This window comes from Pelobates fuscus, chromosome 10 (genome assembly GCF_036172605.1).
Source record: "Pelobates fuscus isolate aPelFus1 chromosome 10, aPelFus1.pri, whole genome shotgun sequence".
NCBI classification, from domain to species: Eukaryota; Metazoa; Chordata; class Amphibia; order Anura; family Pelobatidae; genus Pelobates; species Pelobates fuscus.
Window position 1 is genome coordinate 77,469,419 of NC_086326.1, and position 72,089 is coordinate 77,541,507.

The window sequence follows — 72,089 nt, forward strand, 5'->3', positions numbered from 1 at the left end:
AGCAGTGGAACGAGTTTGTACCATTCTAACTATCTCCAAGCCTGCCGGATTGAAGGAATGTGCCAGCCACAAATAGCCTGTCACGGCTTACCTTGGTGGGAGTCCAGTATGCAGAGATATGCTCACCCTTGCAATTAAACACAGGCCAAAGTGGTCAGGGAAGAACTCTGGCCTGTGAGTCTGTGCACGGGGTCTGTTCAGGATAACCAGGTCAAAGTACAGACAAGGACTAGAGCAGGAGAATCGTGGTGGGTAAGCCAGTGGTCAGAGGGTGCCAGAAATCAGGATAAACGAGTAGAGAGCCGAGGTCAGAGGATGCCAGAGGTCAGAGGATGCCAGAGGTCAGGGTACAAAGAAATAACAATCCACGGTCAGGAGAACACGGAACAGCAATACTCGAACCAGAGTCAATGAACTGACACTGCCCTTAGGGAGGGGCAGTGTCTTATACCTTGTTAATTAGGTATCAGATTCAGCTGGAGAGTTACTGACAGGTCTGAGCCTTGTGAAGTCTAGCCCCCTAGTGCTGCAGGCAATTCAAGAATAAACAGGAGTTATCCAAAGTCCTGAAATGGCTCAGAGGTAACATAGCAGGTTACAGTCCAGAAGAACCACAGTTCAAATCCTCTGTTGGCTGCTTCTGGGGTGACCACGTCTGGCAGTTGGGATGTCACGGTGGCGATCATGACATAGCCTCTCACCACAGCATTCTCACAATACGCTCGCTTTTATCTTCTAAGTTGTGAGTGTTTTTAATCTACTATTATTCAATAAATCTATAGTAAATAGTGAGCACTATGGTTTCCCATATTACTGTTTTGTAGAACAGCGTGAGGATTTCGTCACTTGAGGCCAATATATATAATCTTTACAATATATTTTGGACCAATTACAGTTAAATAATTCGCTGTCAGTTCTATATTAAATAGCCTGTTTAACGGAGTAACCCCAGCTGTGCACATAGCTGGATTTTCCTGATACAGGCAGACACTTAAAATTTTATCTATTGCAACAAAGTTTCATATGCATGAGGTGATATCGTTCTAAAGACTGAGATTTATATACAACTTTGTTATCACTATTGGGACTATTATATTTTTATACTGGGACTATTATAATACAAATTATTGATTTTTATATCTCTTAAAGGAACATCTCATACACCATAAGTACTCCTGGTACCTATTCGATTTCATCTAATATTTTTTTTTCTTTATACTCTGGATTCTACTGGGAGCCTGTCCTTCCAGTTGAGTATTATCATAAAACTGCGTTTATTGTCTATTCTAATCTGAGGATTTTATTCTCACATATATTACTGGTGAGGTTATATACTTGTCTGGCTGTTTGATAAATAAATGCACGTGCTATGTGTGTCCCCCAAATTCCTTTTTTTATGGTCGTGTGGTTGTACCTAGTGTCTAGATTTAATGATAAGGCTGCAGCCTAGATTCTTCAGGGGAATGATGTACGTGGCTGTAACCAAAGAGAGCCCATACTAAATCACCACTCCTGAATGATGATAAGAAAATGTAAAAACAATTTCTATCCAATTTCAGCTAAATATAAAAAAACAAGGTGCATAATTTTCAGAACATCCTTAGTAATATTCTCTAGTACCTTGAGCTTTGTTTTCCCAGGCAACCTGTTGTTAGGGTAACTAAAATACCATGGCAGCTGGTATTCTCTTATAAAACTAAATGTTCTGTATTTCATCTTTTTATCTTTAATTAATTAAATCAAACTTTCATTTGAAATGTGCGCTCTTTATTTCCTAGACAATAATGCATTATTTATATAATTACCTTATGTAGGTAGATACGCTGAACAAATCTTGAAAAATGTTTGCTCTTGCTGTGTTATCAATATATATATATATATATACAATGATCAGCTACAACATTTAACCCACCTGCCTAACATCATGTAGGCCCACCTCATGCTGCAGAAACAGCTATGATGAATCGAGGCATGGACTCCACAAAATATATTAGCGGTAGATCCTGTAAATTCTGCAAGTTGCGAGGTGGGGCTTCCTTGGATCGTATATGTTGTTCCAGCACGTCCCACTGGAAAACCTTTCCCATGAAAGGGTGTACGTGGCCTGCAATGACCTCTAGGTAGGTGGTGCATGTCAAAGTAACATCTACATGAATGCCAGCACCTAAGGTTTCCCAGCAGAACATTGCCCAGAGCATAACACTGCCTCTGCCTGCTTGCCTTCTTCCCATAGTGGGTATGGGGCTGTTTTTCAGCGGTTGGTTTACGCCCCTTACTTTCAGTGAAGGGAAATCTTAATGCTTCAGCATATCTAGACATTTTGGACAATGCTATGCTTCCCACTTTGTAGGAACAGTTTGGGGAAGGCCCTTTTTTATTCCAGCATGACTGTGCCGCAGTGCATAAAGCAAGGTACCTAAAAAATTTGGATGGATGAGTATGTTTTGTAAGAACTTGATTAACTCGCACAAAACCCTGACCTCAACCTCATCGAACACCTTTTGGAAGAACTGTAGCGGAGATTGCAAACCAGGTCTTCTCATCTAACACCAGTGCCTGACCTCACCCCATGCCTCCCTCCAAAACAAGTATTTCATAAAGATAGGAACTTTATGAAATACTCAGATTGACTGTATTGGAATTTCACTTAAAGTTTAACCCAATTAAACGATATACTGAGACAAAGTACGGACTGCTTTATCTCACTATTTTTCCCACACTTGACAAAGCTTGACACAATGCAGAGCTAATGCCGTCAAGCCTTCTCATTTCTCCAAGACATCAGCAGTGATAGATGTAAGGTAATGAAGCTCTCATCTTCCACAGGATCCTCCGTAGACCTCAATCATGTACTCTCGCACGTGATTAAAAGTAAAGGCCTGACCTCGGTTCCTGACAGCTAAAGTGGATGGTGGCACCCGTGAGAGACAGTTTTAGGTAAGTAAAACTCACCTTTCCCTACAACCCTGCCCCAGACCCTAAACACTGGTGTCACCGACAGGGGTCTTTGCAAATTAGTCAAATTTAAAATTGAAATTCACATTGAATTCCCAATAACTATAATTTTAGTGACTAGCCGTGTAAGGAGTCCTGCTGTCAATGTTTGCAGTCTTTTCTGCAAAGCCAAATTGTATGGCGACAAAAGACTGAAAAGGTAAAAAAAAATTTTTTAAAAAGTGTAATAACTTATAGCACAATGAATAGATTACATTTTGACTTGTGTTGGTTGTGACAAGTGTATTATAAAGTTCCATCTTTTTTGAAAGCAAATCATCTTTAAAATTAGATTAGAATTGTGAAGAAACATATGTTATATAATATTCAGTGCATTTTTAACATGATTGAACCCTGTTTGATTCAGTGTGAAAGCAGATTGTGAATTCAGCTATTTTCATATTTTACATCAAATTATTTCATGAGAATGTAACTACTGCAGATCTGGTATACTGTTTCACATGAAATAAATGGCATTTCACTGACTGAGTCCATTCTATATCAGCTTTTAACACATATTAAAAAAAAAAACCCAAATGTTTCTTATCCTAAAAAATGTTTTTACACTTATGGGGCACTTTAAGGTGATAAACAGTTAGCTGTGTCCGTGGGTGGCATCCCCGTGTTTCTTGTCAGATCCTTTTAGAATGGTTAAACAAAGAGCAAGGTGTCCCCTGCACCCAAATACCACCCCATCTTTAGCCTCACTGATAATGCTGAAATTACACTTATATTATCAAGAGCAAATCAGTGAAGCTTGGTTGTAAATGATAGGATGAGATCACTGGGCACACCATCCCTAGTGCTCTCAGCCTATTATTGCCATCCATGGTTGGAAAATGTACACTTGATAATGAGAAAGCATGTGGTTGCAGAGAAGGCAGGCACCATAGGCATAGGAGAGCCTTAGTTTTTGTCAAATCTCACCAAAGTGCTATGTTGTGGTTATGGAGCTTCACGTGCCCCTTGAAATTGAATGTATTTTTCTATTTTTGCAAGATAAAGTCATTCTCCTAATTTTCTGTATATGACACTTGTCTCTTGTCTGTTCATGTCATTGTATTATTAATAGCAAAATAAAGGTAAAGCGTTGGAAGTTCTAGTGCAAGTAGACCAAAGGCAGCAAACTCTGAAACTGGGGTCCCCTCCAAACCCCTACAAGAAGTAAACAAATAATACAAACAACAGGTGGCACCAATATAAAAAAAGACTAATAAAATAAATAATTAAAATTTAAAAAGTGAAAAAGTAGGTACTATATAATAAATAAAATAAAATACAATAAAAAATGTGCAATAAAATATAGTTCAGAAATTCTTCTAATGGCCTTCTAATTCCATCCTCGTTCGGTGTATATGTGGATAGCAGGCATGCCAGGCACCCACCTTCCTACCTGATAAAGCCTACTCTTTAATTGTTTGTTTTATTAGTATTTTTTTATATTGGCGTAACCTGTTGTTCGTACTGTTGTTTTATTAATTAAGGGAATATTTAAACTTTTCACCGATTTTATGATCCAGTAAGATTAAATATAAATTAATCCTTTTTTTTCACAACACACTAAGTACAACTTGGCTGATGGCTGACACTTCAATCAAGTAATAAAGCAGAGACAAAGATCAGCATAGCCCATACTATTAATATAAACTACATGTACATAAAAATCTGATATTCTAGAAAAAAATAAAAATATTTTTACAGTATAAGGTGATTAATGCTATTGCTCAAAATAAATATTACAGATTAATTAGAGGGATACTGTGAGTACCGTAACCACTGCGGTCCGTTGTCATGATGGTGCTAGCAGGGCACTGGCACTGTCCTCCGGTTCTGTATAAAACTGTTTTCAAGCAGTTTGACACAAAGACCATGATTTAATATTGTTGAATAAGCTTTCAAAATGATTTCATATTTTGGATAAACTTTTCAAATATTTTTTTTTAAATATAAAAATATCAAAACATCTACCATATATGAAAAATATCAACATATCACAAAAAAATAATATTACCAAATTTTTATATTTTTCATGATATTAAATAATTTTAAAAATCTAACCAAAAATAATAAATAATTAAAAAACTTTTCCAACAATATCATTTCAAGGCCAAAAATGTAGGATTCCCCAATTGTCCTAGTCCTAGCCACCCGTTCCCCACTTCGCTACTGTGTAAGTTAAAGTTCTGCATAGCCGTATAAATTTCATCTAAATTTTGACAGCATTGATTGTGTGAGAACATTAGCAGACAACCTAAGTCAATCAGTACAGTTGAATTGTGGAATGAACTTAACATTGCTACTGTGGCAGAGTTACCTGGAGACCCTTGGTTTGTTTGACAAAGAGGAGGAAATGGCCCTAGTAGCCTGCTAGAGCCATAACAGCTACAATGGATTGTGGGCACTTTGAATTTATCAAATTTTTTTTGTAACATATTGCACATTTTTACAAAATATCTATTTGGTTTTTTTTTAGCTATATTCTTTTTCAAAAACACAATAACATATTTAATTCTGTATCTGTTTATTCAGTTTAATTAAGACACTAATTAAAAATATTTAGTGTAGAGCAGTGTTTTTAAGGTTACATGTTTAATAATTGTCCTTTATATTTTTATTTTTTATGCCACAGTGCACAAAACAAATAGCTTTCTTTCCCTTCCTCTGCTTTGCCACATCTTTTATTAGTCACCATTCTGTTTCATCTCTACCTGCGTTCAAATACAAACCATCACAAGAAGCTACATTTTATTTTTTTTCAACATACAAGAGAAAGCCTGGCTTCTTTTTAAATAAGGCACATTATTGTGTGGCATATACACTGTTAGATGTGACCTGTGCCATTGGCTGATTGGGTGTCAAAATACAGTGCAATACAACAACATATCACATATTTTTCAGAAGAAATGACAATGTGTTTTTGATGTACAACACCTATAGGTTACACATTTCAGGAGGCATTAGCTTAGAGTTCTTCCGTTTCCCCATCCAGTGGCACAGGCACATCAATATTGTAGTGTGTGCCTTCACCAGATCCCAACCATCCAACTGGTGTCCTGTTGAAGGACGGTCTGTTGGCAGCAGCTGCATTGAAGACAATTTCTGGTTCTGATTCTACGGGCCCAGCATCAAACTCTGGCATCTGAAAAGTCATCAACTTTGCTGCTTTGTCATATCCACCAAAAGGCATAGCTGACCTAGAAAACAATATATGGTATCTCAACAGCTGTGTACTAATAAGAAATACATGTTTTATTTGTCTATATGTCTAACAGTCTTGGGAGATAATATTTTAAGATTTCATTAGAATCTATAAATCAGTAATTAAGATTCTATTATTTACACAATCTGCATCTGAGATATAATAACCTACTGTTATAAACAATGAATAAAATGTCACCATATTCTCATCCTAATTCATTTTCTTATGAGAGACTAACATTCCTTAATATTAACATTCCAGGTTAATATACACCGATCAGCCACGACATTAAAACCACTCACTGATCAAGTGAATCACATTGATTACATTGTTACAATGGCACCTGTCAAAGAATGGGATATATTAGGCAACAACTGAACATTCAGTTGTTAAATTTCATGTGTTGGAGGCAGTAAAAATGGGCAAGTGAAAAGATCTGCGTGAGTTTGACAAGAACCAACTAGTGATGGCCAGGGCCGCCACCAGAAATTTTGGGGCCCCTAACTCAGCTCAGGGTCTGGGCCCCCTGGGGCCCGCCTCCAAATACCGCCCACTGGGTCCACACAGAGACACAAACGCACACACTGATACAACAGGACACAGATACATACTAACAGACACACATACTGAAACAGACATACACGCATACAGGCATACATACTGACACACACATACTGAGACATACACACAGGCATACATAGTGACAGACAGACACACATACATACAGACACCGACATACATACATACATACACACACACACACACACATTCATACATACAGACACTGACATCCATTCATAATGGCATACTGACAGACATACATGCATACAGACATCCATACACACATACACACAGACCTACGTTCATAATAATATGCAGACATACATTCATACTGACATACAGACATACATATATACATATATAATGACATACAGACTTACATATACACATACATAGACATGCATCAGGCAGACATACAGACATACATGTATGCATATAGACATACACAAACATACATAGACAGACATACATACGTAGACATACATGCATGCAGTCAGACAGACATAGACATACACACAGACATACACACAGACATGCATCCAGACATACATACATACAGACAGACATACATACATAGACATACACACAGACATACATACAGACATACACACATAGACATACGGACAGACATACATGCATGCAGACAGACATACTGTCAGGATCGGGACAGGGATCCAACACGCAGAGTACAAACAGGTACAGGATACGTATACCGGACCTTAGAATGGCCGGACTAACGTACGGAGAATATAGAGAATAGTCAAAGACAAGCCGAGGTCGAGGGAACGAGAAAACAGGTAAGCGAGGAACAAGCCGGGTCAAGGGTAACAGAGATAAACAGAGTAAGTCAAACAAGCCGGGTCAGAACCAAAGGGATAACAGAAATACAAGAGCACTGTGTGACTAGGCAGACTAGAACCACGACAGGGCAATGAGCAAATGGGAGAAGCAAGTTTAAATACCCTGGCTCGGAAGGGTAGACACGCCTCCGACGAGTCCTGATTAGTCTCTGAAGGATTGAGTGACAGGTCGTTCCGGGTTGGCGTCATGACGTCGGTTTCCGGACGTCATGCTAGAAAAGGTAGTGAGTCCCTCGCGGCCGGCGTTTACGTGACCGGATGGACCGCGAGGAACAGAGGAAACAGCCCGTCCGGACGGATGGACGTCTAAGTCTCTACCTCTCTCGGAGGTAGAGACTTCAGGTACCCTGACAGTACCCCCCCTCTCAGATACGCCCACCGGGCGGAAAGAACCGGGACGAGATGGGAAGCGGGAGTGAAACGCCCTGTGGAGACGAGGAGCATGAACATCCTCCTGAGGTACCCAACTCCTCTCCTCAGGACCATATCCCTTCCAATCGACCAGATATTGTACTCTCCCCCAGGAGATTCGAGAATCGATAATAGAGTTAACCTCATACTCCTCCTGACCCTCCACCTGAACAGAGCGAGGAGAGGATGATGTGGAGGAAAATCTGTTACAGACTAGTGGTTTCAACAATGAAACATGAAATGAGTTAGGGATGCGTAAGGCAGTTGGAAGAGCTAGACGATACGCAACTGGGTTAATGCGAGTTAGCACCCTGTAAGGTCCAATATAACGAGGAGCGAACTTCATGGAAGGCACTTTTAAACGGATGTTTCTTGTACTCAACCATACTCTATCACCTGGAACAAACACCGGAGCCGCCCTTCTACGTTTATCAGCGTGTTTCTTAACCAGCATAGAATTGTGCAGAAGAATCTGTCGAGTCTGATCCCACAACTTCCTCAAATTGGCAACATGAACATCAACCGACGGCACCCCCTGGGAAGAAGAAGCCGAAGGGAGAATAGATGGATGAAAGCCATAATTCATGAAGAAGGGGCTTGAACGAGTAGAATCACAAACGAGATTGTTGTGTGCAAACTCAGCCCAAGGAATCAAACCAACCCAATCGTCCTGGTGTTCGGAAACAAAACAACGTAAATATTGTTCAATCTTTTGGTTGGTGCGTTCAGCAGCTCCGTTAGACTGAGGATGATAGGCAGAAGAGAAATTCAATTTGATACCCAGTTGAGAGCAGAAGGACCTCCAAAAACGGGAAACAAATTGGGAACCTCTGTCAGATACAATTTGGGAGGGTATCCCATGTAATTGAAAAATCTCCCTTGCGAATATCTCCGCCAATTCGGGAGAAGACGGGAGTTTAGGCAGAGGAACGAAGTGAGCCATCTTGGTGAATCTGTCAACCACGGTGAGGATAACAGTCTGTTTTTTAGAGATAGGTAAATCGACAATAAAGTCCATAGCCAAACAGGACCATGGCTTCTCTGGAACCTCTAAGGGGTGCAGAAATCCACAGGGAAGGGTATGAGGTTGCTTGGTCTTAGTACAAACCTCACATGCACCGATGAAATCTTTAATATCCTTCCGTAAATCAGGCCACCAGAAGTCCTTAGAGATCAAAGCACATGTCTTGCGAATACCAGGATGTCCAGCCACCTTGCTGTTGTGGAAACATTGCAACAGTTCCAGTTGTAGAACAGGAGGAACGAAACGTCGACCTTCAGGAGTCTGTTTAGGAGCTAGATGTTGCAGTTTAATGATCTCGGCAAGTAACGGAGAGTGAATCCTGAGATTCGTGTTGGCGATAATATTGCATTTCGGAACTATAGAGGAAAGAACCGGTTCAGATATAGTAGAAGGTTCATATTGGCGAGACAAAGCATCGGCTTTGGAGTTCTTAGAACCAGGTCTATAAGTAAGCACATAATTGAAGTGGGTCAGGAATAAGGACCAACAAGCTTGTCTGGCGGACAGTCGCTTAGCTTCCCCAATATAAGACAAGTTCTTGTGATCCGTTAAAATAGTAACAGGATGTAAGGTCCCCTCCAATAAATGTCTCCACTCCTTTAAGGCCATAATGACCGCTAAGAGTTTCCTGTCGCCAATGTCATATCTACTTTCAGGGCCAGACAGTTTCTTAGAAAAAAAACCACAAGGGTGTAGTGGTTTATCCACCCCTAACCTTTGCGACAGAACAGCCCCTACGCCTGTCTCAGAGGCATCGACCTCGAGTAGGAACGGCAGAGTCGTATCAGGATGGACTAGAATTGGAGCAGAAGCAAAAAGATCCTTGAGAGTCTTGAAAGCAGCGAGAGCTTCATTAGACCAAGTCTTAGTGTCAACCCCCTGTCTGGTCATATTGGTAATAGGTGCAATAATAGAAGAGTATCCCTTAATGAAGCGCCTATAATAATTGGAGAAACCAATAAACCTCTGAATAGCCTTGAGTCCCTTAGGCAAAGGCCACTCTAAAATGGACTGGAGTTTGTCAGGGTCCATCTTAAAGCCTTCCCCAGAAATCACGTATCCAAGAAAGTCTATCTGAGACTGGTCAAAGCTACATTTCTCCAATTTACAGTATAAGCCATGTTGCAGGAGTTTGTGTAATACCTTTCTGACCTGTCTGTGGTGGGTCTCAACCTCTCTAGAGTGTATCAGTATGTCATCCAGGTATACAATAACACAATCATGTTGAAATTCCCTAAGAACCTCATTAATCAAATCCTGAAATACTGCAGGTGCGTTACAAAGACCAAAAGGCATGACCGTGTATTCATAATGCCCATAACGGGTATTGAACGCTGTCATCCACTCGTGTCCTTGCTGGATTCTCACCAAGTTATATGCCCCTCTGAGGTCCAACTTGCTGAAAATTTTAGAGCCTTTCAGACGATCAAACAGCTCGGTAATCAAGGGAATCGGATAGGCATTTCTGATGGTTATCTTATTCAAACCTCGGTAATCAATGCAAGGTCTTAGTGAACCATCCTTCTTTTTAACAAAAAAAAAACCAGCCCCGGCAGGAGAAGAAGATCTCCTAATGAATCCCTTGTCTAGATTCTCCCGAATATACTCCTCTAGAACTGAATTCTCCTTAGTGGATAGGGGGTATACATTGCCCCTCGGAGGCATGGTACCAGGTAGTAAGTTAATTTTACAATCAAAGGTCCTGTGTGGAGGTAGAGTATCAGCATTCTTTTTGTCGAATACTGCTTGTAAGTCTAGGTACAGGGGCGGTATCTGTATCTCTGTAGACTGGGTAGAACTACCTGGTGTGTTAATTACACCCAATGGGGAAACCCTCCGTAAACAATTCTCCTGGCAACCCTGGCCCCATGAGAGTATCTCCCCTAACTCCCAATCAATAATAGGGTTATGTCTTTTTAACCATGGGTAACCCAGGACTATGGGAACAGAAGGGGATGAAATAAGCATAAGCGATAAGTTTTCCTCGTGTAAGATACCAACAGTTAAGCTAACTGGGATGGTCTCACGAGAGATAACAGGCTCAAGTAAAGGTCTACCATCTATGGCCTCAACGGCCAAGGGTGTATCCCTTAACTGGGATGGGATAGTGTGTTTAGTAGCAAAGGCTTGATCGATAAAATTCTCAGCAGCACCGGAATCTATCAAAGCCATGGTCCTTAGTACTCCCCTTTCCCAGGTTAAAGAAACTGGTAGCAGAAGCCTGTGATCTTTATAATTATGCGTAGAGGACAAAATAGAAACACCCAAGGCCTGTCCTCTAGAGAAACTTAGGTGCGAGCGTTTCCCGAACGATTAGGACAATTCAGGCGTAGGTGACCTCTGACTCCACAATACATGCATAATCCCTCCCTTCTCCTGTACTGCCTCTCCTCCTCTGAGAGGCGAGTATTGCCTATCTGCATAGGTTCAGGACATAGTGAGGTAGTGGAATCAGGACTTTGAAATTCGGGAGCTAATTTAAATGAAGGTCTAAGGTTCCTCTCTCGAGTGTTCTGTCTCTCTCTTAAACGCTCATCAATACGAGAAATGAATGAAATTAAATCCTCCAAATTTTCAGGAAGCTCTCTAGTAGCAACCTCGTTGAGGATTACATCTGATAGCCCATTCAAAAATACATCTATATATGCCTGCTCGTTCCACTTAACTTCTGCCGCCAAAGACCTGAACTCTAGTGCATAATCCACAAGAGTTCGGTTCTCTTGTCTCAGGCGCAACAGTAATCTAGCTGCATTGACCTTTCTACCAGGAGGGTCAAAAGTTCTTCTAAAGGTAGCTACAAAGGCATTATAATTATATACCAAAGGGTTATCATTCTCCCATAATGGGTTGGCCCATCTCAGAGCTTTCTCAATGAGTAAGGTGATAATAAATCCAACCTTCACCCTATCTGTAGGATAGGAGCGAGGTTGTAATTCAAAGTGGATACTGATCTGGTTAAGGAAACCACGACACTTCTCAGGTGAGCCACCATAACGTACTGGTGGTGTAATACGGGAAGAGGCACCTACAGTGGCTACCTCTAGGCCTGAGCTCACAGGAGAAATAGAAGTAGTACGCGTCTCCTCTGGCGGGTTATTGGCACGAGACAATAACGCCTGTAGTGCTAGCGCCATCTGATCCATTCTGTGCTCCATGGCTTCGAACCTAGGATCAGAAGGACCAAGCTGACTGTTTGTACTTGCAGGATCCATTGGCCCTGTCGTAATGTCAGGATCGGGACAGGGATCCAACACGCAGAGTACAAACAGGTACAGGATACGTATACCGGACCTTAGAATGGCCGGACTAACGTACGGAGAATATAGAGAATAGTCAAAGACAAGCCGAGGTCGAGGGAACGAGAAGACAGGTAAGCGAGGAACAAGCCGGGTCTAGGGTAACAGAGATAAACAGAGTAAGTCAAACAAGCCGGGTCAGAACCAAAGGGATAACAGAAATACAAGAGCACTCTGTGACTAGGCAGACTAGAACCACGACAGGGCAATGAGCAAATGGGAGAAGCAAGTTTAAATACCCTGGCTCGGAAGGGTAGACACGCCTCCGACGAGTCCTGATTAGTCTCTGAAGGATTGAGTGACAGGTCGTTCCGGGTTGGCGTCATGACGTCGGTTTCCGGACGTCATGCTAGAAAAGGTAGTGAGTCCCTCGCGGCCGGCGTTTACGTGACCGGATGGACCGCGAGGAACAGAGGAAACAGCCCGTCCGGACGGATGGACGTCTAAGTCTCTACCTCTCTCGGAGGTAGAGACTTCAGGTACCCTGACACATACATACACAGACAGACATACATACACATACATGCATCCAGACACACAGACATACATGCATACAGACAGACATAGACATACAGACAGACATGCATGCATCCAGACAGACATACATACATAGACATACATGCATACAGACATACACGCATACAGACAGACAGACAGACATACATACACAGACATGCATACAGACATACATACAGACACACAGACATGCATACAGACATACACATACGTGCATACAGACACACAGACATGCATACAGACACACAGACATGCATACAGACAGACAGACATACACAAACATGCATACAGACACACAGACAGACAGACATACACATACATGCATACAGACACACAGACATACATAAAGACAGAGACACACATACATGCATACAGACACATACATACATACAGACAGACAGACATACACATACATGCATACAGACAGACACAGACAGACAGACATACACACAGACAGACACAGACATACATACATACATGCACACACACAGCTCATTTTCCAGCCACCCTCCTGTCTCTTACCTTTTCTTTGCAGGAGGGTGGCTGGGGATGATGGGAGTCGGCGCTGCTCCCTCTTCATTGCCGGGCTCTCCCTCTTTGGGCGCGCTCCTCCCGTGCGGAGTGAGCTGGGAGGAAGTGAGCACTTCCTCCCAGCAGCACTTGCGGCTGCTTTTTTTTTTTTTTTTTTTTTAAAAGGGGCCCGGTCGCGCTATACAACGGTCACAGCGCAACTGTTATGGTTGTCATGCCCTGATGGCGGCCCTGGTGATGGCAGACTGACTTTTCCAGAGCATCTCCAAAATGGCAAGTTGTTACATCCTGCTCTGTTCTGCGGAGTTGTCTGGTCTTGGCTTCTGGTGTCCAGTACTCTTTTTACAATTCTTGTTTAGTTTTTCTTGGATTTCTGGTTTTCTATTCCATGTCTGGTTTTCTTTACCCTGCACCAGGCCCTAATAATCCATTTCCACACAGTGACTCCTACTATCAAGATCAGGCATACTGGGTCCCGGTCACTGGACCGCCACCTCTGACAGTATGGCCGTAGGCCCTTATGGAGTTCATGGAGTGGACTCTGCAGCTTTCCTGATCTGCCCTGTCTGTATTCTGTCCTGTCTGGATTATTTAGTGTACAAGAGTTCCTGTATCTGGACCAGTCTGCTGGAGATGACTTCCTCATTCTTGTTCAGTCTGCCTAAATCCTGTCTTGGAGGAGGTCTTTCTGCTAAGCAGTTTGGTGGTCTCTGCAGGTGTCCTCGTGTGATGCTTGGTTCCGGTTCTGATTCCGATTCCTGTTTTGTGGCAGTGCTCCTGGTTTTCTGGTTTTCTATTCCATGTCTGGTTTTCTTTATATGTTTGTTTTATGTTGTTACACCCGTTTCATTATTTTTTCCATTAATCCTTTTGCTTCAGTTGGTTCCTGCAGGCAGTTGTTCCAAGTCCTCTGCCCCTTTCTTGCAGGTAAGTACTGTGTGTGTTTTATTATTGTTTATTTAGTCATGCATATGTAGGCAGTCTAGGACCCACCGTAATTGGGGTACTTTAGCACAGTGGTGGGCTGCATACATCTTGGCCATTTATGTATGGCTAAATCTCCAATGTTTTACATAAATAGTACTTAGTTATGTCTCCTCTTGTTTTGCCTAGTATCTCTTGTCTTGTTTTATTTTGTCTTGTATTCCTAGTTCATGTACAGTCGTGTCCTGCCCTGTTCATGTTTCCCTCATGTCTTGTGTACACGTTCTGGGTTCTGCTTTCTGTTCTGCTCCGGTTCTGGGTTCTCCTAATTCTGTCTTGTTTTCTTGTTTGGTGTCTATTCTAGTCTTGCCTTGTTTCTATACTGGATACATGTCTGCTGCAGAGCCTCCTAATCCAGTTCCTGGAGGTCTGCATATTGTCATCTGGCACCTGGGATCCGCAGAAGCTGCATCAGGGCCCTGGTATGTGGCCGCACAAATGCTGGTGCTCAACACCAGGGGGCATGTGGTTACCCTGCACCAGGTCCTGATAATCCATTTCCACACAGTGACTCCTACTATCAAGATCAGGCATACTGGGTCCCGGTAAACCGGACCGCCACCCCTGACACAAGTCTTGTGGGGTGTTCTCAGTATGCAGTGGTTAGTACCTACTGAAAGTGGTACTAGGAAGTACAAACGATGAACCATGGTTCAGGGTAATGGGCACCCAAGGCTTATTGATGCACATGGGGAGGGAAGGCTTGCCCATCTGGTCCCATCACACAGAAGAGCTACTGTAGCTCAAATTGCTGAACATCTTTATGTTGGCCAAGATAGAAAAGTGTCAGATCACCCAGTGCATTGCAATTTGATGCATATGGGGCTGCATAGCCACAGACGTGTCCAACGTTGAAAGCTCCAAGTACAATTTTTATACAGCATTCTTGGCAAACCAACCTACTAAGGTTATTTTTTTTTAAAGAATACCTGTTTTAACCCCTTAAGGACCAAACTTCTGGAATAAAAGGGAATCATGACATGTCACACACGTCATGTGTCCTTAAGGGGTTAAAGGAATAGGATGATGATACAAAGACATTCTTTAAGAATGATGAATTTTCTAAATTAAAAAGGTTTTCATTAACTAAGAATTAATTAAGACATTCTAACATCTCACACATATTTGTGAACATAGGGGGTAGAGACCACTTGACTTCTTTTAGCGAGTCCTAAGTATAAGAGGGAATCACCATCCCCTGGTGTCATAATGAGAGATCTTATATGTTTATTTTGCATACATTTATTTTGCATGGGACTATGAGGAAGTCCAATGTTCTTTTCTCACTGATACAACATCCTGAGGATTCTTACCTTATTTAAAAGCCAAGGCATGGGTGCAAGGGTGGATTTCACGGTCCAGTAAATTAAACATAAAAGGATATAAAGTGTGGGAGATAAGGGGGGGGACAGTAACTTTTTTTTTTTAAAACAGATTCATTAAAGCATTACAGACTATACTGAGCCTATTTAGTAAAGGTTTTTTTTTTTTTTCCATGAGAAATGATTTGTTACTTTTGCACCTTTTCCTTTGTATTTTTGCAGTACTGTTACAGATCCACAGAACATTTATTTCTGGAGGCACATTGATTGGTCAACAAATGACAAAAGATGGGATGAAAAGAAATAACAAAGATTTAAAAAAAAGAAACCCCCACTTAAGTCATGTATGGACTAATATTTTGAAGTGATGTAACGTTTGTTACCTGTTGAATGATTTATATTTGACGAGCTCTGCCTTTGTACAATAATCCAGCAAATTTATGTTGAGATTACTTGCTTGTTGTGGGTCAATTCCCATTGCTTTGTCCCATGGGGAGAGGTAAGTCTTGAAAATAGTGATATGCTTCCCACCTGGACCATCTTGACCCGAATGACCATCTAAAGTCACAATGAAAAAGCAAAACAAATAACAAATGCATTAAATAAATCAGTATACATAATTTTTACAAAATTCTTATAAAGACTACATTACAATTTGTATTGTGTATGGACGATAGGCCTGTAAATGGGTGTTTGGACATGGAGTGGCAGGCTAGACTGGAGGGATCTGTCACACATTAAATTTGGCTTTTGTTGTCTATGTGCTGCTAATATGCTTAGCATTATGTTTCTATATGTCAACTGGTACCTGTGTAATTATGTTTTGGTCAAGTAGGTAATACTTAACAATAGTATTAAACCCCCTATGTGCTAAAGGAATACTCCAAGCACCATATCCATTATGGCATTCTACAGTGGTTATGATGCCAAGAGTGCCCTGGCGTCCCCCACTGCAAAGAATCAAACCGTTTAGTAACAGTTTAACTTTTTACCTGTGGCTACACCTCACCTCCTCTCCTCAGAAACTCCTAAGCAGGAGATCCAGAGGAGAAAAGGTGCTGAGTGGCACCCGGCAGATCCCAAGTAAAGAATCAAACTAAACATTTTGACTCCTTGCGTTTGAGCGGTGGGGGAGGGGGGGTTGACGGCACTTCTGGTACTATGACCACTACAGTGCACTGTAATTGTTACTGTGCTTGGAGTGTTCCTTTAAAGGTTAAATTAAAAGCACTAAAACTACTTTAGCTTAATGAAGCAGTTTTTCGTGTATAGATCATGCCCCATGCAGTCGCAATGCTCAATTATCTGCCATTTAGGTGTTAAATCACTTTTGTTTCTATTTATGCAGCCCTAGCAAAACACCCCCTGGCTGTGACTAAGACAGCCTGCATGAAAAAATTTCAATCAGATGTTACGTTTGCATCTCCTGCTTTGTAAATTAAACTTTAACCACACACAGGTGAGTCCTGTATGGCCTAGAGAGCTATTAACAGAGCAGAAGATAAGAAATTATAAATTAAACAAACTGTGCAGTCAAGAAAGCATAAACATTAGATCTCTCTTTAGAGGAAGTGTTTAGGAGGACTGTGCAAGTCACAAGCAGGGAGGTGTGACTAGGCCTGTATAAACAAAGTGATTTAACTCCTAAATGGCAGAGAATTGAGCAGTGAAAGTGCAGGTGCATGATCTATACAACAAAATTGCTTCATTTAGCTTAAGTTGTTTTGGTGCCTATAGTGTACTTTTAATAAATAAGATATAACTTCATTGTTTTCATTTTCTCAAGTAAAGAAACAACCCTAAATAGACGATGATGAATCGTGATAAATTGACTTAGAAGTAATTTTAGTGAGAGGCCAATCTGTGGAGCCACAAAATAAATTGATTACCTCAAATCACATATGTGAAGAAAATAGACTAATTTTTGGTATTTTCTTCTTCATTTCGGGATTTTCTGCTTTATTTCGGTTATTTTGTATTTACTGATTTGGTAGATTAATTTACCAAACACCGACCACCCTCCTGGCTCATTATCTTCAAAGGGAACCTTCTATTAAGCGCTCTCTGGGCGGCTGCCGTTCGAATAGTCGAATGCCACGTGGAAGAGAAAACTGCGGCCATCTTGTTTTCACGAAAAGAGGCAGCGGGACTTGGTCGTTGAGTGTCTAGAACTAAAATCGGACACTCGACTTCCCGAACACCGCTGAAAACATACAAACGCCTGCTTCCTTTTGTTGCCGAACAGCCAGGAGAGCGCCGTTCGGTAGTTTGGTTCCCATACACACGGGGATCAATCACTCCATGAGCTCCGTTCATGGGTTTATTCGTTTATTTGGCTTTTTTGAAATCGACCGACTGCACACACTAAACTAATGGACCTATTTTGGGCAGGAGCCTCGTGTGCGGTCAGTGAACTAAGACTTCCATACTTTTTGAGAACCCCTGAACCGATCTGGGTGAAATTTGAATAAGTTGGTCTCCCAGATCGGGGCTATCAGGGGACTTGTGGGGATACCATGTGTATAAAGGGGTGTTCTAAGTTTTGGGGAAATTGTGTGCCCTTTGCCTGGAGATAATTGTGTTATCCTTTAACTTATCTCATTATCTCCCAGGCAGAGGAAGGGAGTAAATCTGTACTATGATTGGTTGTCACTTTTGTTTACTGTGGGAGGTCCTCTTGCAGGAGGATTTCCATAAAAGCCAGTGTGGCATCAATAAAATATTATTCCTGTTGTACCCTTCATGACGTCTAGGCTCATGCTTGGGTAACCTTTTAATTGCTGGGAAGATTTGTCTTGGAAGCTGCATTCAACTCTACTATTCCTGTACACCCTAACTGCAGCTATAATCACTTATGCTCAGCTATTTGGAAAGTAATAGAATAACTCAGTACCATAACCACTGAGGTTCTTAACAACATATATTTTATCTACATATAATATATTTTTATTTATGAGAAGAACCATATCATGTGATATTACTTACCTTTTCCTCCTGAGCCATCAATGCCTTCCCTTCCTCCTTTTCCTCCGCTGCTGGAATCACCAGCCTGTCCACCGCCAACACCGCCCTTACTTCCAGGCTTTGGTGGGGGTATTGGTGGTTGGTGCCCTCCATGCCCATGCTGTCCACCTGATAGACTTGACACCATTCGTCCTCCGCCATGTCCCAAACCATAACCTCCTCCTCCGACTCCTGTATGTCCTCCAGGTCCTAAATCACCTCCAGTAGCTATAAATTTTTGGAAGTGGTCCTGCAGAGAAGAAAAAAAGTAATAAAACTCATTAGTTTAACAGCACCATAATACATATTATTGTGCTTTGTTTTTGTGAGTTTGACTTTACATGGTTTAGTGGCATGCATGGCATTAATAATACAGTATACTACACAGTATTGTGTGTCCTTTTCCTTATTTCCATGTTTTTTTGAAAACCTGTCGATTACCTGGAATTTGAAAGGTAATATTGGATAATACCTTCATATGTGCACTGTTCAAACATGACACTTCTGCTTTTAGCAATCTGTATGTGCAGCATTTCTGCTAGTAACCAGTGGAGGCTTGTCCATAAAGGCACCTGGGGCATTGCCCCATCCATTTTTTGTGTGGGTAAAATGTATTTGCAATACTTTAGAAATATTAAGATTCTTTTTCTGGAGGGGAGGGTGGTAAGCCAAAAAATATGGGAACAATTAGTGTATCTTTAATTCTGTAATAGGTTTTATGCTAACTGTTTGGAAAAGCTTACTTGGGAGCATTTAGGCATGTAAAAAATGGGGCTGGTTTGAAATCTTCTCTGTCTGTTGCAGCAGGTTTTGCACATGCCTAGTCTCCTTTAAAAAGGAATTTCAGGAATTTCCATTGAGTTGCCATTTGGACAGCAGAACCAGCTGCCCATGCCATTGGCCTCTCTATTCAGGGGCCATTATTGACTCATAGCACCAGGAGGTGGGGTTATAGTGCCAACAGGAGAAAGAAGCAAGACGCCATATTGGAAGTAACACCGAGAGATCACAGCAGTAGCAGCTCCTGGCCCTGCCAAATGTAAGAGTATAATATTACATTATTCTCTCCCCTATTGCTCCAGTGACAGCCTGAGGGCTGATATACTTGTTTCTGTGTCCGGACAGTCTTTAAAAAGATAATTTACTCACCCTATTTCCAGCACTGAGCCAGTCTTGTCCCATCTGACTCTGTCCTGCTCCGCCTCCTGGGCTGAGATCATCAAATTTGACAATCTCATCCAATCCAATGCTTTCCCATAGGAAAACATTAGGCAGCTATTGCTCGTGTGTGGCAAAACACAGTCCTGGCCAATCAGCATCTCCTCATGGAGATGCATTTAATCAATGTATCTCAATAGGGAGTGTTCGGCATCTCCATGCAGAGCGTGGAGTACAGCACTGACCAAGGAAGCCCCTAGTCACCATGTAGGTGACTAGAAGTGTTCCTAGGCAGTAATGTAAAGACTGCCTTTAATCTGTGGAATTCCTTAAAATCAAGCTGCTGAGGAGGAGGTGGTCTCTGGGTGAGATTGCGGAGAGGGAAAAAATGTTTTTGTTAAACTACCTCTTAATAGTTTGATAGAATTTTTTATTATTTTTAAAGAACCCATACTTCTTTGCATTTCTCATGTTAACAAGTTTGTGTTCTTTTTAGTATATTGTGGTTTTTATTTCAAGATATTATAGCAATAAAAATCTGCATATTTTTTATAGGTTTGTGTTTTTTTTTTATATATATTTCTAATGTTAATTTGTTTCTATAAGATTTTTATATTAACACATATCCCTGAGATTTTTTTAACACAGCACTGCGAGGGTTGTACATATGAGAGAGTGTTTCTTAAACATAATGCAACACGAATCCAAAAATTAATGGAACACCACAGCAATATTGCTGAAAAACTTAAATGTTAAGTAGAAATGTGTGAAAACTAAACTAAGTAATCATTAAACACACTAGAAAAAAATATTTAATTATTCTATTTTTTTTTTAAACCTACATGCTTTTTTTTTTTGTTTGTTTATCAGTGCGAACTAGCCGTATTTACATATTGCTATACATAATGATTTTTCAATTAATTTCAATTCAAGCAATCGTGTACAATATCCAATACATAGTTATTTTTTTTGTACACGGCGACCCACATGCTAGCATTTTGCCACTGACAGTGTAAATGCAGGCTCTGCAAAGAGAATCTGTACACCAGCTTCCAGAACAGCTGTTCAATTAGCTAAATATAGACAGAAATACAAGAAGTAAAAAATCAGGAGAGTCGCTGGGATTATATAACCCTGTGTGCTTAGAGGCTTGAACGACAGAACAGAACACACCAATCAGAGGAGAGAAGAAGGTGCAATGACCAAAGGACCTGCACATAGCACTAAACAGGAATGCTGTTACGTGCCTTAACCCTTAACCTTTCCATTGCTGGAGCCTTGTTAAAAGATCTCAAATAATAGCATGCATATTAATAAAAAGGCAAGACTTATTCACACTATTTCACTTTATAAAAGTGAACAGAGCTTTATTCATTAAGCTGTGAGATTTGCTGAAAGGAATTGCAGCAATTCTAGGCCAGAGTAGCCGAGTTTGAAAATTAGTTTTGCCCCAAATTTTGCTACTTTTACCAATTCTCTACAATCCCCAGTTTAGTGAATAAAGTCACATTTTTTCAGCTCTCACAAAAGGAGGTATTTTTATTTCCCTTAATTTTAAAGGAACACAATAACAATAATGCCAAAAAAACATAAAAGTTAAGTAGAAATGTATAGGAATTAATAGGTGATAACTAAGCACACTAGAAAAAAACAACAACAAAAAAACTAGTTTTTTGTTTACTAGTGAGCCTGTATTTACATATTGCTATTCATAATTATTATTATTTATTTTTTTTAATCTGTAAAATTTTCGAATTGGGAGACAATATAACCACTGTCTTGTTGCATATTTTCTTTCTTTAGGGATAATATTATTTGTGTATTGCAAAATGTTTGGTACAGTGGAGGTTTGACATCATTCCCTCCTGAAATAGTTGGCTAGAATATTCCCATTTGGAAATGTTATTTCTATAGTTCGGACATGAAGGAGTTTATAGGAAGTATGGTGAGAATATGATCATCAATAAGATATTGCTTTAAGAATGTGTTGTCACTGTAAGGTATGACATAGACTCGAAGCGATGCACTGTTGGCCCTAATAGGTTCTCTGAGTGGAATGATTGAGACCACCACATGTGTTTCTATTTCCACCATCCTTATGATGAGTTTCCTAAACCATTGCTGAGTTTGTTTTAAATGTTACGGTCTCTCAGATATCAATCCCAATTCTGTTTCTTTATATTTAGTCAGCACCCTTGCCCATCTACCTATCTGGCTTTGTGGAAGTTTAATACTAATTAAATAATGAATTTATTTTTTAAATTTATTTTAACCATGCACACAAATTTCTTATGAATAGCCAAGTATCATTTACTTTCAATTATCAATCTGTTATTGGGCGAGTTAAACAAAATAGGAATTCTGAGTGTTTTACAGTGTGCACAAGAGAAAATATGATAAAGTAATATGGGAGAACAAATATGAGTCATTATTTCTCAAAACCAGAAAGTTGTCTAAATAGGCTCCAACCCAAGTCTTTAAATTATATCTAGGTTTATCCCACATTCACAGTTCCATCCATAGCATAGGAAAGGAGTGGGCAATCTGAGGCCCTCCAGATGTTTTGGACTACATCTCCCATAACGCTCTTAGGGCCGTAGTGCTAGCAAAGCATCAAGGGAGATGTAGTCCATAACATTTGGAGGGCCGAAGACTGCCCACCCATGGCATAAGATGATTGGAACTGCTCAATAAATTGCAATCGTACCGCAGCTGTTATCACTTTATACACAGCTGGGTTCACAGGTTTGCAATGCAGTTTGTGTATGTCAATCGGTAAAGCCACCAACTTCACATGTGTAGCCTTGACTTGGTTGTCTCTGGGAAGAAAAAATAGATTTTTTTTCTTCCAATTTGTGCATGCACAGAAGGCAATGTAAACTCTTTCATCACTGTGTTTGAGTCAGGGGGGCTTACTTATTGTTGCAGCAATTTTTGTTACAAATCCCCACAGTTAAAGCCATTCCAAGCATTGGGTGCGGATGAAGGGTACTCTTTGCACCATATCCTTTACAATTCTGCAAAGTTGTTATGCTGCTTAAGCTGACTCTTTAAATGGACACTACAAACACCAGAAAAACTACAGCTTAATGTAGTTGTTCTAGTGAGTATAGTCAATCCATACAGGCATTTTACTGTAAACACTGCCTTTTCTGAGAAAAGGCAGTGTTTGCCCTGGCTGCCCCTGGTTCAGAGAAAAGGCAGTGTTTACATTGCTGCCTAGGGACACTTTCAGTGGCAGTTACTCCTGGGGCATGCTGCACAGTGCACAGCACTGACGTTCAGCGTCTGAGGATATGCTGATTAACATGCATGACTTTTGGGTCTGCCCCCACCCTGCCTTCTTGGCTGATATCATCAGAAGGAAAGCATTGGATTGGTTGAGATCATCAATTCTGATGATGTCAGCCAATGAGGCAGATTGGGGGAGGAGCCAGTGTCCGCAGACCTATGCAGCACTGGAATAAAGATGAGTTTTTATCCTATATAAGAGGGGTAAGGGTGGCAAGGGAGACCCAGGGTTCTAAATAGTATTTTTAACTATAGGGTTAGGAATATACATTGTTCCTTTATTGTACCTGTTTTGCAGTGGTTTTTAAATACCATTATTAATATCTAAATTGGCACTTAAGAATGTAAAACAGAGCACAATCAGCTCATTATTATGCATGCTTGCAAGATTGTGTCTCTTGCTTCAATTATTATTTGTATACATTGACTTGAGTCATTAGCTTTGGTCTACACACTATAGCAATTAATGACTAGATACATCAATGTTAATTTGCATACCAACTCTAAGTAGCCAATTAAATCATACATGCATTTTGTACATTCTTAAATATTCAAGAGGAATTTAACTATTAATTAGTATTAAAGATTAAAACTTAAAAACATTCTAACCTACTAAGTCCAACCATTCTTTCATGGTCCTACCAGTTGAAGCATTTAAATTACATAGACAAACAGATTTACAAATAGTATTTGCCCTCTCTATTACCATATCATTTTTATCACCTCTATTACACTTGGCCATTGATTAATGCATAAAAAAACGTATATAGTATTGTGACAAAAGCTCCTTGCCCTGGACGTTTGCCACAAATTCATGGAGGAGTGTAGAAGCTGGCCTCCTGCCCATCGACTATGGACCATATACAAAGACCCTGTTTGGAAGTTAAATCTCCCCAACCACCATTATTAGCTTGCCCTGGGTGCCCCTGGTTCGGCACTTTCCCTTCATGTGAATGGAACCGAAAGCTTGCTCTCTGACGACCGTTTGCGTGAACCAAACTCACAAGTAGTCCCAGTGGTTAGCCGTGACCGCTATGGAACTAATTTTGGCATGAGGACTTCGTGGGTTCCTGGTCACCTCAGCGGGACTTAGCTACAAATGTCATGGAACTGTTTTCAACATGAGGTGACCGTGTGGTTCCCGGACAACTTAGTTTGCGGTTTTGAACCACTTTGAAATACGCCAGGAGAGCACTTTTTGGAGGGAAGGTGCCTGAGAATAAGACATTATGAAACGCTCCATAACAGCAAGCCGGAGCATCCCGTTTTGTGGCTGCAGGAGCTCTGGAAAGTTTTGGGCATAGGATCATGTGTGCGGCCGGTCAGAACTTTAACACTATGAACACTATTTGGAGAACTTGGGCGCTCAGATCAGGGCTATTTAACAATATAATATTTGTGGGGGTTCCTATGTCTTATATGTATTTTTAATATTTTATGTTTGTTATGTTTTTATACTTAGTCATCCTGACTCATAATTCATGGGCGTGTTGTGGGAGTGTTATGGGCGTGATGTGGGAGTGTTATGGACATGTTGGACTGTAACCCTGATGTGTATAAAAGCAGGCCATCTGGCAAGAATAAATTATTCCTGTTGTACCCTTCATCAAGTCTAGGCCGATGTTTGGATAGCTCAGAGCTTTAATCACTGCTTCACTTGGAATTTGGGAGAACTACAGCGCATATACTCAGTCGGAGTATAGGGGATCCTTTACAGGAATGTTGCAAGGTCTTCCCACTTACTGCTTTATGGAACATAGATATGAGTGCAATGAGATTTAATTCACCACCAGCCTTGGGCATTCGTCCAAGTTGGTGTTCCTTGAATTCTTTAACTTGTAGGACGAATGAGAATATCAGAAGATCTCTCCTAACTGCCTAGGAGTGTGTGTGGGTGTGGATGGTAACTTCTCTTATAAGGACTGTTTCCAAGTGTTGACTATCTTGTCTATTTGGTATATCTATGGAAAGCTGCATCCACTGAATATTGACAATATTGACTATCTTGCAGCATATAACCACTGCATTAGCTCCATTATGGTGCTTGCTGACTTGTAATACGGAGAGCACAGACACATCACACCTTCTATTATAGAGACCCAAACATAAGAATAGTGATAAAGGTATGCAGGAAAGAGCACAGGCATCAACTGACCCTGGCTGCACTAAACTACTAGATTACGTCAGAGATTGATAGAATTATTATTATTATTTTATTATTTATAAAGCACCAGCAAATTCTGGAATTACACGATGATGGAGGTGATAATGTAGAGATACATGAGACATGATAGCGAGAGACATGTGGGTGATGGACAGAAATACAGGAGGTAAAGGAGAGAGTCATGGGGTGGAAGTCTAGTGAGACATGGGAGGGTGGTGTGAGAAATGAATGGCTATGAGGACATATATCATGGGAAGCTGACAGAATCTTATGAGGTTGACAGACATAAGAGGTCAGGACACTAGAGTGAAAACACCTGGATCAGTACCCAAAATTGGATACCAATGTTCTTTTCTCATATCTCCATTGACTAGACTAAGCACATCATGCCGACCTTGACCACAAATTAATTCCCTTTAATAAACAGGAAAATTGGCAGAACTGCTTGCCCCAGTTTGACGTAGGAGCCTCTGACAATGGGAGAGGTCCAATGAAAGTCACATTATAGTATAAGAACAGTTGATTGAGATAACTTCAAAATTGAATAAGTGACCAAGCTAATGGTATGTGTGCAATTTGGGCCAAACAGCAAAACAGGCTAAATGGACACAACAATTTTCAAATATTTTAACACTGAGTAAGGGTTCCTGGCCACCCAAAGACAAGCCCTTACTGTAGGTATGACTAAGGCAGAGATTACACATGTCCTTCTAGCAACACCAATTCATACAAGCATTGGGTTACCATGAGAGACTGAGATTGGTCAGCTAAAACTCTCTGCCAATCATTGTAGCCCATTTCTGCTCTAGCTAATACTTCCTCATTAGCCCACTCAGTACAGATTGGATGTGCTGCCATGGAATCTCATTTAGCTTTAAACCATTCAAAAATTATTTAACACTGAATGGAAGAATGGTTCCAAAGTTCTCAGACACTATAGCCACTTCAAAGAGATTAAGCAGATACCGTGGCTAGAACTTGCTGTTCTTCTGCTTTTCAGTTTAAAATGTTTGCAGGTTTATTCACTAAACTATGAGTTGTCTGTAATTCACAAGAGAATCACATATTTAATGCCAACATATCGGAGCTGAAATCATAGCTGGCTTGCAGTTTTTTTTCTCAATCCATCTATTTTGCAACAAAAATTTGAATTTCTCTAGTGAATGCATGATTTGATTAATAATCTAAAACAATCCCACTTACAGTGCACCAGAGATTATATGATAGGTTAATTCATTTTTAAATCTCACATTTATCTGAGGACCCAGTAAGGTTTGGAAACCATGAAGACTAAAACATGGTTCCAAATGCAATACAACACCAAATTAGAGTATAATTCTGAACCATTCTCTTACCACTGAATTGTCTGAAAATACATCTGGATTGTTTTCATAGATGAATTTTTCCACTCTCTTTTGACGAAGCTTAAACATCTTGGATCCTTTATTGCTGAGCAAAGACAATTCTTCCAGCATGATGTCTCTAGGAACACTGATCTTCTTCCCTAAATTTAGTCTAGAGACAACTTGTTCTTCTTCTCTTGAGGCTATAAAACATAAACCATAAGTAATTTACAGACCTTCATGCAAGCTGGTAACATTTGCATCCTTTCAAAATGCATAATGTCTAAATTTCAGATTGTTTCAGCACAAAGATATTTGTTATTTTATTCTGCTAATAACACATTTTAGTTAGCATACCAATAACGTGAAATAAAAAAAAGAGCATATAAAAAGATGGCATAAAAAAATTGCAGAAAAGCAACATTCGGTTTACATTTGAAATTTCCTCATTTAAAGTTACTCCGTCACAACTTTATGAGTATTTCATAAAGATATTATCTTCATGAAATACTCACATAGACTGTGTTGTAATTTTACTGAATTTCCAAACCACTCAAAGAAGAACTTTGTCTCAGTATTTTTTCCTCCATTTGACAATGCTTGACTAAAGACGGAGATACCTTTTGTCAAGTTCTTTCTACGGAGGATCCTGCAATCTTGACCTAATAGACCTCAAAGCTGTACTCTTGCAAATGTGCGAGGCTACTGCGCTGACATTGGCTCCTGACAGCTGAAGTTCCAGGAGCTGAAGAGGACCAGATGGTCGAGGATGTCGGCACCCATGAGGGACACGTTCAGGTAAGTATATCCTACCTGCCCCCATGGTGATGTCACCGTCAGGCGTCTTTCCAAATTATGCAAAGATTTTCAATCAAACCACTATTTAAGTACACTACTGTTGTTTTAAAGAAAAGTAAATATTACTATTAAAGGATCTTGTACCTTTACCGTATTTACTGTATGCTTTATTATTTTTCTTGTTTTCTTCTGCATATTACCTCTAGTTGAATGATTTTGTGAGCTTTCTACTCAACCTGCGACTAGTATGTTCCTACATTCACCATTTTTCCTTCTTGTGCTCTTCTTTAGAAATCCAAACAATTTTCTGTGCTTGACTTTGTCTTGTTTGATTGTTTTTAGCGCAAACAGAAAATGGAATGTAGGGCAATCATCATCAGTTATCACGTAGTAGGTAGTTGCCTAGAGAGCAATTTATTGTAACGTGAACACACTTCTGTGAGTCTGTCTGTCTTCCTATCTGCCTATCTATCTGCAATTATTCAGTATAGATTCAGTAATTAGCGCTTTCAGGACATAAATGAGTTGCCACCTCCAAGTGTTATTTTATTCACATCCAAATATGCTCACCACGCTATGATGTGAATAAAATAGCACTTCAAGGTGCCAATTAACTTCAGTCTCAATAGTGTTTGGTTAATAAGTCTACATATCATTAGTTCAACTGGACTATGAAGTGTAGAGTACGATCATTACCAGTTTAAAAAAAAAAAAAAAAAAAAAATACATATGATAGTTCCATACAGTCATTTGGGGTAAATCAAACACATTTCTGGGAGTGTGTCTATCCAGCCATCTCTACATCCATCCATCCACCTATCTATATTTATTTATTTTAGAGGAGAGCAGAGGAAGGAAGTTTTGCTACTGTAGCAATTGTCCAAGCAAGAACCTTAAAACCAAACATACAATTTTACATTTAAAAAACAAAAAAGAACACAGCTTTTTAAAAATGTTTTATTAAATAAAACTGTTTGCAAATTGTGAGTAGGAATTTTAATTAAACACAAACACAATCAAAGAGTCAGATGTGCTATGAGAATTAATTCCAAGTGTCTTACCCATATAATAAATATAATTTATTATTATCCGGCGCTCCCCTCGGTTTTACACTTCATTAATTCACTTTGCTGAAATGCAACTTGCCAAAGATGCCAAAGCACACATTTTTCCATGTAATAAAACAAATATATTGCAAATAAAAATGTTGCCCATATTGCATTATTAATTAATGCCTCTCTACAGCACAACACTTAATTTAAATAATATTTCCATAGGAAGAATGTCTTATTTGAGGATGTTTTACCTGATTATGCGAAGAAAATATATGTGCAAAAGCAGAAAAGCAAGATATGGCCCCAAAGAAGCGTTAACCCTTTCCATTGTTGTCAGACTGACACTGACTCCATATCTCTATGCCTTAGATGCTTGGTTATGGTTATGCCAAATGGGTAAACCTCCAGAGAAACTACAGTAGCAAGATATTGAGGAAGCTGATTTATCGCAGCAAAACGCATATTGGAAGGCAACAATGATATCTATTTTTTTTCACTCTATAGCGATGAGTCTTTTTATGTAAGCAGTAAAGTTTTCTTATACATATATTGACCTGGCTGCCTGTAGTCTGTTGCTGTCTTCCGGTTTGTAAGCGGGGGTGGTACTATAGCACATGTTGTCATTTATACTTGAGCCAATATTCATAGTCTCTTGTCCATGTGAGTGAGTTTTTCCTTATTCTAGATTCACATTTCTGCCATTCAGTACCATCAACACTACTGGCCGTTTATGTTTGCTTTTGAAGATAGCATTCAGCAAAATCATTCATCATGAAGGTGTTGTGGAACCTTTAAAGACTCCATCAGTTACACAACCCAGAGCTCTATTTCACGTGAGTTGTCTATTGGGAGTGATAGCTCTTTTTATTAGTTTTTTTTTTTTTTACTGATTTACATAATTTTTTTCTGTTCTTTTTTTTTATTTTATTTTTTTATGCCCTACTCATGAGAAACTTCTGTTTCCAGTATTAAAAAACAATTTAGGTAAACATTTTTTTTTTTGCATGCTGCACCATTTTTGCATTGGTTTATGGTTTTTAGTTTTGTTACATTGTACTAATTTTGTGTATAGTTGAGGTCTATACACTATTCACACTTGTGAATGCAACGTGTTTTTTTGTTGCACTTTATATCACAATATCATTTTATTATGTGTTCGACATAGAGGTATGATTAATCTATTTAACAAGCATGTCCATGGAAACATTAGACTATACATTTTGAGCTACACATTTGTTTTCATAAAATGCACAGGGCTATGGTAAGACGACTGCATTTGATTGCAATACTCACAGCACCTACATGTGTGGTGGCAAGGCCAATAAATCTATTAAAAAAAAATTGCATAAAAATCAGACCGCATTTGGAGGCTAACTACAACAGTGATGGTATATTTACCGTGAATGGTTCATTTACAATAACCAAAATACTTACAACTGATCTCCACAAGGATTTTAGTAGACTTTTTCCTCTTGTTTGGGGCAGGTGTTCCTGATAGAGGCATGGCTGTGTTTTTGTTTCCTGTAATAAAGAATGTAAAAAAAAATCAATAACGAACATTGTCAATCCAAAAGCTTCTAAAGAGATATAGTAAGTTCTACAACCACTACATCATAGCACCTCTGGACATAGTCAGCTGTCAGCTTTCTCAGCCAGTAAAAACTATTTTAAGTTGGTAAGTTAACCAGCAAGTATTCTAGTCTGCATATCAGTGCAGACTAGAATTACCACGGTCACCGTATGTAGCCAGGTAAGTCACAAATCATTTATAAATTATATGATGGCTTACCGTGGGATGATGCTAGGGAACTCCTAGCACCATAACTACTACAGTACCCTGTAGGGGTTAAGGTGCTAAAAATATTTTTTTGGTGGTTGCACGGGAAGTGTTCATTGTTGTTGTTATATAAAAATCCAGAAAGTTTTTTCAAAGATCCCTGCTATACCTCTTTTTTAGCTTCAGATTTACCCAGCAAGGTAGTAGGTAAAGGTAGTGCTTGGCTAACGTTTTAAAGACGGTTACATGTCTACAGACAGTCATGGGTTTGAGGGAAAGGAAGGAGGTAGTTTGACTAACTTTGACCCATTATGGTAGCAGTATGATTGCATGACATAATAACTGATATAACCTGGAGATTGTGATATTAAAAATTTTATTTCTATTTTGAAATAAAGTTGCCTTCATTATATTCTTTATTGGTATATTCCATTTCTTATATGCATATGTATATTTATCTATGAAGAAACACAAGAACGCTTTTCAGAATGCCCATTTCCAAGTATTTACAGTACAGTATTTACAGTTAAAGAGGGTTCTAAGTGTTATTGTCACAAGTTTCATATGCCCAAATTAATCGTTTTCTCTACGTGATTAATCATGATTTTTTTTTTGGTAATTACTTGGTAGAAGAATGCACAAAAGGAAGCCTGTGACCTAACTCAGATGACAACCATGTAGTATACTAGTATATGTAATTATTATAATATACATGTACTGGGAAATACATTTCTGTCATGCTTAATTACTACATGAGATCATTCCTTGCAGATTTCCAAGTAAGCATCAAATCTTCTTTCATTGATCAAACACACTTTGAAAAAGCCCCTTTGGGTGAAACATGTTAGTGTTTTGTATGTCATTGGTTTTAAATAAAACTAGTTTTTTTACCTTATCTGGACCTTCCTGATTTTATCCCTGAAAATGTTATCAGGAGGAGCCACAGTTTTTACCTCCTTGGTAGAGAGGAAACCACTTACGCTACACAGGATTGAGCAAAAATCTTCTTATTTTATTTTTTAGTATACCTCATTTTATTTTGCTTTTAAAACAACAAAACAGAGAGCACTATTTTTCTGTTTTTATTCTTATTTTATTTAGTTGGTGAATATCTGTGACACTGCAATTTGAAGGGAAATACCTGTGAACGCTCAACACTTCAACTGACCCTTAACCCTGACCTACCATCTACAAGGAACCAAGCTGAGCATCATATCCACAGGCAGGGATCATCCAACCCAGGCGCATATATCTGGAGCTGAACATAAGCTCCAGAAATATGTAAGTGGCATTTCTCTTAATTAACTTCATCATCTATAGAATATATTACACTATATTCTGTTTTCTGTCTTCATATTTTCCATACTGACTCACCACCATACGAGTTTGAGGACACCCAGAAGGTGCTGTTTCCCTGTACCCTTTCCTGACCTGTACCTAGTTATGGCCAGATAGAAGAGACTCTGGTTTGGGAAGTACCAGCTGCCATACCCAGATCTAACACATACTGTTTAACTAACGCAAACTTTCACTGACAGACACACACTAACAGGAACACACTCTCAGATACACATACACTGACATACACTCACTGACACACACACACACACTCACTGATTTGACACACACTGACACACACTCACTGACAAACACATCTTCACAGATTTAGCACACTTTGACCGACACAAACATTTACTAAAAGACACACATTCATTCACAGACACACACACATTCACTGACAGACACACACATGAACAGATACACACTGACAGATACACACACACATTCCCTGACTAGACACACACACACTCACTGACACACACATTCACTGACAGACACACTCACACATTCACTGGCAGACACACATATCACTAACAAACACACACTCATAAACATACACACACTGATTCAGTAATAGACACACTCTCACTGACAGACATAAATACTCACTGAGAGACACACACTCACTGACAGACACACACACAAATTCACCTACAGACTCACACACTCACTCACAGACACACTCTTATTCTGCCCTTTCGCTCAGTGTGCACTTCTGCAGACATTAATGCCATTTTTTCTGGAGTAGGGGATGAAATTACCTACTGCACACCGCACCTATTGGCCTTTGAGAGCCGCCCTGGTGGTACTTATCCGGGTGCAGCTTCGTGCACAACAGCCAACCAATTCCAGAGTCCGGAACACAGTGATCCCAGTGTGGGGCGCAGAACACAAAAGCCAACCAGCTGTGCTCCTACCAAAACCCAAGACCAACTCCATCTACAAAACTGCAGAGCAGGATATCTAAAACCTCCTGCAAGACATTCAGAAAATGCTAGCTGCTGACATAGCCCTGGTTAAATCAGGTGTCCAGTCAGTCACTGACCGGGTTCGGGCTCCCAAAAAAGACATCACAGACATCCAAGCAGGTCTGTCCAACTTGAGGGACACTGTTCAACAATTACAAACAGCTCCAAGCGCAGAAGTCATTCAAATGTCCATTATGGAGTGTTGCAAGTCACTTAACAATCCCGGTCATACCCAACACCATCGCTCCCAAGGAATTACCTTAGACGACTTGTGGCATCCATCCTTCCACCGACCCAGGCAAAGAAGCTAAGCTTTGAGGGGCATATCACTTACCGCAGACAAGGCAGGTGGCATCTAATCTTGTGAGATATATCATAGTCTGTTGCCCATCTGCCGACACCAAGAGCGCCATCATGGAAGCACTAAGGGGCAAGACGCCTTACTCAATCTCACCTTCTTTCAAGCTCTCACCAGATGCACATTGCAAAGGCGCAAATATCCTGCACCTGTCATAAGACAGCTACAAACAGCAGGTCTGGAGTACCAGTGGGTAGCATTACAGTCCCTCATGGTGACAAAGGATGGCACTGTCCACAGGCAGGTTTTGGCTCAACGGCAGTGGCCCAGCCTGTGGCTCATGTGTAGGATCCAACCTCAGTGATCACGTTCATTCCAGAAGGAGAACGTGGAACTTTGGGGGGGAACCTGACTTGATTCGCTGTTGGGTAAGATGGGGAAATTGCTTCATGACTTGTCTGCTACCTTACCTGCTGTTAAGTCAAATGATCTTCCTATAGTCTCTTTACTTCTTATTTTCGATGCATTACTTTTATTGTTTGTTATCATGCACTACATTATACTATCATATACGGCAGTTGGGAATTGCCCTGGCTGGAAGGGCTTGATGTCAAGCTCCTTGACGCTTAAACCTACTTTAATATTGATCACCTACACAGGTAAATATTATCTCAACCTCCCGTTGCCCCCTTTGGTTAGGAGTAACCATCACAGTTAGGCCCTCTAATTTTCATTTGGAATATTAGACAACAGAGTCATTTCATGATATTGTAAATACATAGAAATCCTTCTATCCTATATAAATAGGGCAGCTGACTTACCATGTTTTTTTTTATTAATCTTGTTACCTATAAAAAGAAAACCAGGAGATACATTGTGTGGAATTTTGTTTAAATGTTATGCTGTTCCACAGGTCATGTCATATACCAATGCTGAACCAATGTACTAAATATCACCTATCCTAAAAAAAAGACTTAAAAAACGTAAATATAATGGCATGTTTTTCAATAAAGAATGAAGGAATAAATTAAAATGTAAAGTTTTATACATTTTTAGGTATTTGTTTTCTTTTCTGTCATAAATTAATGTCCTTACTATTCATCTCAGGTTTCAAATAAATAGATAAGTGCTTAAATTAACATTTGTCAATATGCAACAGATCCCTTTTCATAGGTCCTACTTTGATGCCATTTGCCAAACTTGATATGTAAATTACACTAGCCTGTCCTTTAGTCGGGGATAAGAATGGGCTTCCCCAGGACCTCACAGGGCGATTTAATCCAGAGCTGCCTGAGTTTTGTAATCATGTTATGAGACCTCACAGAGGAAATAATTATACTACATGCCCACAAAACCTTTGAATGTATTATGTTTTTTTTTGTTAGTATTTGGTTTGATGGTCCTCCTATGTTTCTAAGGGAACCTTAAGGAATTAAACTCAGTCCTAGACATCTGAGGTCACTCCTTTAAGCAAGAAACTGTGTCCACCTGTCATAGGATTTCAACTGGAGACAAAAAAATCCCTCTGTCAGTTTGATTTTTTTCACTTGCTGGTTCTGAAGTGAGGAAAGCAGAGGTATATTTTAATGAGTTGGAGACGCCATCTCTTTGACTATTTTTACAAGTTGCTCTAAAAATATTTTTAGCAAGCTCTTATTCTCTTATTGATGGTAAGTTCTGCTTGAAGATTAACTTCTAAATTCATATTCAAAATTTCATTTTCTTTGTAAATCAATGACATTTCAATGCAAAATAAATGGAGACACATTAAACATGCTTGTTTTCATATTTAAACATTTTAACCACTGGGATTTTTTTTTTTACAAACAGATTTAGAGCAGACAAATGTAATTAATATGAAATAATTCCCAATTAAACAGTGACGTTCTGGCTTCTAGATCTACTTATGTGTTGATCAGGTATCAGGAAGAAAACTACAGGAGGGCTCTTCTTCTCCATTTCTATAAAGTTGATAAAATCTGATATATTGTGGATAAAGCAAGCACAGATGCATTAATTTCATGGTTAAATTGGGGATGCCACTCCATTCCATGGCCATGGCTTTTAGTGAAACTAGGTTCCGTGGCTTTCAGTGTTTGTGGCCTTTACGGCAGCACCACTTAGAAATGCATATTACAGGTGTTTCCATTTTTCTGTTGATTTGGAATCCAGACCAGATTCGTATTGGGCTGAGAACACCACCCCTTCACTATAGGTGCCCCTTTGAAGGTGACCACAGGAAATCAAAAAATGGAGCAGAGTCTCTAGAAGCAGTTAGAGCAGCAAGTATTGCAATTAACATGTTCATCTCCGATGCTAAAATTCCTTTAGAACCCACCGATGTTAGGATACTGTGATATAGTGGTGGGCCATATTGTGTAAATCAATCCCCATGTTTGTTTGCTAAGATAAGTGATTTTTAGTAGCCTTGTAAAATGTAAAACTATATTTTTGCGCTGATTCTTAACCTGTATTTTATATACATTTTTATATATATTTTGGCAGCACCACTACCTAGTACTCTATTTTCTGGCTGCGCCCCCAATTCCCTTTTGTTCGTGACTTTCAGTGAAACCATATTCTATGGTTGTGACTTTCCTTCAGTGAAGCTATTTTACATGGCAGTGGCTTTCAGTGTAACCAGGTTCCATGACCATATCTGTCAGTGATACATGGTGGTCAATTTTACTTTTTCTAAGACCCAGCCAGAGTACGTACTCTTCCTTGCCACAATCCTTTTATAGCAAGGATCATTCTGCCTGGAGAATATCACCTTCAGTACGTCATAACTGGCGTAAGACCTATGAATAGATATACTAAGTAGGCTTGTGTATGTTAACTAGGAACTGGTAAATTACCTGTATTAAAAACAAATGTAGTGCTCAGGGCCGGACTGGAAACTAAAAGCAGCCCTGGAAAAAAATTCTATACCAGCCCAATAATGCGTCGCGCCAGCATAGTGTGCTGATATAGAGGGTGAAAAAATAACTTGAAATTGAAAACTCTTACTCCAACGAAAGAACGCATATAGGGCTTCAAAATAAACAAAAGAGTGCCTTTAATTTAAGTAGACGTACATTTGCATGTAATCAATGTTTCAGTACAACTACTTTGGCCTATTAAGGACATTTTAGTAATGATACTGAAATGCTGAATGTCTGCAATTGCACAACTAAACAAAAATGAAGTTAGCTTGTATATTTTGAAGTTCTATGGGTGCGCTCTTCACTTTAAATATGTTATGGTGCATGAGTATGCAACTAGCAACAAGACTGGGCCAATACGTGCTCATTACACACACACATATATATATATATTAATGACATTTATGTGTGTATTATGCATATATAAATGTATATTACTATATGTGTAAATATTATAGGCATAAATATATGTTACTAATACACACATCAATATATATGTATGTATATATATATATATATATATATATATATATATATATAAATATATATATGTGTGTGTGTATTACTGTCAGGATCACATCAATTTACGTCTATTACCTTTACCTCGTTTAGTGTATCTTGTCTCCTTTTTTTCTCTTACAGCGACCCTTGTGCATCTTTTACTTCATCCCAGTCCCTGTGTGTTTCTTTTTACCCTTCTCCAGCCTCTGTATTTCTCTTTCCCTAGCCCCTTTTGTGTTGTTCTTAGCCCCAGCCAACAAACCTTCTGTGTCTCTTTCTCCCCTCTCCTCCCTGTCTCTCTTCCCCCTCTCCTCCGAGTCTCTCTTCCCCATCTCCTCCGTGTCTCTCTCTTACCCCTATGTCTCTTTGTACCCCCATCCCCTGTGTCTCTCTATTACCCCTCTGTCTCTTTGTCCCCCTTCCCTGGTGTCTCTCTATTACCCCACCTGTCTCTGTGTCCCCCCTTCTCCTGTGTCTCTCTATTACCCATCCCGTTGTCCCCCCAACCCCTATGTCTCTCTATTACCCCTCTGTCTCTTTGTCCCCCCCTTCCCTGGTGTCTCTCTATTACCCCTCTCTTTATTTCCCCATCCCCTGTCTCTCTATTACCCATCTGTCTCTTTGTCCCCCCCTTCCCTGGTGTCTCTCTATTACCCCTCTCTTTGTCCCCCCATTCCCTGTCTCTCTATTACCCCTCTGTCTCTTTGCCCCCCCTTCCCTGGTGTCTCTTTATTACCCCATCTCTTTGCCCCCCCCCCATCCCCTGTCTCTCTATTACCCCTCTGTCTCTTTGTCCCCCCCTTCCCTGGTGTCTCTCTATTACCCCTCTCTTTGTCCCCCCCATCCCCTGTCTCTCTATTACCCCTCTGTCTCTTTGCCCCCCTTCCCTGGTGTCTCTCTATTACCCCTCTCTTTGTCCCCCCATCCCCTGTCTCTCTATTACCCCTCTGTCTCTTCCCCCCCCTCCCTGGTGTCTCTCTATTACCCCTCTCTTTGTCCCCCCCCATTCCCTGTCTCTCTATTACCCCTCTGTCTCTTTGCCCCCCCCCCTTCCCTGGTGTCTCTTTATTACCCAATCTCTTTGTCCCCTCATCCCCTGTCTCTCTATTACCCTTCTGTCTCTTTGTCCCCCCCCCCTTCCCTGGTGTCTCTCTATTACCCCTCTCGTTGTCCCCCCCATCCCCTGTCTCTCTATTACCCCTCTGTCTCTTTGCCCCCCCTTCCCTGGTGTCTCTTTATTACCCCATCTCTTTGTCCCCCCCCATCCCCTGTCTCTCTATTACCCTTCTGTCTCTTTGCCCCCCCTCCCTTCCCTGGTGTCTCTTTATTACCCCTCTCTTTGTCCCCCCATCCCCTGTCTCTCTATTACCCCTCAGTCTCTGTGTCCCCCCTTCCCCAGTGTTTCTATTACCCCTCTATTTGTCCTCCACTTCCCCTCTATTTGTCCTCCACTTCCCCTCTATTTGTCCCCCCTTCCCCTCTTTTTGTCCCCCCTTCCCCTCTTTTTGTCCCATTCCCCTTCCCCTATTTTTCTCTGTACCTGCTGCTGCTACAGGAGGACTGAGGGAGGGGGCGGAGCTAACTACCATGCTCCCTCCCGGTTCCCATAATTCCTAGCATCTACAGATCATAGAGTAATCCCTACTCTATGATGTGTAGATGCTAGGAATCATAGGAACCGCGAGGGAGCTTGGTAGTTAGCTCCGCCCCCTCCCTCAGTCCTCCTGTGCTGACAGCTATGCTGCTGTCAGTATCAGTGAGTGTGCTGCTACATCGCTTAGGCGGCCGCCCGGCACACTCACTGATACTGACAGCAGCATAGCTGTCAGCACAGGAGGACTGAGGGAGGGGGCGGAGCTAACTACCAAGCTCCCTCGCGGTTCCTATGATTCCTAGCATCTACACATCATAGAGTAGGGATTAGGTTAAGTCTTATGTTTTGACTTAACCTAATGTAGGCCTAAACAACCTGACAGAATATAACATCATGCAACTTTTTAATAAACTAAGAAAGTGTCATTATTCAGATCTGTAAACCAGACCAAAAACGGGACCTTAGGTACAAGACCTATCCATTAGGGCATCTTAGATAGCTGAATTGAGAACAAATCAGCCATGGTGGTTCATAATGGAATGCTTCAAACATGAGTAGTGTATTAGCAAAAATTAACTAACTATATACATTTGCTAAAATAAAAAAAATAAAAAATGTGGATACTCATAGCATGCAGATTTTTCTATAATGCTGCAACTCAGGAAGATGTAATCTGAGAATGTGAGTCAAAGCTTCATTTTGAGGCAGACACTCTTCTCCAAATTAGGGACATCTTTGCTGGAGAAGGTGACTTGCAACTGTGCGTCATTGGTGATGTGATGTTCCACACAAAGTGCTTCTACTCTATCCACTGGGGTACAGATGACTCTGGTGGCCCCGTTCCTCCAGACAAGTAGCTTAGATTTAAATCCCCAATTATAGATGATGCCCTGTTCGCTCAGTGCTTTGGTGACTTGAGAGAATTCTCTCCACTTGGTCATTGTTGAGTGAGACAGGTAAGTGTACACTGATAGGGCTGTGTAACCTTGTAACCTGAGGCACCTTTGACTTTGCGAAAGCCTCCAGTAGTGCCATCTTGGTGTGGAAGTAGTGGAACTTTACTATTATGTCTCTAAGGATATGATGAGGTAGACCTCTGGGGTTGTGAAGGTGGTGGCTTCTATCTTGAAGCCAGGCAGTGTCAGCAATTTAGGGGCATTGGCTTTAAAAAACCTTTTTAGGTAAGAAGACATTTCCTTCAGAGTCGTGGAACTGGGATGCCAACAATTTCATAATGATCTGTACAAAGCTTATCCATCTTACCCTGAAAGAGCTCAGTCTTGCTCTCCCAGTCTGTGCCCTCTCCTCTCTGCCTTCTCCTCCTCTTTCCTGCGCAGCTCTGTTAGCTGGGAGGAAGTGACAGGCTCTCACTTCCTCACTGGCTGTCAATATTAAAGGGCCACATTGCGCTGTTAAAGGGAAATTATCCCCGACTGTGGCCCCTGCTGATGCACACTTACCATCCTTAGTGTGTGGTCCCCTAAGCATCCGCCCCGGCAGTAGTTCCCCCGCTGATTCAGAAAAATAGGTAAAAGCGAAAGAGCACATCTTAAATTTAGCAATAACCCTTAACAGTTACTTAAGTCTGAGTCTCTTAGACCTACACAAAACATTTGACACTCAATCACACTATTATAAGAGTATTTAAGGACTTTTCCAGACTTCATGACGCCATTCTGTAGCTTATCAACTTCCTAAATGCACACTCGTAATTATTTGGGTAGACCCCCGTATTATTTTATTATTACTATTATTATTGGTATTTATATAGCGCCAACTAATTCCACAGCGCTTTACAATATTATGAAATGGGGGGAAATTTACAATACATGAGACAATTACACAGTAACACAGAAACAGTTGGTAGATGAGGACCCTGCTCAAACGAGCTTACAGTCTAGATTATATCCTATCCTTAAAAAAATATATAGATCAAACCACTAGCAGACCATGTCTGATCAGAAGGTCTGTTCTGGTACCTATATACAGATATATAGCTGGAATAATCAAAATAGTACAACATACTAACTTCATTAATCCATACTTCAAAGACATCTAATTGAATCCTAATTCAACTCAATATAGATAAAAATCTTTCTCATCAAGTACCACTCCTACAACAAGCTCATCAGCACTCAATCAGTTGGAACTCTAGTACCTGGGATAATATGGCAACCTATATGTTATCAGATGAAAAGTAAAAAAACTTTTGAAACACTGTACAATTTCCAATTATTTATGATGCAATGATGCACCAAGCACACTACAGTGGTACATAAGGTACTCTACAAGAATAAGCCATCAAGAGCAGGCCAGTAATTTTTCATTCTACCAATATGACTATAGAACTCTACCTTGGTTTATTAGAACAGTATATTTCAATTGGAAACATAAGACTTTAACAAGGTGTTCTTTCTATATTTACAATGTCTTGCTCATTTTCACAATTGTACGCAGTCAAATGCACAGTTTCTATATTATTATGTGTTACGTTTTCTGTATATAGGACTCAAAATCTAAGGTACTATGCTTTTAGAAAGGCAGGCTTGGGGGGTCCATCTAAAAATTGGCCTAAAATTACGACCTACGGGGCGAAGAATTACTTGCCCCTATGTGAGATAGTGGTGCACGAGCATCATGCCCCCCACGAGGCTTCTTTACGGGGCTTCACTCCTCGAGAACCCCCCTCCCCTTCTCCCTTTATCCTATTCTCTAAGGCCTCGACCTCTCGGGCGCTACCTTTCTACCTTTCTATCTTTCTCTCTTCTCCTGTATCTCAGTTTTTTATTTTACGGCTAGGCCGCACGCAATGGAACTGTTTATGTGTGACGTTTTCGGCCATGGGAAAGGTAGTACGCTGGCGTGCTAGACTCTGTCGAGCTGCTTTTTTCCTTAATTTTGTGATGAGTGTGCGGCCGTCCTTACTCATTGGTTATATGATTACTGTTTTATATACTATTAAAAAATACCAGGCGGAATGTCCAAGCTCCTATGGAGTTTTTGATCTACGTGGTGAATTGGAGATGGGCATGCTAATGGTAGTCTATAATTGGGAGATCTGGGAGTTCACACTAGTTCACTCCTCTTGCTGTTATTACATGTAATGGTTTCGGTATACTCGCTTGTTGCTTAAGTTTGCTGTATTACTGTACATGTATCGCTTGTGATGTCTTGCACTGGAATAAATAAAAAATTGGCCTAAAATGACTACTTTTCAGATTATTTTTGGATTAACTTTTAAAATGATTTAATATTATGAAGAATGTTGTAATTTTGTAATATTTTTAGGTTTTGAGATATTTAATATATTATAATTTTTTTATATTTTTGTATTCTGAATTTAAAAAAAAAACAACATTTATCAGAAAAATATGAAATAATTTTAAAAGCTCATCCAACAACATTAAATTGTGGCCAAAATGAGCAGAATAGTGCATTATGTCCCTGATTTAATAAGCTTTCTAAATTATTCTGTTAGAAAAAAAACTTTCCCAAAGACTTAGCTACAAAGGTTTCCATAGACTTTAATGGTGATTTCAGTAGATAAGACATTTGGAACATTTTTCTAACTTTATTGAATAATTTGAAAAGCTTATAAAATCAAGGCCTATGTTTAAAGTGTTAACTCAAATTACATACTAAACATTCTGTGACATATCTAAAAATAATTGATTTACAGGCAATCAGGAACATAGAGGACTAAAATATGCAGGAGGAGACAGGGCCAGATATGCAGATGGGGCCTAATTACAGAATCTTATCGACCAAAAACACTAAAACAGTCACACCTCTCAAGCGTCATGTATCTGATGGAATTGGTGTTGGAGGGAAACTCAAAGGATGCAGCTATAAGAAAACACATACTCAATGCTAATTTCTTTATCTAATTTATGCTTTCATCTTTCTAACAGCAGTGTCCAGTGAAGCAGGAAGTCAATGGGCAAGGTAAAAAAGTGGGCCACTGATGCAAATCACGTGACCAGAAGTGCCAAAATGGGCAAACATGCCCAAAAAGGGGGTATGTGTGTCCAAAGAATTGAAGGCCAGCCTGGCATCAGTCTCCCTATGTATCACAGTGTCAATGTCCCCATGTCACCCAGTCCCCTAGTCTCCCAGTGTCTGTGTCCCCATTTCTCCCAGTGTCCCCATGTTTCAGTGTGTCCCATGTTACTAGGATACTAGGGGACACTGAGAGACATGGGGGCACTGAGACATTTGGGGACATTGGGAGACATGGGGGCACTTCTGGATACAGACATGGGGACACTGGGAGACATGGGGACACTGGGACATTTGGGGACACTTGGAGAAATGGGGTCACAGACACTAAGGACACTGAGAGACATGGGAACACAGACACTGGGAGACTAGGGGACACTGGGAGACATGGGGACACTGAGACACTATGGATACTGGCTGGGAGGCATGGGGACACAGACACTTGGGGACACTGGGAGACATGGAGGCACTTGTGGACACAGACATGGGGACACTGAGACACTAGGGACACTGGCTGGGAGACATAGGGACACTGGGAGACATGGGGACACTGAGACACTGGCTGGGAGACATGGGGACACAGACATTTGGGGACACTGGGAGACATGGAAACACAGACACTGGTAGACTAGGGGACACTGAGGCACTATGGACACTGGCTGGGAGACATGGGGACACTGGGAGACATGGAGACACTGTGTCCCTAGTGTCTCCATGTCCCTATGTGTCTACCTATGTCTCTCAGTGTCCCCATGTCTCACAGTGTCCCCTAGTGTCTCCGTGTCCCCTAGTGACTCAGTGTCCCCATGTCTCCCTGCTACCTTTCCCCTTATCCCTCACTTCCCTGAGCTGTAGTCTGTCTCTGCAGGCTGGGAGCTGCTGTCTGAACTCTCTGTGCTGTGCAGCTGCTCCCCTGCATATCAGTGAGTAGAGAGAGGCAGGGAGGGATATGCTGTAACTTCCTATCCCTGCCTCTCTCCATACACAGTTATCCCTACTGGCCGGTGCTGGTATTGCAGAGTAATCTCATTTATACTGTAAAAAATATTTGCATCCATCATGGCAAGATAGCCTCAAATACAGGCTGTGCCTTAAAATACCAGTCAGGTGGCAAACCTAAGAGTAGTGTGTAAAAAATAAAATTCAAATAAAAAGGTAAAAAGTTAAAAAAAAACTTTTTTTTTTTTTTTTTTAAATGGGCCTATTCCATGGGCCTGGGCCTGGAGCTGCAGCTCCATCAGCCCCCATGTTAATCCGGCCCTGGGAGGAGAAGTGAGTATTTGAGAAGGCAGAAGTTAATATAGTAACAAGAAATGATCAATCACTAAAGTGTGAATTGCCAGAAAGCAAAAGTATATTTAAAGGAACACTATAGTCACCCAAAACACTTCAGCTAATTGAAGTGGTCTGGATGCACTGTCCCTGTCAGTTTAACCCTGCAAGGGTAATTATTGCAGTTAATGAGAAACTGCAAACATTACCGTTCAGGGTTAACTCCACCTCTAGTGGCTGTCTACCAGACAGCCACTAGAGTCGCTTCCAGGTTGTTAGTCGACTTTTGGTCACTTTGGTCACTATACATGAGGACATCCAACATCACCATAAACTCTATAGGAAAGCACTGTGCAATGCTTTTCTATAGGGCTGTCCTAATGCATTTGCAGTGCTCGCCGCGCATGTACATTAGGTTCCCGACGTCGGCTGGTATCGGGGAAGGAGGAGCAAAGGCGGAGCATCCAGCGCCAATGACAAAAGAATTTTGCACTGCGGGGGGTTGCGGAAGCGAGGGTAGCCACTACAGGGAGCTTTAGAGCTAGGAATATAATTTTTTTTATAGTTTTCCTTTAAAGTTTTAGGCCACAATCACCAATTTGGAAGAACATTCCAAATTCTAAGTCAGCTGTGTTCCAATTTCAGCTATTTTGCTCTAAAAGGTAAAAATTCACTTTAAATTCCCAACTTTTTACAACTTGTTCGAATAAAACTTAATAAAACTTAAAATCCTATTTTGGCATTTATCCATAATATATTTATTTTATAATTGTTTGTAAAATACTATTATAAATTGATCGTGCCTAATAATTATGTTGGTGCAGTTAGGACAGAGTGTATTTTTTAATTGAGACTTGGTAATATCAACATCATAGCTGACTTGAGTGGTTTAAAATGTCACCAGGGGGCTGGGATGGGCTCGTCCCGGCAGTTATGCCAATATTTATTATGGTCACGTAATAAGATATCAATAAACATAGAAAATCATTTAGTGCTGTAAGGAAATAGTAACTTGAAACTGAAGGACGTATGTTCTAAAATCACACAATTCTCCTAGATTAATTTGTTAAAATAATTTACAATAACTAAAAAAAATGATAATTCCATATACCACTATAGAGTGATCTATGGTAATGTGTAAGGTAATATTTACAAATCTACTCAATATATTGAAGTAAAGGGATTAAATGCATGTCCAACACATGTTACTTGGGTTTAAAACATGGGACAAGAAAGGTCAATACGTAAGTAATTATTATCAATTCATTTTATTATGTGATTTTCTTAAATCTTTCTTTATCATTTAGAAGTAGTTTGTGGTCTATCATCTCAGTTTACCTATGATCTATAAATTATGATCTTGTGATTATTCAATTAAATTTTTTTATTTATAACCTCTGTACACAGGATAATGTCAAACAGGTTGACCAATATTCAAAACCCTTGCTCTGCCAAGATCCCGATAGAAGCTATAAATGTAACACAACCTGAATGTGGACAGTGTGGCCAGGTCCATAAAAAGGCTCATATCAGCTGTTATATTGTTATTAATATGAAATCCAATCGAATGTGTTAACTAAGTTATTGAAACATTAAGATTGATAACAATGCTTGTTATATACAGGCATGCAACATCCAACCATCTTTATCCTTTTTTTGGAAATCACTGAGAAAAATTACATAAAGTATCAAGGAGCTTCACTTCTTTAGAGATCTAGAGCTTAATATGATTAGTATTTCTAAAGCGTCAATATATTATAAACATTTTAGTATAATTTCTTAGAATGTTTCTAAAATGGCACATATAGGTATTGCCTATATTTTATATCATACATTGTGTTATGCAAAAACTCTCTTACAGGAACAATTTATTTCCTGACCCACCATATACACACCCCATTATGTATTGCTTAAATTAAATTGGATTTCAAGTGACCTCACATAATCATCTGGTCCCAAAATCATTATGGATCAGTGACGGCAAAACATTTTTATCTATGTCCCATATTTTATTATATTGAGATACAATAAGAATGGCACTACAAGACATGTTCTTTGTGGGAAGACTATGGAAGCATCCTGTCTGTTTTATACAAAATCAGGTTATTCAGGTTAATCACCCAAAAAATAAAAAAAAGCAAATGGTTTGTAAATATCACGACTTTTCGTCATTACATAAAATAGGAAAAGGACAAAACGTACACTTGAATAAGACATTAAAAGGTCTAAGGTAACGGAGACAGCCCTGTAAAAGATTCGGAAGGGATCTTATGTTACCCAAAAAGCATTTGGCTTCAGTCTATATTCATCTCATACTCAAGAAGGCTGCTTTGCTCTCACAGCAGAATATCGCAGCACACGGCTTCGATTTCACTTTAAGTATGCAAGCACTTATAAATAATTATGTTTATTTTTAATTTCGCATCTGAACTAATTATTTTTTTATTGTACTTTTTATTTTTTATATGATCATTTTTACCCACCCATTAAACAAATGACATTAGAATGCTTACCTTAGAGCACAAGTTCGGAGTCAACGATAATCTTTTTGCAGAATTTGTATGAAACGTAGAAGTCCTTCCCTTGAAATTTTGTTCAGTTTTCGTTTAACTTTTTAACTTGTTTCCTTTGTGTCTTGTATTGCAGCAGTGAGAAGGAAGGACAAATGTTACAGGGTGTCTGCACAGCACAAAGTGCTGATACAAAGTGCAGCATATTTCACTCTTGGATGCTGCTTGCTCTGACATAGTGTAGTTTATTAATAGTAAAAGGAGTAAGGGGGATCTCAGATGGCAAGTGCTCAGAAGAGGGACTGGAAGAAGGTGGGTCTCAGCAATCCTGGAGAAGATTAGGTCTCAGCACAGAAAGTGAAATATTCATTCCAACAAAATCGATGTTATTTTTCAATGAAGACATCACCTTATACTATACCCATGAACTAGTTATTCTAAAAGCAATGTGTCTAGAGGGTGTACATTTCACCACGTCTGTTAGCATTCTCTCTGTAGAACTAACAGTGCACGTTGAGATGATTCATATCTTTGTTTGTCCTATTGCTTTTGATGAGTGTTTGGTAGTTAGCGTTAGCAGTTGTGTGTCACAGCTGTTAGTTTTATACTTTGTTTGTGCTTGTTAGAATTTAACTTGCGTAAACACTAGCCTTGGCTCGAAACGAATATGAACAGATTTTTCAAATAACGAGTCTAGCACAGTCATTGTTACTCACCGCAATCAATTTTATGTAATAAAAAGTGATAATCAGTGATGATTTTAAAAGGAATCAAAGGATCAGCTAATTGACTTATCTTCACATATCTTCTTCTCACAATCCTATAAATACCAGGCCCGTGTTTGTCTCCCATTACATGAAGTCTCTTTAAAAATATACCTAAGGCTTTGTAACTTAGCCTTTGGAATATATTTGTCCTCATATTTGTTTACATAGCAATTATAGCTATAGCTAGGTATAACATTTTATATTTATATTTTATTTTATCATTTTTCAGAAGGCAAATCCTATATTTCTAGCCAAAAGGAACATTAATCAGAGCATATAGTTGGCTTTAAAAAGGGATTTATGCAGTATAATAAGTACATTTATTAAAATACTAAAATAGTTGTTTCAACCTATGGTTGTAAGTCAGGTTACTGAAATCTTTAAGCAACTTTAGCTAAAATTCTTTATGTGCAGATTTCAATAGAAATTGGCGCTTTTATAAATTAATTTGGTTACACCCCCAGATTGTCCATCAGACAACAGGTCCTGTTACTTCCTGGTTTGTTTAACTCTATGAAGCTAAACCCAAGAGACAGGCAATTGTTCAAAGTTCCTGTCAAAGACTTCCTTTTGAGCTGCATTAGGAAGTCTGTGATTGGACAGCCACAAAAAGTCGGGGCAGAGTTAGAAGGGGAGGGCTTGCAAAGGATTCCTGCAAGAGATCTGCAGCTTTTGGAAGATGTTTTAGATATATCCTCAATGGAAAATGCATAATTAAATGCATGTATGTTTTCAATGGGGATATATCTATCAGACTGTGGTTTGGTACCTTTTTTGTATTTAGGCAGTAGAGTGGTCCTTTAACATGATTTTGCTCAACTTATTTCACAACAAAAACTGGTAAATTCACATTACATTAACCAACAATTCTATGTGCACACAAATGCATATAATTAATCAGGAAGGGCTTGATAATGTAATTATTTCATTACCAACATGTGTGTGCATTCTGCAAGCCATTATTAATTCTGGCTGCCATTCTACAAACTGGTACAGTTATATAAGTCAGAATGTGAGATTATATATATCTTTTCAACAAAGTTTGAATTGTCATGAATTCAAAATGAATTCAAAGTGAAATTCTAATTTTTTGCCAACACACAGGACATGAAAGGACAGCTTAATTTCTCAATATGGCTATTTTGTCCCAACATTTTACTTTGAATTCACTTCTGGACAATTCACACTTTAGTACATAACCCTGTTTATGTTAGTGGACGCTACATAGTTTGTCAGGGTGTACTAAGATGGCTGACAGTAGTGGCTGTGAATTTATGATGAAGCAGGGGTTTAACTAGAACTCCTGGTGTAAGAATCAAAATGTACCCTCTCATTGCTCTGCCTTGCTGCCCTTTAAACGATACACTTGAGTGGGATGCGTGTACTGACTGTGTGTGATAATGCATTGGTTAGCTGAGTGTGATTGTATGTGTATGTGGCTGGCTGAATGTAAGTGTGTATAAAGACTGGATGAGTGTGATATAAATTTAAAGAGCTCAAAATGAAAATCTATATATTTGATATTATCACTGCGCAATGTAAGATGGAATTTAACACTTTAATATAATACACATTTATTAATACATGCGTGTATATGTATATCCTAGAAATCACATGCTTTAAGTGAAATTTTTTTTTTAGTTCAACTTTTTTATCCTTTTCAGCACCTATACATGCACTCAAAGGCTCTTTAACTAACATACACACTGACAGACACACACATTCTCACTGGCATACACTTTCTGTAACAGTGAAACACACATACAAACATGCACACACTGATGCACACACATTTACTGATACACAAACAAAGACTCACACACTGCAGAATCACGTTAATCATTAAATTAGCTAGTTGGGCTCTTTCTCTGGTGTTCCCTTTGTCTGACATTTGACTATGATGTTAGAAAACCCAGCAGCCTTTCACACACAGGGAGATGTATTACTAGTTCTTAGAATGTCCGAGTTTCACAAAATCGTTCCATATGCAAGATTTTATGTCTGCACACTTACTTCTGGCAGCATTTTGGACATTACTCTCTCATTCTTCTTATTGGTGAATAATTGTGGTCTCTGATGGCTATACTAGATCCCCTCTGCCAATTTCGGACATGGGGTCTCATGGGATCTCAAGGCAAGGAGGCGGGACCAGCCACGGACAGAACAGCGCAACGTAGGAAAAAAGGCTCATTAACTTAAGTATTAACCATTGCAGGGGGGCCGTCACCTAAATGTTGACTAGGACACTGTAGCATTAGGAATACACATTCCTAACACTATAGTGATTCTTTAAAAGCTGAATTTACTCATTGTCTTATTGGGATTTCAAGCGTTTTAGCAACAGCAATTCAACCATAACCGGTACATCAAGGCCTCGTACTGCCTTTACGTTTACACATCAAGCTCAGTTAAGGGGCTTGTCTTATTACATCCCACGTTTAGGAACCACTATACGAAATCTTACAAATTTTCTGTTGTGCTATCTGTTTTCCAGCTTTGGCAAGTAATACCTTTAACAAACTTAAGACACATAGAGTTACTCCAACACCTATCAGGTAAAAAAACAAACAAAAAAACAACATATTTAATTTTTTTTTTTTTTAAATCTCTGTTATTACAATTATACATTACTGGTTATTACACATATCCCCATTTTTTTCTTTTAGGTATGCATGGGAGACCCCTATCCCGTAAGAGTTCTCTCTCTTAGGTTTAATTTAGGCTACATTTATATATACATATATACACTAGGATATAACCCAGTACTTCACTTATCATTAGTTAATAATTGTTCCTTTTTCAGATAGGTATCTTTAAATCTACATCATCCCTCCAGCTTTTCTATTCAGGTTCGATCTCATCCTATTGTTAGGTACATACGGTTACGTTTACACTGCTTTTCATAAGACAAGCCACAGCTAGTGATAGAGGACTGGCTGCAAAGGACAGGAGCTGCCCCTACTAATTTTAAGTTTCAGTTCCCATGAGGCATCCTCCTCCCTCCCCCCTCCCACACCCCACCTCATGCGGCGGTATCGCCCAACGGCCCAACATTAGTATGAACTAAAAAAAAAAGGTATTTAATCTCTTACCATCACTCCCCCCTCCCTCCCAACATTATCACCCCCCCTCACTCCATCAGTACCCCACTCCGTCAATACCCGCCCTCACACCATCAATACCACACCTCCTTCACACCATCATAACCTCCTTACTCCATTATCACCCCCTCACTCCAACAATTGTCCCCTCCCTTACACCATCAATACCACCCCTCCTTCACACCATCATCACCCCCTCACTCCATCAATACCCCCCTCCATCAATTCCCCCCTCCATCACAACATCAATACCCCCCTCCCTCCCACGATTATCACCCCCTCACTCCATCAATACTCCCACTCCATCAATACCTCCCTCACACCATCATCAACCCCCTCACTCCATCAATTCCCCCACTCCATTAATATCCCCCTCCCTCACTCCATCAATAACCCCTTCCCTCACACCATCAATAGCACCATCCTTCACACCCTCATCACCACCCTCCCTCACTCCATGAATACTCCCCTCCTTCACGCATCATCATCCCCCTCCCTCACTCCATCAATAACCCCTTCCCTCACACCATCAATACCCCCTCCTTCACACCCTCATCACCACCCTCCCTCACTCCATCAATACTCCCCTCCTTCACACCATCATCAACCCCCTCCCTCAGCTCACTGACACACAAGATCATTGAAACACACATTCTCACTACACACAAGATCACTGACACACACAAGATCACTGATACACACACACTCACTACACACACACTCACTACACACACTCACTACAGACACAATATTTCAACCTTACCTTGCACTGGAGACTGTGGGAGATTACATTTTCTCTGGGAGGTCATTTTCAGGCCTCTTCCGGCAGCAAGATCTGCTGCTTGAGTGCGGCAGGCGGAGCTTACGTGCAGAGGTGGACTTCTGAACGAAGGCGAAGTTTCCATGCAGGGGGCGGAGCTTCCATGCTGGGCCGGGGCCCAAGTATTAAGGTAGGTGCTGGGAATCAGGAAAGGAGACTCAGTTCTCCCTCTGGCCGTCAGCAGCCTTAATGCAGTCGCACCAGCCCCCAGCACCTGCCTCCTGAATTCCCTCGGACTGACAGAAGCTGACACAGTCCGAGAGAAAATGTATTTAAATAAAACATTAGGGCTTCCTGCCGGCGCCAGGTGCCGCGGGCCACCGGGAATCCCGGTGGGCCAGTCAGGCCCTGTCTCTCACGCACACATTCAAATAGACACACTGACACATACACACACACTCAGATACACGCACTGGCACATACACACACACACACACTCAGATACACACACTGACACATACACACACTCAGATACACTCAGGTTCACACATTGACACTCAGATACACAGATAAACACACTGGCACATACAAACACAGATACACACACACAGAATGCATGTTTAATATTGATATTTGCAGCCACCCTCCTGTTAGCTTGCCTTTTGTTTTAAGAGGGTGGCTTACTTTGGGTCCTGGTGTTGGATGAGCCTGATGGGAGTGAGCATGCAGCACCTCACTCCAGCTTTTTCTCTGCCTCCATGCTGTATTTACAGCTGCTGCCCCTGTGTCCTCTGTTCCAGCTTGCAGGGGATTCAATGGGGAAAGTCCTTGTAAGGACTAGAGCTCCCAGGACTGAGTGTCGTACAGTGCCTGGGAGTGTCTAGAGTGAATTCCCCATTCGGCTCCAGGAGAGAGCAGTTCCAGGGCCCCAGTCAAGCCACGGCAACTGTGGGCAGACGTCCCCTGTTCATGCTAGTAAGCAGTCCTTGGCGGAGGTACCCAGCCAGGGGAACAGGGAGCTCCGCTACACATGTATATGCCCCTGCAGGCCCTGTTGGCTTCATAGCTTGCAAAGTGTTGCAGAGGGTTGCCATGACAACGATGCTCCCCAACATGCAATGAGGCTGGGCTTGTGACAGAAATAGAGGACTGGCTGGCAGAAGGGGTAGATGGAGACTGCTGACCCCTTCTCTGCTCTACAACCAAATGAGCCATCGGACCACCAGGGAATCTAGTGTCCCCACTCCCTGGCTACAGATAAGAGGCAGGGAGGAGGGAATAAATAAATAGTGAAAAAACACATCCACACAGCATTTGTTTAACATAAAGACACATCATACACACACACACCATCCACTACAAACTGCATTTACTACACAAACGCACACTACATTCACTATACAAACAGCATCCACTACACAAACTGCATTCGCTACACAATCACAAATACTACATCCACTACACAAACACACAGCATCCACTACACAAACACACACACAGCATTCACTACACAAACACACACTACATCTACATTCACTATACACACAATATCCACTACACAAACTGCATTCACTACACAATCACACACACTACATCCACTACACAAACATGCACACTGCATTCACTACACAACACACACACTCTGCAGTCTCTAGACACACTGTAGTCACTATACACATTGCATCTAAATCACACAAACACATACTGTGCATTCACTATACACATTCTGCAGTCACTATACACACTACAACTTATACACACCATAACAAACTGTGTTCCTAGTACCGCAATACACCTACACTGTGTCCCAAAAAGCCTATATTCCTCACGTTCCCGCCATCCCTTCTATCCCTTTGTTCCAGCCCCCCTTGCTTGCGAGCCCAAAGAACGCTCTCTCTGGTGCTACCTAAGTGGAGGACTTGCATAATGTATGTATTTGTCTATGGGATGTAGGTTTTATATAGGCATGGCCGGCCTTAGGCCTCTAGATGCCCTGTGCAAATCTATTTCAGAGCGCCCCTACCTGGTCACACTCGTTCATCCATGTATAGTGTATAGTGTATGTATGTATAAGTGTTTGTGTAGGTCTATTTAATTCAGATTTCTTTTTTTTAAATGCATGTAGGCCCATGTGTGATGCTCTGGAGGGGGGAGGTGTCATGGCAAGGGTGCATAATTCATTGTTGCACAATAGAATATTGCCATTTAATATAATTTGTGTAGTGCATATATATGAATTGGCCACTTGGTTGCAAGGTCAGATGACAGAAGGGGTAATGTAAATTGCATAGGAATGTAAAATGGGATATTTTACAACATGGATTGATCCTTTGATTAATCAAAAGCTCTGCAGGGTGTGAGATTTTACACTTGCGATGCCTGGATGTCTAGTCCCACTGTGAACTAGCTGGCTTCAGCCATATTGCCTGTACCTTTTAATTGATAAATGTATTTCTTTGATATGTTAATGCATTAGCTTTCAAGAAAGAAAAGAAACAAGCCTTGTTTTCCAGTATCTCATCCAAAAGAAACATTAATAATTAATCATGGAATAATAATTGAGCCTCATTTTTGTTATATTTGGAATGGGACGAGCACAATCTTCTAATCAAGGACAAAGATGATTTGCGTAACTTTACCATAGGGGAAGGGATTGTGTTGTCCGTTATATTGGGTCACAAGTAAGGAGTATGTCATATATATGGATTGGAAAAATGGTAACACATTCATAGATGCAATTATTATTTCTGTGGCAAGTACATAAGAGGAGATAGTACCAAATGTTTCCATTTAGATTGATGTTGGTCTGGAACACAAGGGGGTGGTCACTTATAGTTACTATAGGAACGCCTTATCATCACCTTTGGGCGAGGCTTGGTAATCCACAGGGTATATATCCAATGATACTGAGATGTGTATTTGGACTTGCTTGGGGGCCAGAATCTAATTCTAAGTAAGTCACCACCTTTCTTACCAGAGACTACCTGGGGCAGAAGTTTTACTTTGAAAACCTGAGTAAGTGATTAGGACTTCTGTTATTTTATCCCGTTTGTTTTTATCTGTTGTTGGTGTAACTCATTTGATTGTCATCTATATTTTTGTATGCAATGTGACTATTTTTTGCTCATAATAAAATATTCCTTTATTAAGTTCTGCCTTTGTCTGGTAAAGAATCATGTTACCTGAAGAGACTAATTAGTATTTTGCAATTACATAGATATTGTGCTAAGTTATATTTGGTGGGTTTTTATTATTAAGTTACGGGTACCAAGGCACCCCATTTATAAATTGTCTTGGTGGTGGCAGCGTTAAGATAGTGATATGATATTATTATGCTTAACCCCATTGCGACCTCGGACGTATCAGGTATGTCCAACAAAAAACGGTCCTTAAGAACCGTGGACATACCTGATATATCTGCTGCTAATTAGAGTGCTAATACCCCCTCTCACCACTGGAGAACTGAGGTTAGTGGACGCTTCCCACCACTAGGTGACATGCTTTGAACGTGACTGCTGTCAGGTCCTGCTTGCTCAGGGCTGTCATTAGTACTAGTCTGTGGGATCACTTCTGTAAACTCTTTACTGCCAACATGTGAGTGTGTCCTTGGAATACAAGGTGTTTATGGCTTGTCAACTGGATATTGTGAATCGGGCTTCTCGGCCACTCGCAGATCCACACGATTGCGTCGGTAGAGAGTTCCTTTGATATCCAAAAGATAAGAGCGTGGTGTAACCTTCTGCAGACAGGTTCCCATTCTCCAGTGCCCTGTTAGATCTCCAAGAAGTGGTTTCATACGGATTTGTTTCCCAATATTCAGTTCAGGTAAATCCCTAGCAGATGAGTCATATCTTGCCTTGAACACTTGCCTCTTAAGTCGTAACTTTTCTGGTACACCTTGTATCACAGAGGGTTAAATAGCTTGTTGGCTACTGTTAAGGAGGTCTTTAATCACCTTAACATCAGTCTCTGTGCCGGACTACTATCCATACCCTCTGTTGGAGTGTTTCTCCAATGTAAGTGTCAGGCCTTAAGCCTCCCGATGTCTCCTCATGCTTCCGGGTTTGACGGAGCTTAGCCACACCCCCATTGCCGCGGTCTGCTATTTAATGCGACCGCACCAGCTGATAGACGCTGGATTATTGAAACGCGTACCGCGCCAAACTCACCGGCTCACATACCTCGCTGAGACGACCACTCGCTACTAGACCGAACCGGAGGAATATTCAAGTCCCCAACATCTCTCCTCATCAGAGACAGATACCAGCACTCTCGGCAACCATTCACTGAAGCAACCGCCTCGGAGGAGAGCTGGGGACACAATCCCTCTACTTCTAGAAGTTAAGTAACTTACAGTCTCTGAGTTAAGAGCTAATAATGCTAAAGCTTTATTTCAACTTACTAAAGTCTGCTATCAAGTTCTCCAGCAAGCCTGCTACAGCTTTCCTCAAATCAAGTATTATTCAAGTTCAGCTGTACCTGTCTTGCTACAGATAATCTTATTTCTTCATACTAAAGTCTGCTATCGAGTTCTCCAGCAAGCCTGCTACAGCTTTCCTCAAATCAAGTATTATTCAAGTTCAGCTGTACCTGTCTTGCTACAGATAATCTTATTTCTTCATACTAAAGTCTGCTATCGAGTTGTCCAGCAAGCCTGCTACAGAATCCCTCAAAACAAGTACTAATTAAGTTTTGCTGCACCATTCTTGCTACTGATAATTCCAATGTATATAATCTCTTATAATTTGAACTGTTAACAAGAATAACGGACTCTAATGAATTCTGAACCTTGTCAATGCTAAATGAAACAAACCGTTTATTATTTAAAGAAACAGTAACTGTAATTCTGGAACTGAGACTGAGACTTAATAAAAGATCAAAGTCCTAAGAAATCTGCAGTTGTGTTCCACATCATTTACTGTGAACGTGACAGTAAGATGGCTTTCCATGAATCTTTACCATCACTTTTTGCTTTTTTGAATACATTCTTCACTATTTTCACAGCGGATTCAGCTTTGTCCTTAGCTTGTGGATGACGTGGTGAAGAAGTCACATGCTCAAACTCCCATTCAGTAGCAAATTTCCTCAACTGTAAGCTTGCAAACTGAGGACCATTATCAGAAATCACTTTAGCTGGTTGACCATGATGTGCAAAGTGCACCTTGCATCGCTTAATTGTAGGTTAGTAAAATCATTGTTTAGTGAATAAGCGAGTGTACTGGATTGTGTATTTTGTATATTTTCGCCCTAGCAGCACCCTGTAATGTATGCATGTTCAGGTGAGTGCAGCCCTTTTGGTTTCATTTATATATTTGGGAGTCCAGGCCAACTCCTTGGATTTGCACCCCTCCCTGTCACAGGTGCCTCATTCCAGGACCCTATTTAGCCCTAACTTGCAGAGAGCCCCAGTAAGGAAATATTTCCCAAGTAAGGCATTAGGCTGCTAGAGTAGGACCTGCCAAGAATGGGATACATTGACGTTGTGGCAGGCTTATGCAAAATATGATCATATAATGTATCTAAACCCCCATTATTTTTTGCCTAGGTGAGGTGTTTTGTTTTGTTTTTTTATATTCTTTATTTTTATTGTGCATGGTGTTTACAGAGCAAATCAATGACGCCACAACAGCGTAAACATTTATCACTGCAGTATGAAAAGTGGCATTGAAAATGGTGCACATTTTATGGTAATTGGATCTTAAACCATTAAACATATAATTTGTATTACGTATTAAGCTGAGCATTATATAAGTGGGTAAGTCGGGAAATCTAGCATCGTAAGTTTGAGCTCTAGACATTTCCATAGTACTTTACATCGAGATCGTAACACTAGTTCAGGGGTAGGCAACCTTTTAGCAGCACTGTGCCGATATAGGATTGTGATGTCCCGTAGCGTGCCGGTCCTATTTTTTTTATAAATCGAGGTGTGTATGCTGCCGTATTCTGCTTGTGTTATTTTTACTGTAATTGCTTTGTATCGTTGTATTTGTACGTATATATGCAGGGCTGTCTTTAATAATGACTGGACCCTGGGCAAAGCATTTGCTTAGGGCCCCCTGGACCCTGTCCCCCCTTCCCAGGCATGCAATCACGTCCTCCACCTCAACACAGTGGCGGACCTAAAGTAGAGAGGTGCAAGAATTCTTGGCGGTCTCCCTGTTGCACAGGTGATTAAAAGGTAGATCCCCACCTGTCGTGCAACTCCAGAAATGCATTGACAGCTGGAGCTCTACCATTTACTCATGTTTGCAGGTCTGTATTTAGCACTAAGCAGTTTTTGTGTGTTTTTGTGGAATATGTTTGTATGTGGTGTTGGCATGATTGCAAGCACACACACACACACACACACACAGATATACTGACACACACAGAGACATACTGACATACACACAGACATGCTGACATACAAACATACTGACACACACACAGACATACTGACACATACTGACACACAGACATGCAGACATGCTGACACACAGACACACAAACATACTGACACACACAGATATGAGACACACAAACATACTGACACACACACACTGACAGACATACTGACACAGACATACACTTTAAAACTCACCCTCCAGTTTCCTACCTTTCCTGCTAGTGGCTGAAGGCATTGGGAGTTGGGGTCTAGAGCTCTTGGCCAGCCCCCCTCCAATCTGCCTACTCTTCTTTCCTGCGCGCTCCTCTCTTTGTGGGAGGAAGTGATGCGTGGCCGTCACTTCCTCCCAGCCTGCTGCCGAAAAGCAAGGGGCCCGCTCGCGCTGTTAAAGCACCTCAGCATGTGACCGGGTCCCTGCTGACAGAAGCCCAGCGGGTGGTCCTTTGTGCATGGGCCACCCGGTGGGCCTCCTTAGTGTGCAGATTACCAGCCAGAGGGTTAGAAATAGTTGAGGCCAGCAGGGCTCACGGTGCAGCTGCCCAGTTTGCCCCGCGTTAAAGAAGACCCTGCGTATATGAGCTATTATATTGTTTATGTTCATGAGTAGTTTATGGTATTGTGTATGATACATGTGAATGTAAGCTGTGTATGGGTGCTGCTTGTGGAATTGTGTGTGGATGGATATGTCAAAGTGTGTGTTTGGTAGTGTGTGGGGGCTGTTTGGGGTATTGCATGTGGGGTTGTGTGCATGTATGTGGATTGTTAGTGGTGTTTCGTTTGTGCGGATTGTGTGTATGTTTGTGTGTGGGCTGTCCGTATTATTTGTATGAGGGGAGGGTTATTCTGCATTCCTGTGTATATCTAGCAGTGTGGGTGGCTTCCCTGGGTTCCAGTGGGGACTAGTCCGGCCAGGTACATGTCAAGGACAGGAGCTGCAACAGCAACTGCGAGCTGCTCTACTACAGTGTGGCTTCCTATTCACAAGTGCTGGGAGGAAGTGATCTGAGATCACTACCTCTATGTGCTGCAATGCATAAATTGAGGATTGTCCTTCACCACCTTTTCGGATTAGCAGATATCTAAAGTTTTACTGGGACTCCTGATAGGCCAGAGCCTGTTTGACTCTAGCAGCCTTGAGTGCCGTGCAAAGACACCTCGAGTGCCGTGCATGGCACTAGTGCCGTAGGTTGCCTACCCCTGCACTAGTTTATGCTTTTTTTTTTTTTTGCATCATCACAAGAACAAGTTAACAATGTCACTATGCTTGGGAGTTGCTAAGCCCTCGCTGAGGGAGAGAACGTATCTGAACACCATTTTACTTTTGACCCTGCTTGTGGGGGGGTAATGCTTTGGGTACCCCTGTACATCTTTAGAAGTAGTTTATTAAAAATCCTATGGGTTCCAACTAGATAAAACGTTTTAAATTTGCTATGGTGGTAGAGATCGCTGGCCACCTCAATGTAATCCGTACATTATAATACATTTAAGGCCTAGATGGGGTGCCTCTATGGCTAGATTGTCTCATTTGTTGGCATACATTCAGTGGCGTACACATGACCTATGGGGCCCCGGTGCGAAAATTGATCCGTGGGCCCCTCCCCTCCCCCCGCACGCTTACTCTGTGCGGGCCGGGGCCGCAACACATGGCGGCGGGCACCTGGTCGCAGGGGTTGCAGGGCTGCGACCCCTGCGACCGCGGTATGTACACCAGTGCATGCAGATGCACACACACTTAAAGGACCACTACAGACACCCAGATCACATAAGCTCAATGAAGTGGTCTGGGTGTCAGGTCCCTCTAGTTTTAACCCTGCAGCTGAAAGCATAGCAGTTTCAGAGAAACTGCTATGTTTCACTGAGGGTTAATCCAGCCTCTAGTGGCTGTCTCACTGACAGCCGCTAGAGGAGCTTCCGCGATTCTCAGACACTGAACGTCCATAGAAAAGCATTGAGTAATGCTTTCCTATGGGCGGTTTGAATGCGCGCATGACTCTTGCTGTGCATGCGCATTCGGAGCTGAGAGGTGGAGGGATCCCCAGCGCCAAGGGAGTCCGGCGCTGGAGAAAGGTAAGTGCTGAAGACACGCACATACACACTCTCACGAACAGACGCATACACACTAGCTAACACACGCATACACACTAGCTAACAGACACACACATTTACTGACAGAGACACACTCAGCGACAGACATACATACACACTCACTTACAAAACTAGTGTGTAACACTAACACACACACTAACACTCACAGTAAAATACACACTAACACTCATACTAACACACACTAACACTCACAGTAAAACACACACTAACACACACACTAACACTCACAGTAACACTAACACACACAGTAACACTCACAGTAACACTAACACTCACAGTAACACTAACACTCACAGTAACACTAACACTCACGGTAAAACACACACTAACACACACACTAACACTCACAGTAACACTAACACACACACTAACACTCACAGTAACACTAACACACACACTAACACTCACAGTAACACTAACACACACAGTAACACTAACACACACAGTAACACTCACAGTAACAATAACACACACACTAACACTCACAGTAACACTAACACTCACAGTAACACTAACACTCACGGTAAAACACACACTAACACACACACTAACACTCACAGTAACACTAACACACACACTAACACTCACAGTAACACTAACACTCACAGTAACACTAACACACACAGTAACACTAACACACACAGTAACACTCACAGTAATACTAACACACACACTAACACTCACAGTAACACACACACACACACACTAACACATTTTTTTTTAAATTTAATCCCCCCAGCCTCCTTACCTTTTGGAGTGCTGAGGGGATTCCCTGGGGTCCAGTGGTGCTGCTGGGGTCCTGGGGGGCCGGTCACCCGGCTGGCCGGTCCTGCGGGTGCGCGAGGGAGCACTCTCCCCTGAGTGCTTCCTCTTCAGCTCCCTCGCGTGCTGCGTACTGATACCGGCGCTGGAAGATGACGTCATCTTCCGGCTCCGGTATCATTGCGGTGCGCGAGGGAGCTGAAGAGGAAGCACTCAGGGGAGAGTGCTCCCTCGCGCGCCCGCAGGACCGGCCAGCCGGGTGACAGCAGGGCCAGCCTCGGGGGGCCCGGAGGTGGCCGGCTCCTGGGCCCCCCAGGAGAAGAGGCTGGCCCAGTGCGTACATACCGGGTCGCAGGGGCGGCCGGGCCCCCTGGTGGGCCGGGGGCCGGTCGAAGCCGCGACCCCTGCGACCCTGGTATGTACGCCACTGCATACATTACTCATGCATCTTGACCGGTAATTCAGCCCGAGATGGGAGCTGATGCAGCACGAGTCCCAGTAAAACAGGTATCAGGGCAGAGTCTATAATTCCCCCACAGTCCTTGCTGCAGCTTGTTGGTGTGCAGGGCTACACATGTGACCTCGTGGGCTGTTCAGCTTTCTGGTATGCTGGTCTATGGAGGGTCTCGGGCTCCGTCCCTGCCCAGCTCTCCCGGTCCCAGGGACCTGTCATTCTCTGCCTCAGGTCTGCTTGCTTGTGGTGTCATGTGAGGTAGCTGCAGCGTGCTGAGGAATTTTGTTGGATCTTCTCCCGCAGACAGGATCAGCACCGACTCGCCGTGGGGTACCACCAAGGTTCCGGATGCTCCCCATTTGTATTAAATGTCGTGGTCTCGCAGTATCCTGGTAACCGGCTGGAACCGTCTCCGTTCCGCTAACACCGCAAATGGTAGGTCTGCGAAGATTGTTATTTGGCAGTTTTCTACTATCACTGAGGTCAGGTTTCTGGAGCGGGTTAGGATAGTCGTCTTGACCGCAATGTCCCGCGTCACCACAATGGTGTCTCGCGGTGCGTCCGCAGGGGCAGTGGGGGCCTTCCGAACCCTGAATGCCGATATCAGTGGCGGTGTTACGTTGTCTCCCCGTACCCCCAGAGCCCCGGCCACCAGCAAAGTCCATTAGGGCGTCTGGGGTCACAGTCTCTGGCACCCCCTGCAGCCGCATGTTTCTCTTGCGGTGCCTGGTGTTCTGACCGTTCTAGTGAGACTCTGGATCTGCAGGGACATGGTTTGTATCTGGGCTTGGGTCTCTGTAAGCTGGGTGTCTCGCTCCCCCTCTTGGGTTTCCACTTCTCCGATGCGGTGAGTCAGGGCACCGACCTCTGCCTGCACTCCCGCGAGGTCAGCTTTCCACACTGCTCGGAGGTCCAGTAGCAGCCGTTTAATGTCCCCTTTGGTGGCTGGGGATGTGTCGGCATCCGAGTCTACTCTGTGGTGATCTTTCTTCCCCCTCGGATTCCTCCGATGTGCTGGAGCCTCGTGGTCTGCTGGGGGCCATCTTTGATTGGGCTTGATGCTTGCGTCCCATCTCTTTAGTGGAGGTATTGAGTGGAAGTTGTCTCCGTTTTGGGCCGTTTTCGTGGGTTTTTTGTCTGTATATATTGTCTAGGTAGCAGGAGCTCTGCTTAAACGCCAGGTGAGGTGTTTTTAAATAAAACTATTACAATCTCTAAGATCTGAAATCATTGTTTAGTGAATAAGCGAGTGTGCTGGATTGTGTATTTTGTATATTTTGGCCCCAGCAGCACCCTAAAATGTATGCATGTTCAGGTGAGTGCAGCCCTTTTGGTTTCATAAGTATTGATTGCGTTCATGTTGTTAACTTAAAGATTTATTGTATATTGTTCAATGTTCATATATGAGGTACTGCATCCCAAATCTTTGTACGCCTCGCTCGATAACTACCCAGATGACGCCATCTTAGCAGCAAGAACTGGCTGAAGAGTAAAAACGTGTCACGTGGACTGTTACTATAGCGGGCTGTTTATATGTGGTCCGGAAGCCATTCTTAAATAGTATGCAAACCTATCAACTGATATTTTGCTAAAAGCTGTAATCAAGTTTATTGCATTTATGATGTGGAAGCCTTGTGTTAAGGCCCTAGAGTAAAGCTGTAAGCAACAACATCTCTTTAGTTTCTCACTAATATAATGTTGTTAATTATTTTAAAAGGTAAATTGTCTGGTTAGAAAGCATCAGCAGTATATTTGTTTTATAGCATTTTGTCATACTGTATGCATTGTTTGCTAATCTTTATAAGTTACAAGTGTAAATGCCTGTTTTCATTTGTAGCCCTTAATAGCGAGTTTGAGCCAACACTCATTCAAGATTAGGTTTTAGCTACATACACTTGAAAGGGAAAGGCACACTAGAACAAAATGTTGTCACCTGCTGAAGAAACAGACAAACCCACAGAGGCACAACAGATGCGGTCCAGCTCCAAAGAGAGAAGCTTAACAGAAAAAGGCCAAGAAATGCATGAAGAAACTGCTAAGAAAATTGAAAAGGCATCTAACAAGGTGTATGACTCTTGGAAGGAGCTAGCAATTCTTCAAGTACAAAAATGTTGTACTTGAAGAATTATCTCAGAGGTGAAGCAGTAAGGCAGTGGAAGGGTTCTTTTATCGAAATTCAGAAGATGCTTATCTAGGTGCTTGGGGTATCCTACAAGAAAAGTATGGAGGTCCATTCGTCGTTTTAAAGAGCTTTCAGAGAAAGGCTAACTAAATGGCCAAATATACCAGCAAATGACCCTATAGCATTAAGAAAGTTTGTAGATTTCCTCCAAGGTTATGTTGAGGCCATTCCTCATGTTAAGGGCCTAGCTATTCTAAATGATTGTGAAGAAAATCACAAGCTTCGCAGGAAACTGCCTGAATGGATCAAGTGCAGGTGGAGTCGCATCGTTGTGAACATGTTAGTTAAGTCTCAAGAATATACAACTTTTGCTTGTTTCAGAGAGCTCCTGCAAAAGGAAGCTAACATACAGAGAAACACAGAACCTGTCAAACCACCAGGAGCCACAGAAGTAAATCAAACAACAACGTTCCCAAAGTTATGTCCCATACAGTGACCAGGCATACTTCTGCCATATCTTGTATTGTTTCAGTCCTGTTGTCAGCTGCACTTGAACCCCAGAGAGAGATCCTCACTTACGCCTTACTTGACACGCAGAGTGATTCAACCTTCATTTTAGTAGACCTAGTATCTCAGCTAAATGTGAGCCACTACAACTTAAGTTCAGCTCAATGACAGCTGTTAACACAGTCATATCAAGTCAAATTGCTCATAGTCTGCAAGTGCGTGGCTTCAACTCTAAGGCTCAAGTCCAACTCCGTCAAACTTACACAAGAGATTTCATCCCAGTAGATAAGTCTCACATTCTCACTAAGGAGACTGCACCCCAGTGGTCACACCTCAAGCACTTGGCATACAAGCTACAGCCACTTCAAGACTGAGAAGTCGGACTGCTGATCGGTTATGACTGCCCATTAGCACTGGCTCCCTTGGAGGTCGTTACTGGCTTTGAAAATGAACCCTTCGCTGAAAGAACTGTGCTCGGCTGGAGCATCATAGGATCAATAAATCCAAATATTGATAGACAGGGTAGCCAGAGCTTTGTGCACAGGGTTGCAGTAAAAGAAATACCAATGCCCCCTGTCACCGATGTGTTAAGGGCCTTAGAAATTGACTTATTTTAAAGAAATTGTGAGGACAAGTACGTATCTCAAGATGATGTTCGCTTTGTGCAGTTTCGCTCTGAAACCATAATGAAAAGGAAAGATGGACACAATGAGATGCCATTACCCTTCAAAGATAACAGTCAACCAGTACTACCCAACAATGAGAGGCTGGCCATTATTCAACTCCAACATCTTAGGAAAAGGTTGAAGGCCTACAAACAGTACCATGAGCACTACACTGCATTCATGGAAGAAACGATCAGAAAGGGAGATGCAGAAACAGCCCATTCATTGTCGGAGGGAGAAACAGTGTGATACATCCCACATAATGGGGTTTATCACCACAAGAAACCATAAATTCCCTAGTGGGAGTTCTCTGTCACTTCAGGAAGAAAGCAGTTGCCATGATATGCGACATTAAAAAGATGTTCCATCGATTCTACATCCCACCAGAAATGCACAACTATTTAAGGTTCCATTGGTGGGAGAGTGGTCAGTTGGAAACGGAACCCAAAGAGTACATGGCAGTTCACCTTTTGGTGCCAGCTCCCCTCTAGGATGTGCCAACTTTGGCCTTAAGTATCTTGCACGACAACACAAAGCAGATTATCCCTCAGTGTCAGCCTTCATCGAGAAGAACTTTTATGTTGACAACGGCCTAACTAGTGTTTCAACAGTCAGTGAAGCTACAAATTTGGTAATTGAAGCGCAAGAACTATGCAAAAATGCTGGCTTACAACTACATAAGTTCAACTCTAACAAGAAAGAGTGTAGCTCTGTCAGAAAGAGCAACAACTAGTGAACCTCTCAAACTTAACCCAGACTCAACACCAAAAGGACAAGTGCTTGACATTCAGTGGTCAATTGAAAATGACACTTTTCAGCTTCAGCGTTGACATAAAGGATCAACCCTTAACTCATTGTGGTGTCCTGTCAGTGGTGCCCTCTCTTTATGAGCTCCTTTCATACTGAGTGGCAAGTGCATTCTCCAAGAGCTTTGCCGCAGGGGCATCAGCTGGGATGAAGCACTTCCTGAGAGTTTAGGCACACGGTGGGAGGCCTGGAAGAGTAGTCTGCAAGCTTTGAATGAAATCAAGATACCCAGATGCTACTATCCTTCAGACTTCGGTGACACAGTGAAGGTGGAACAACACCACTTTTCCGATGCCAGCAACATAGGATATGGTGCCTGGTTATACGTTAGGTACAAGAATGACAGAGGTCAAGTCCACTGCAGCTTTGTAATGGCCAAAGCAAGAGTTGCGCCAACAAAGATTGTGAGCATCCAAAGGCTGGAACTCTCAGTCACTGCAGTAAAGTTGAGTGTTATGTTAAAGGCAGAACTTGAGAGAGAGAAATTGACAAATAATTCTTCTGGACAGACTCCCATGTAGTCTTAGCATACATTAACAATGAAGCAAGAAGATTTCACGTGTTTGTGGCCAATCATGTTCAACTCATAAGAGAAAATACAAATCCAACTCAGTGGCATTATGTGGATACAGCACAAAATCCAGCTCACTATGCCTCCAGGGTTCTTCACGTAGCAGATATTTCCTCCTCAAGCTGGTTATCCGGGGCCTAGTTTTCTATGGAAACCTGAAGAGTTCTCATTTAGAAGTCCTTCAACAGAACTGATTGTAGGCGACCCTAAAGTTAAACACCTCGCAACCCTTGCATCACAAGTCAGTGAGCAAACTGGAGTTGTGAATCATCTGAACAAGTTTTCCAGTTGGAAAATGCTTATCAGGGTGATTACAAGAATCAAGAGACTAAGAACGAAGACACATCAAGGCAGCAATCTTGTGACCGTGGAGGAACGTAGGAAGGCTGGAGAGGTAGTGATAGGTCTAGTTCAACAGCAAGTTTTCCCCCAAGGGCTAAACTTCTTCAAAAGGGAGATAGTCTTTCAAATTCAAGCCCTCTTAGTCACCTTGAACCCATTTGGGTTCAGGGACTTCTTCGTGTTAGTGGAAGACTGTCAAGAACAACCCTTAGTCAAGAAACAAAAGCATCTAGTCATCCTTCCAAAAGATGGGCACATCACCCAGTTAATCTTGTCCCACAACCATGCAGCAACCTGTCACCAGGGCCAAAACCAGACACTAACAGAACTCAGAGCAAATGGATTTTGGGTACTTAATGGAAGCAAGGCAGTTGCCAAGTTGATACAGAAATGTGTACAATGTTGAAAGCTCTGGCACCCCACAGAGGAGCAGCGTATGTCAGTGCTCCCTGAAGAACGTGTAGATGTTTCAGCTCCCTTTTGTCAGGATCGGGACAGGGATCCAACACGCAGAGTACAAACAGGTACAGGATACGTATACCGGACCTTAGAATGGCCGGACTAACGTACGGAGAATATAGAGAATGGTCAGAGACAAGCCGAGGTCGAGGGAACGAGAGGACAGGTAAGCGAGGAGCAAGCCGGGTCAAGGATAACAGAGGTAAACAGAGTAAGTCAAACAAGCCGGGTCGGAACCAAAGGGATAACTGAAAATACCAGAGCACTGTGTGACTAGGCAGGCTAGAACCACGACAGGGCAATGAGCAAATGAGAGAAGCACTGTTAAATACCCTGGCTCAGAAGGGTAGACACGCCTCCGACGAGTCCTGATTAGTCTCCAAACAATTGAGTGACAGGTCGTTCCGGGTTGGCGTCATGACGTCGACTTCCGGACGTCAAGCTACAAAAGGAAGTGACTCCCTCGCGGCCGGCGTTTATGTGACCGGGTGGACCGCGAGGAACAGGGGAAAACGACCGTCCGGATGGATAGACGTCTAAGTCTCTACCTCTCCCAGAGGCAGAGGCCTCAGGTACCCTGACACCTTTACGTACTGTGGTATGGACTGCTTTGGCTCCTTTGTCACCAAGTAAGGGCATAAAGAATACAACAGGTATGGTCTCATCTTCACATGCTTCTCCTCACGTGCCGTTCATATCGAGATGTTTGAAGACTTATCCACAGACGCCTTCACCAATGCCTTAAGGTGCTTCATCAGCTTGAGAGGTGCTGTTTGCAAACTCCACTGTGATCAGTGCACAAACATTACAGGAGCAAAAATGAATTAAAAGAAGCTTTAAAACAATGTGACACCAAGGCACAGGAAGCTTTCCTAGCTGATAAACAGTGTGAGTTTATTTTTAATGCCCCCTCCGCAAGTCATGCAGGTGGGGTCTGGGAGCGTCAAATTAGGACCATTCATAATGTGTTAGTGCCACAACCGCACAGTGTTCAAGTAGGCTGGACAATGCTTCTCTTAGAACACTGTTTTATGAAGCCTTGGCCATTGTTAATAGTCGTCTTTTAACTGTCGATAGAATCAACAACCCCAAAGCACCCAAACCTCTAACTCCGAACCATCTTATCCTGATGAAATCTAAGGTCGCATTACCTCCACCTGGGAAGTTTATGAAAGAGGTGACGTAGAGTACAGTATCTAGAAAAGTAGTTCTGGAGTAGGTGGAAAATGGAATACCTCATTAGTGTTTCCACAAAAAAGAAATGGCACACACCTAGATGCAACCTGAAAGTAAATGGCATAGTCTTAATCAAGGAAGATATGTCTCCAAGATGCCAATGGCAGTTAGGACGTGTGATTGAAACTACAATAGAAAAGGATGGCTTAGTTTGTCGAGTCAAAGTGTTAGTAGGTGACCGAAGACTGACAGATAAGAAAGACCATGCATCAAAACCCCCAATAATTGAGCGTTCTATTCAGAAATGAGTAGTCCTTATAAAGAGTGAATAACATATGTACTAGTGTATCACTAAGCATGTAACACAACACGCAGTTACAGAGGTACCTATAATCTCTTTTATTTACAGTTTACGTACATAACTGTCCATTTGTTATGTTCTGTAAATTATGTATGACTCTTTAAGTTTATATTCGGTATCACATAATTTGGTGGGAGTGTAAGTGTCCGCTAGTAATTTTAAATCGTTGTTCCGCACTGACGTCACTGGAGTCATTGCCTTGGAACTTGTACAGACAAGTAGTCCCTCCTTCCTCTAGATCTGGTGGCAAAAGCTCTCTGTGACACAGCATTTAGATGCCAAACAAGCTAGAAGGCGATCGATGTCAAAGTTCTAAGTTCAAATTTGCGCCCCTTGGTGTAAAAGTATATGTTATAAGTATTAATTGCGTTCATGTCGTTAACTTAAAGATATTTTGTAAATTATTCAATGTTTGCATGTGAAGCAGCTCAGATCTCTTTACATATGAGTTGTATTCCATTAAGGCGATTTGATGTAATTTTGCTGTGTATGCAAGTAACTGAACTCCACATTATAATCCTGTATGTAATTCTTTCGATGAAACTCATGTAAACAAATGTATTTTGTATTCCATTTTGTTTATAGTTTTCACGTTATAGTGCTAAAGATATTGACGTTGGTGGTGTTCAGAGCATTCCTGCACTCTTCTATGCAAAGAATAAAATACTGCACCCATCAGAAGCTCTCTTCTCCCTTCTTTATAGGTAGTGATGTCCCGAACAGTTCGCCAGGAACCGTTCGCGGTCGCGAATACGCGCAATGTTCGGTTCGCCCCCTATTCGTCATCATTGAGTAAACTTTGACCCTGTACCTCACAGTCAGCAGACACATTCCAGCCAATCAGCAGCAGACCCTCCCTCCCAGACCCTCCCGCCTCCATGATGAATAGGGGGCGGACCGAACATCGCGCGCGTTCGTGACCGCGAACACGCTATGTTCGCTGGCGACCGGTTCCTGGCGAACTGTTCGGGACATCACTATTTATAGGGCTTCTACACACTCTCATATGGTAATATAGTAGTGACTCAAGGAATTTTCCACTATAAAATCTATAGGTGATCAACTCACATTTTAATGAGCCTGTTAAGAAACTGGCTCAGGTAATATGGCTTCAGATATCAGAGGGATCCTCAATCAGAGATATCAGGAATGGTAGGTCCTCACAGTGGAGATAGATGAAGTGCACCAGCTTTTAATTTAAAATCAAATGGTATTTATTACACAAAAGAAAAGTTAAAAGCGTACAAATAAAGTGCCTCTATCCCACAGTACATAAGTCCAAAATAAGCACAACGTGTACCTTCCTCAGGTGCATGGTTGCTATCCATGTAGTTCCGATTTTTAAAACCCTTTTTGGCACCAACTTTCAAGGTGGGAACGCCCCCTTTGCTTAACCAAGTCTCCTCCTCCCTTTACACCTCTCGCAGCCGCCATATTGGTGCTCATGAGGGTGCATGATGTCACTTCCAGTTTCCGGTCATTATGCGTTCCAGTGGCCATTTTATGCATTCCACTGATGTCATATTTCCTGGATTAAGTGCAATCGCCTTTTAAATCATTGTAAATCTCATCCTGCTGTTTCTACTCCTCTGAGTCCAGGCAGGCCATTACACTTAAAGGCACGGAGTACATATAAAGAACAATCAATAGAGAAAGAGAAAAGTCATTAGAACAAACATATGTATATATAAAATGTAATGCAAATTAAAATATATAAATTGCATTTAAAACATGTTTAGTATACTAAATAAATATAATTGCACATATCAAAGTCTATATTTAAACCATACAGAGAGAGGGTTTCTAAATGAAAGATCCATTCCATCTCAATTTTATTTAGGATCCTAAGAAAGACCACCCCTACCTCCATGGTTTAGCCACTTCCTGTATATAAATAAAATGCATTAATTTAAAATCACAATTAAGTGCAGGTATGTGTTTAGGGTTTGTATTATGTGTGTGTTTATGCAGGTACATGTATCTAGGACCTGCAGTGTGTGTGTGTGTGTGTATTGATAGGGGCTGGAGTGTGTGTTTGTTTGCATTGGCACTTTTATAAATTCATCTTGTTATACCCAATAGCTATCAATCAGTCAACCAGACCTGTTGCTTCCTGATTTAGTTAGCTCAGTGGAGCAAAACTCAAGAGACAACAACTGCCCAGAGCATCTTCCAGGCAAAGACGTTTCATTGAGCAGCATTGGGAAGTCTCTGATTGGACAGCCACAGAAAGTCTGATCTGAGCAAGAAGTGGAGGGTTTGCAAAGCACTCATACAAGAGATCTGTAGCTTTAGCAAGCTGTTTTTAAGATATAACTCCAATGATAAATTGCATAATCAAATGCATGCTTGCTTTCCTGGGGGGTTATATGTACTTCTTGTATGTGGGTAGTGGATTGTTACTTTAAGGGAAAAAATCTTGTTCAATGGCTAGACAATTAAAACGATGAATATATGTTACATAGTCAGACCACTGGGTCTCCTAGTGGATGGATAAATAGTTGCCCTTCTGTACGGACTTGTGATATATATGGTGCAACAGTCTCCAGGCTATTTGCAAAGTTATTCCCTAGAGCGTTAAATATCAGGAATTCAAAAGTAAAATCCAAATTTTAGACCATATGCTTTGCAATAAAGGAAGTGTATACATTAGATGATTCTTTACAGGAATTGTTTAGAAAGGCTGTGCAAGTCACATGCTGGGAGGTGTGACTAGGTCTGCATAAACAAATGGCAGATAATTGAGCAATGAGACTGCATGGGGCATGATCTATACACCAAATGTGCTTTATTAAGCCAAAGTTGTTTTGGTGAGCATAATGGGGGGACATTTGTTCACAGTTGCTGAAGTGGCAGGGGACCGATATGAGTTTTCAATATAGTGGTTTTGTCTATTGATTACTGTAAAGGTCATCAGCAATAGATTCTTCTCGTCTCAGTCATGTGATGTTCTTTGGTTTCTCAATCCAGGTTCCAAAAATAGGTCCAGGCAGTAAAGGTCTGCGAGGCTCTAATGCTTTTACTATGCACACACATAAAATGGCAATGGTTTTCAGCCTTCCTGAGACCTGAAACAAGAACACTGATCAGAACAGATATCTGACTTTCAAATGGCAATACATACCTGATCTCTGAGCATTCAATAAGAATTTTGCCAAATATTGAATGTCAGAACCCATGCATACAGACTTGGAATGGTGAGTACATCATATGTATTGGCAGGAACAACTGCGTGTACAGCCAAAAGCCTAAATGGAGATCCAGGCTTGATTTGACACCTCTATGTGAATGTCTCTCGCATAGTGTATATTCACCTGATCCGAATCTTTTTTTTTTTTTTTAAATTCTTTATTTTTGCACACGATGGGTAAGGCAAGATTCATACAGCTTGGAGGCTTGCGCAGAAGCCAAAATATACACAAACAGTTTCGTAAATGCGACAATGCAACAACAGCATGTAGCACAAGCCACCTTGATAATTCTATTCAACCTGCCCCCCATCGGGGGTTTTTAATTGTGTATATAGCATAAGTATCAAAATTCCTCACTTTTGCCCGAGGGTGTCATAACAAGAACGGTACTATTGTGTGTCCTGCTTATAAGCCTCAGTGGAAGAGATCGGTCTGTGGAAAACAGTCTTAACGACAGCTGTCCCCCAGACACGCTTATCCCTAGTTTCCGTGGCGCCGGATCCCCATCGGGGATTTGGATTTATGCCGTACTTTTTGGCTGTTGTCTTCCATCATCTATTCGAATAAAGGGCCAGGAATGTAATGTAACGTGTCCGGTTAGCGTGAAACCACATTAGTGATACAAGAGGTCACCTAATAGCCATAGCCAAACCATCCCGAGCTTCCCCGTACAGGTCGTCACAGTCAGCTGCCTCTAGTTGGAGGAAGTGTATATGACTCGGGGAATTACCCATTATCCCACAAGGTGTCTGGCAGGAAAAAGGCATCCAGAGAATATGGTATCTCCGCATTCCCCTATCGCACCGATCGTATCTGAGGAGATGTTGGGTATACAGGCAAAGTGAGGAACCAAGAAGGATGAGACCTTCAATAAAAAGAGAAAGCCTACCCCCGAAACCCGATGATGAGAAATCCGGGGTGGTTATAGGAGAGAGAGAAGTAAAAGATCAGAAGAAGAGAAGAGAAAAAGAGGTGAGGTGCTGGAACCGGGACGCAGCGAGTGCGGGGCAACCAACCAGGGGCGCCACGCGACCGGCAGTGGGAGAGCCCGAGAGCCCCCATGCCCCATCCTCCTGGTGATCATAATCCGTTTACGCAGATCCTGCTACGCTATTATCCCAGGGCTCCCAGAGTTTTATGAACTTCTCTGTCGTACCCTTCACCCGTGCCGTCAGGTCGTCCATCAGTCGGCAGTCTCGGATCCGTGAGATCACGCCTGAGATCTCTGGACCTTCCGGGGAGAGCCATGCTGTCGCGATAGTACGTCTAGCCCCGAGGGTTAGTTTATGTACCAATGTCTGCTCCCGTTTGGTCCACCCGTCAATGGGTCTATTCAGTAAGTACACCCATGGATCCAGTAGTAGGGGTTTGTGGAAGGTCTGAGTCAGTAAGTCCTCTACTGCCTTCCAGAAGCTACGTAGTTTTGGACAATCCCACCACATGTGGAGGTATGTACCTTGGTTACCACATCCCCTCCAGCAATCATCGGTATCCAGTTTGTGCATCTTATATAGTTTGACAGGGGTGGTATACCAACGGAACATAGTCTTCCATGATTGTTCTTGGAGAGTGACGCAGACGGAGGAGTTCTTATTAGCCTCCCATATGTCCTGCCATTCCACCCCCTCCAGAACCTCTCCCAGATCTGCCTCCCACTGGTCGGCGTAGGTCAGACGTCCCCATTCTTTGTTCTCCGAGCTAAGGTGGGCGTACAAGAGTGTGATCATACCCTTAGGGACGGATCCTTCTCGGCACAGCTTTTCATAGAATGTCATCCCTGTTTGCGCAGCTCCCTTTATATGGGGTTTTTTGGCGAAGTCTCGAATCTGAAGGTAGCGAAAGAAGTCTGATGGTGTTAA

The 72,089-nt window shown here is 41.5% G+C and overlaps 1 protein-coding gene across 1 annotated transcript; it reads right to left on the reverse strand.

Moving 5' to 3' along the window:
• Positions 1-5,498: 5,498 nt before the first annotated feature.
• MYOZ1 (myozenin 1) lies at positions 5,499-30,031 on the reverse strand. Its single transcript, XM_063435340.1, has 5 exons — positions 29,945-30,031; positions 26,670-26,860; positions 18,684-18,951; positions 16,082-16,256; positions 5,499-6,188 (listed from the first exon to the last, which is right to left on the reverse strand). Exons 1-5 carry the CDS (start codon positions 30,012-30,014, stop codon positions 5,957-5,959), a joined length of 936 nt encoding a protein of 311 aa, XP_063291410.1. The 5' UTR covers positions 30,015-30,031; the 3' UTR covers positions 5,499-5,956.
• Between the last annotated feature and the right edge of the window lie 42,058 nt (positions 30,032-72,089).

What these genes read in the sequence shown, in the direction of transcription:
- MYOZ1 (XM_063435340.1), bottom strand. Translation starts at nt 30,014, where the DNA reads ATGCCTCTATCAGGAACACCTGCCCCAAACAAGAGGAAAAAGTCTACT. An exon ending in TATTTTCAGACAATTCAGTG is followed by an intron (nt 18,952 to 26,669) that starts GTAAGAGAATGG and finishes TCTTCTCTGCAG; the next exon opens with GACCACTTCCAAAAATTTAT. An exon ending in AAATATAAATCATTCAACAG is followed by an intron (nt 6,189 to 16,081) that starts GTAACAAACGTT and finishes ATTGTTTTCTAG; the next exon opens with GTCAGCTATGCCTTTTGGTG.